General features: G+C 30.5%; 7 protein-coding genes across 10 annotated transcripts; 5 read left to right on the top strand and 2 right to left on the bottom strand.

The window, feature by feature from the left end:
- Positions 1-22,067: 22,067 nt before the first annotated feature.
- On the top strand, positions 22,068-28,388 carry LOC107018816 (proline transporter 2-like). The gene is made up of 7 exons (XM_015219397.2): positions 22,068-22,310; positions 25,049-25,273; positions 25,969-26,063; positions 26,719-26,908; positions 27,027-27,151; positions 27,418-27,633; positions 27,747-28,388. The coding sequence occupies exons 1-7, from the start codon at positions 22,184-22,186 to the stop codon at positions 28,122-28,124; spliced, it is 1,356 nt and encodes a 451-aa protein (XP_015074883.1). The 5' UTR covers positions 22,068-22,183; the 3' UTR covers positions 28,125-28,388.
- Positions 28,389-30,446: 2,058 nt separating this feature from the next.
- LOC107020421 (proline transporter 1-like) lies at positions 30,447-34,793 on the top strand. 3 transcript variants are annotated; one of them, XM_015220774.2, is made up of 7 exons: positions 30,447-30,715; positions 31,860-32,084; positions 32,196-32,290; positions 32,410-32,599; positions 33,071-33,195; positions 33,497-33,712; positions 34,311-34,793. In XM_015220774.2, exons 2-7 carry the CDS (start codon positions 31,937-31,939, stop codon positions 34,686-34,688), a joined length of 1,152 nt encoding a protein of 383 aa, XP_015076260.1. In that variant the 5' UTR covers positions 30,447-30,715; positions 31,860-31,936; the 3' UTR covers positions 34,689-34,793. The 3 variants fall into 3 exon arrangements, with proteins under 3 accessions (XP_015076260.1, XP_015076259.1, XP_027772939.1); XM_015220773.2 differs by having other exon boundaries at positions 30,447-30,725; XM_027917138.1 differs by lacking the exon at positions 30,447-30,715 and having other exon boundaries at positions 31,956-32,084; positions 32,201-32,290.
- A 671-nt stretch (positions 34,794-35,464) lies between these two features.
- Positions 35,465-40,848, top strand: LOC107020420 (60S ribosomal protein L35a-3). 2 transcript variants are annotated; one of them, XM_027917137.1, is made up of 5 exons: positions 35,465-35,599; positions 35,693-35,728; positions 35,822-36,050; positions 36,139-36,180; positions 40,634-40,848. In XM_027917137.1, the coding sequence occupies exons 1-4, from the start codon at positions 35,568-35,570 to the stop codon at positions 36,178-36,180; spliced, it is 339 nt and encodes a 112-aa protein (XP_027772938.1). In that variant the 5' UTR covers positions 35,465-35,567; the 3' UTR covers positions 40,634-40,848. The 2 variants fall into 2 exon arrangements, with proteins under 2 accessions (XP_027772938.1, XP_015076258.1); XM_015220772.2 differs by lacking the exon at positions 40,634-40,848 and adding an exon at positions 37,722-37,985 and having other exon boundaries at positions 36,139-36,181.
- LOC107020419 (60S ribosomal protein L35a-3) lies at positions 38,723-40,848 on the top strand. The gene is made up of 5 exons (XM_015220771.2): positions 38,723-38,844; positions 38,941-38,976; positions 39,077-39,305; positions 39,431-39,474; positions 40,636-40,848. Exons 1-4 carry the CDS (start codon positions 38,813-38,815, stop codon positions 39,470-39,472), a joined length of 339 nt encoding a protein of 112 aa, XP_015076257.1. The 5' UTR covers positions 38,723-38,812; the 3' UTR covers positions 39,473-39,474; positions 40,636-40,848.
- Positions 40,849-44,089: 3,241 nt separating this feature from the next.
- LOC107020937 (probable sugar phosphate/phosphate translocator At3g11320) lies at positions 44,090-48,189 on the top strand. The gene is made up of 4 exons (XM_015221473.2): positions 44,090-45,037; positions 46,224-46,327; positions 46,456-46,684; positions 47,668-48,189. The coding sequence occupies exons 1-4, from the start codon at positions 44,588-44,590 to the stop codon at positions 47,812-47,814; spliced, it is 930 nt and encodes a 309-aa protein (XP_015076959.1). The 5' UTR covers positions 44,090-44,587; the 3' UTR covers positions 47,815-48,189.
- Positions 48,190-55,055: 6,866 nt separating this feature from the next.
- On the bottom strand, positions 55,056-59,020 carry LOC107020867 (LIM domain-containing protein WLIM2b-like). Its single transcript, XM_015221390.1, has 6 exons — positions 58,833-59,020; positions 58,454-58,628; positions 57,062-57,161; positions 56,939-56,973; positions 56,724-56,813; positions 55,056-55,518 (listed from the first exon to the last, which is right to left on the bottom strand). Exons 2-6 carry the CDS (start codon positions 58,586-58,588, stop codon positions 55,309-55,311), a joined length of 570 nt encoding a protein of 189 aa, XP_015076876.1. The 5' UTR covers positions 58,589-58,628; positions 58,833-59,020; the 3' UTR covers positions 55,056-55,308.
- A 3,696-nt stretch (positions 59,021-62,716) lies between these two features.
- Positions 62,717-67,733, bottom strand: LOC107020453 (phosphoinositide phospholipase C 2-like). The gene is made up of 9 exons (XM_015220821.1): positions 67,288-67,733; positions 66,338-66,534; positions 66,013-66,148; positions 65,708-65,932; positions 65,384-65,607; positions 64,549-64,666; positions 63,540-63,692; positions 63,356-63,442; positions 62,717-63,243 (listed from the first exon to the last, which is right to left on the bottom strand). The coding sequence occupies exons 1-9, from the start codon at positions 67,603-67,605 to the stop codon at positions 62,950-62,952; spliced, it is 1,752 nt and encodes a 583-aa protein (XP_015076307.1). The 5' UTR covers positions 67,606-67,733; the 3' UTR covers positions 62,717-62,949.
- Positions 67,734-72,089: the final 4,356 nt, after the last annotated feature.

Genomic DNA, 72,089 nt, shown 5'->3' with positions numbered 1-72,089 from the left:
AATTTATAAAATTGAAATTTTGATTTGACATTTGATAGACGAAAAAAATTTAAAACTTTAGAATTCAGATATATGCTAATTCAATTGAATAAGTAGTTTTGCTTAGTAAATCTACAGAATTTTTATAAATTATTAAATTTATAATTTAGTTATAATTATTTGAAGTTGTTAGTTTAAAATTTAAATTCTTATTTGACGTTTGAAAATAACTCAAAGAACAATTTTATATCTGGATTATTAAGTTTGGGGCTCACATGGTTATCAAGTCAGATCAATTTTTTTAAATATTAATTTATCAAGAATTAAAAAGAAAAAAAAACAATCTGATATTTCTAGTTACTAGTCTTTGCAATATCTAATTTTAAAATTTTAAGTTTTCCACATAATTTGTCTTAAAAGTTTTCTATCCCACCCTTCGTATCTTAATCAAAAGATTTGAGTTTTGAATTTTTAATCGATACAAAAAAATAAAATATAATTAAATAAACATTGAATGTAACTTAACTTCAAAACTAGTTTAAGGAAAAGGATTTCTCAAAATCATATACGGAAGTTCACAATCGAAATCTCTTCCATTACCAATACAAAATTCTTTTCTATTCATTAACTTTTACGCGTTTAAATTTATCCGATTCTCAAGATATGCATGCCTAGCTAGACATCGTCCTATCACTACAGGGTGTGGACAACCAATCTAAAGATCCACATCGGAAGGTCTAACTCTAGTATATACCATATTAAATAAAACGTAAATTAAACTCAATCACCGAAGCTAACTCACGAAAGGAAAGGAAGGAGGAAGAAGAGGGATTTGCCAAAATCATATAAGAAAATGTTGTAGGACCAGATTCTTTTTATTTTTAAAAAAGCCTTCTTAGAAGGAGCCTTTTCACATATAGCGAGTCTATCTGATATGATTTTGAATTAATTTTGTTATAAACTTCAAATATTAAATGATTAATGAAAAAATAGAAAAAAATATTTAAAAATATAATCCGCACTTTACTAATGTATGCACACCAATGATAGACGTATTATATATCAAATATACACCATCGATGATTAAAAATTATTACATAAATTCGTGAAATATTTTTTATAGAACTGACTAAAAAAATTAAAATCCAAAAAAAAAAATGTCAAATTACACTTTTTCTGGTCAGTAACAAACCAAATAACAACATAGATGGCATAAAAGTAGTCATAAAAGGGAACAATTACAAAATCTAGTCAAATAAAATTCCAATTAATATTGATATAAATGTCCCTCATATATGGCCCAATATTATGTACACTTTTTACATCTTTTGTTTGCAACACATAATTTATTTTATTTTTAAAAAAAAATTATTTTCTATCTGCTCACTAGAAGGGGGACCAAAAAAAAAGTACTACAAAAATTAAATAAAATTAAATAGTAGAAAGGGTTTTTAGTATTTTCTAATTTTCTAACTTTTGCTTTTATATCAATAAATCTTTTTTTATGATCTGTCATTGAAAGAGATGCATTACAGCTGTGGCATAGTTGTAGGTATCAACGGGTACGTTATACATGACATTTATGTTATCGTTAAAAATATATCATCGAAATATTATGATGAAGTGGTAAGTAATAAAACGTGAAGTGTATATATGAATAGTTTCAAAAATATAACTAGAATCATCCTTTTTTCGAATCCACCTCACATTAATAGCTTGAATACCTAATCTCTTCTAATCAATAGATTATACAAAAGCAAAGTCAATAGGTGATAATGACATTGATTTTCTTGTTTGATTATGCTTAATGAGGTTGAGTGTTGATCTGTCAAAATTATGATATCGTAAAGATGTGAGTGGTAAAGATGAAGATATATTGAGGTGGCGATATCAGATTATGATTAAGATATTCAGAACAAGTTGAGAATGGCCTCCTAAGAGGATAATATGCGGAAAATGAGACTAAGATAATTCAGACATGCGGAGAGGACATGCCCAGACGCCCCCGGTCCATAATTAGGAAGTGTGAAGGTTGACCATGATTAGGCAAGATATCTCCAACTTTACCTCAATGAGGACACGTGACCCTTGTTAGGAAAATGTGAAGGTCGAAAATTAAAATAGAAGGTTGGTATGGTAGGTAGTCAGACGTATTTCGTTTCCTTTTTTGAAATATTAGTATTATTTTTATTTTTAAATTACAAGGTTAGCTGGTAGTCCAATGTATTTTAATTTCCTTTTTCAGAAATATTAGTATCATTCCTATTTTTAATTTTTTATCACTACTTGTTATTTCGTTAGCCTAGATATCTTATTATTTTGTTGTTGTTAATGCTTGTTTGTTACTATATCTTTCTCACCATTCATTTAATCGAAATTAAAATTCTCAGAAATATTCTTTCTATTTTCGATAAACTTAACGTATTTTATTTTATTTTAAAAAAGATTTACTACTTATAAAATTATGCTAAATTTATTATTGTAATATTGTATCCAAAAAGGAATTCATGACAAAGGCAAAATACTTAAATATTAATAATTACAGAAAAATCATAAGGTCCCCCTTTTGATTATTACCTTTTTCAATTCCTAAATATTTAAATCTACAAGATCCATCCACATAATTGCTACTATACCGTAATATTAATATACTTTTATAATAGTTTTTCCATAAAAAAAATATATATTTTCCTATTTCCAAAAATATATATTACTTTTCCTCTGGTCACAATTAAAAAAAAAAAAAATTAGCCTTTCAAATTTGGTCTAAAAAAAGTGAGTTTAAAAAAAATAAAAAGGTATAAAAAAATTTCCCTAAATTTATTCTTAAATCTTATCTAACAAATTACCTCAACATATTTCTAAGAAGTCTATCAAATAATCCACATAATTAATATTATTAAGGAATTTTTTTAATGAGTTTGTCGAATTTTTGAGAATCGATTATTATATTATGTATATATCCAAGAAAATATCACATACTTGTATATAGTATATACTGTAAACGAAATTGATTCTTAATTACCAACATCCAATCGAGCGATCACATAATTGAAATTCTTCTATTCTTAATTAAATCTTGAGTTTGAGCCTCTGAAATTAAAAAAAAAATCATATTGAAAACATCGCCTTCAAAAATAAATATTGAAATATACAAACTTCAACTTAGCTTAATTCTAACACAAAGTAAAAGACACCAAATGAATTTTCTTAAAAACAAATTTGACAGTTTATAATTTATTTATTTAGAAAATGGACATGTCTGTATGAGCATTATGGAGTTTCATAATTAGTCTTCCATATAGTTTATAAAGGAAATAATAAAAGTGTTTTGACATACAATTGAAAGTGTTTTTTTTTTTTTGAACTTATAATTAGTGTTGTCTACAAGGCGTGGGATAAAAAAAAGCAAAGATTACTAGTATTAATTACCTTAATTAATCAAAACATTTTAGCTACTAAAGCTGCTTTATATATTTTTTGATCGTTACATTTTAACTATCATTTCAATTATCTTTTTTTTTATGTATATATAATTTATTAAGTTGTCTATATTTTAAAACTAAAATTAAAACTTGATTTCAAAATTGAGGAAAGAGTGTAACAAGTTACTATTTTATTAAAAAAAAATTTAGCACTTATATTAATTAAAACAATGAAAATGAAATGTCATACACAATATTCATAATTTATTGATATAACTTCTCACTTTAATGTATAATAATAATTGATCCATAATAAATTAATATTATTTTAAATTGTTGAGCGGAAAATTAGTCATTACCTTTTTGTGTTATTTTTTTTATATATTATATTATATATAAGAATAGTAGGAATAATCCTTAAATATACTTTTGATTCCATTATTAATAAAAAATATATTTTCAACCTTTTTTCCTCATAAATTGTTCCTTATTCTTCCTTTCCATATCACTACTCCACTACTGTTATATGTATATATTTTAATTAGCCTTTTGTTTTCGTTCTTCGATATTCAGTATTCGTAATAAAATTTGATTATATTTTAATTTTTACATTATATTACTCTGCTTTGTGTATGTGTGGTGGGGGGAGGGGAGGGGGGGTTCATTGTTAAATAATTTTTTAAGCTCCTCAAAATCATATCTTTATTTCAATTATGTTTTTTTGGGGGGCAACTTTCACATATAGCAAACAAAAAATTCATACTTGTATGCTATAGCAAAGTTTGCATAATTGCACTACATAGCAAACATAAAACTGTATAATTCGCTATACATATACAACTATATAATTCGCTGGCCTAAATTGTATAATTCGCTGGCCTATTTCACTGCAATTGTATAATTCGCTATCCTATTTCACTGCAATTGTATAATGCACAATTGTATAATTCGCTGCCTATTTCGCTGCAATATTTTTATAAAATTTGCTTTGCATACAATTGAATCGAATTAAAATGTATGTATATTGCATAATTATAAGTGTATAGCAAGAAGATATATGTTTTTCTCTCGCTTTATACAAAAACAGAAACACAATATATACACTTATGTTGTATAAAGCTAGAGAAAATTGTATTTCACTACAATTGTATAATTCGCAATTGTATAATTTGTTGGCCTTTTTCTCTACAATATTTGTATAAAATTTGCATTTGTCTACAATTGAATTGGAGTAAAATGTTTGTAAATTGTATACTTAAGTGTATAACACGAAGATATATATTTTTGCATGTGTATATACAATTTTCTCTCGCTTTATACAAAACAGAAACAGAATTTATACACGTCTGTGTATAAAGCGAGAGAGGCGACCAGAAGGAGGGTGGCGAGCGAGATTTTTGGGAGAGAGGCGCCTGGCAAACTTTGGCTAACGTTTGCTATGGAGCACAATTAATCAAACCCTAGCTACTCCATTTATTTTAGGTTATTAATTTGCTACTATATATAATTTTTCCTTTTTTTTTTGGTAAGATTTTTTTTTTATTTGGTTAATTGTGTTTAACTACAAACATGCATGAGCTAGGGAAATAATTGATTTGTAACTTAACTACTTAAAGCCACTTTCTCATCATTGATGTCCTTAAAATATTTTACTTTTATCGTGTGACAAATTTAATAACTTTTTACACTATAAAATCATCATTACAAATAAGTATATTCATAATAAATGGAGGCATTTTCGAATCGAGTCAAATCACTAATTTGAAAAAATAATAAAAGTCTAGAGTATTCACTTTGTTTTTTTCTCTCTACAATAGGTCAAACTCAAAGAGGAAAATGTACGAGTTTTAACAATTTTCTCGCCTCGTCTATTATATACGGAGAGGAGGGAGCCACTTCTTCTAACATATATAGTAAAATATAAAAATAATGATACGTATACAGCGCAATTTTACTATTATCTTATAAGAATTAAGAAATTATTTTTCATAAACACTCAACGATCGAGTAATATTATGTTATGAAATCTTTGACCCTAACATAAAAATTTGGATATTATTTAGCACCTTAATTAATTATTTAGCTATGCATATGGACAGATCTAACAGTATCCATCATTACATGTGTTTCTGACTCAATTATATGATAACATCATTACAATGTCTCTTTTAATTATTTTAAATAAATTAACCCAATTCTTTATAATTGTAATCATGTGATTAGTTACGTAAAGAAAGAGAAAGAGGGTTCATATTTCTTAAGAAATAAGCATAGTAGATGGAAGTTTCAAGGATTCAAAGAAATTTTAAAAAAATATATATTTTTCATTCGATGTTCGATCAAATTTTAATCTAATTGATTCTTAGTCGCACAAAGACGCATTTTGAGATTATAGTGTTTTCGATCCAAATTAAAACAACTCTAGTCTGACTAGAGCTCAAATTTAATACATTTAAGTAAGAACGAATAGTATTAATCACTTCACACTCCTACCATATTTATTAGTTAGTACAAAATAAATATATTTTTATTTTTTCGACTTTTAACTCGACTGATCTGAATTCACCCTGAAAAATACTTTCTAACATAAAAATGACTTTATTTATAAAAATTCAATCTGTAATATCTATATATAATGAAAAAATACGTATTAACTAATCCCGTGATCACAAACAAAATAAATAATTGACTAGGAAGGGATGGTGACCCACTATTGTAAAACCTAGCTCCCATGTGGCTGTTTAGTTTGTTAAGGAATGGGGTCTACTAATTTAATTTTATTTATTTTTACCTTTATGGGTAGACAAGAAAATTCTTCTCATGATTTGCCAAAAAAAATAATAATTTGAAAGACTATAAACTAAGTGAAAGTTAGAGTAATTTTTAGCATATAATTCAATGTAGCTAAAGCACTTTTTTTTTCTTTTATATATTAACTCACCCTTTGTACACTTTCATATATCTCCAATCCCAAAATTTCAACTCTCCATTTCTCTTTTAAAAGCTTTGAACTTTGAAGAAGAAGAAAAATATGAAGATAATTTTTTCTTGATTTTGACAGCAACTTAAGGAGGCATCCAAAGGGATCGCATTGATCCGGTTTCTATCTATGTTGTTCAGATTCTTCAGAAATATTAACAGGTACGTGTAGAATTCTTCAAACGTGTTGTATTTTTGGAAGGATTCGATATGGTACAACAATGTCTTTTTTAGGGTTCGAGCAACATAACTTTCTGTTTGTTATGTTGTTTGGTCTTTTCAAAATGTTGTCATATCGATCAGATCTTCCAAAAAATGCATTACTTTTTGAAGGATTTAACATGTAATTAACAGAATTTTGAAGTATTCGAACAACATAATCTGTTACTTCAAAGAGTAAAATGAATTTGGATCATGCTATCCCTTTGGACTCCTCCTTTTGGAGCTACTAATAACTTGGAGATGTGAAGAATAGCAAAGAAACATCAATGTTGGTAGAAGAAACCATTTCAATGTGAAGTAATATCACAAGAGAAAATGTAAGTACAATTTAAACCACACATTAGTCAAATGTTTTTAATATCAGTTTGTGCGCATTTCGATTAATTCATTGTGATATTTCCAATAAATCACATATTGTGACGAAGCAATATAATATAAACTGAAGGGTGATTAGCTGAATATTCTTCCTTACAATCCTTTATTCAAATGTTATATTATTGGGTATATAAAAAATTATATTACCTACATGTAAAATTTTAAAATTTTCTAATTTTTTTTTTTTTGCTATTAGCTAAACACAAATATCAGATAACTCTACGCATCCATTTAACATTAAAACCATTTTTTTAAAAATCTTCATATGATGAATTATCAACCCTCCTTTTACTTTCCTTTTATTAACTCTTAATTTATCTTTGTTTATACAATCAATAATTATCCCAAAGGGACCAAAATAAATTGCTACAAAAGTTTTGAATTTTATTTATCTTCTTAAAAGTCAATAGTGGGTGGAGGGGGGAGGCCATTGTTGATTATGAGTGGGATGTAGATGTTATTATGGCCATGATATTCATAACTTTAGAAAAGTGACAATTAATTTCATTAGTTTTGGTATCTGAGATTTAAATATTTTATTGTAAACGTTGTTTTTACAAATGAAAATTTTTTAAAATATGTGAATCAAATTAATCGAGATTTAAAACAGATAACTCAACTACTTCGATTTAGGTCTAGATTGAAAATAGAACTCCAATGGTTTTACTACCAAGTCATGACAATAAATTCCTATAATTAATTTGGACCATTTGGTACAAAGGAATATATATATATATATATATATATATATATATATATATAGATAACTATTGATTATTCAATTAATAATATTGATAGTTGAGCAAGATGGAAAATGAGAATGATTTTTACATGTGAAAGTATATAATTTTAGGGTAAATTATTGGTATATATATCCCAAAATATTATTATTCTTTTTTTACTTTTCATAACAAAGTAGTTTATATTTGCAAAATATTATTATTGAAGGGCATGTTGCTTATAAGATGGTTTAGTTTGATTTTGAATATTATCGATTCATTTTATCAGATTTTGATTTGATTTTTTAAGCATATATTCTTTGTCAAAATTTTAAGAATAGTAACAAGCAAATTGAGTAAATGAAATTTTATATTTTAGAATCAAGTACTTCTAAAATCAGGTAATGTTATTTTAACTTTCTATCATATTTTTTTTATAAATTTTTTATTTTCTTCAAAACACTTCTATCACATATTCTCTTTTTGAACATGTTCCCAACAAATAAGCATTTGAAAGAACAATAATATGTCAAAATTATTGTTTACTTGTTTTTTCTTTTTTTTTTTTTCGGAAATTACTCTGAAAAGTACTGTGAGATTATTTTATATCACGTTTGGTTGAATATATACGAAATTAATAGTGATATACATTATTTTTATACCTCTTTTATTGTGTGATGGTATGCATGTCTATCATTCAAAATTACATTTATTCCCAAAAAAAATATATGAATCAATTAAAAAACACTTGAAAGATATGTTATTGCCTTTTTTTTTTCCATATTATATTTTTGAACTTTTAAAGAGGGATGAGACCAAACATCCTTTTTTTCTTTTTAATAATTAATTTTCCTTTTGTGGTGGGGAAACTTTAATAAACCAATTAATTGAAACAAGAGTACAAGAAGGATGGTGGAGTAAGGGGTCCATTGTGAACAAGATGCAAGAATTTTGGACAATGAATTGTCTTCAAATGAGAAATATGTAGGCCCAATTGTCTCCTTCTTGGGCTACAACAACATGGGCCATGTCTCTAGAATAAGTCCAAGGACATATAAATTGCCAAAGAAGGACCTAGTAATGATTTCTTTTTTTTCGAAAATTTCATAAATAGCGGTATCAACACTCATTTTACGAAAAAATATAGCGAGGTATTGTTATATTTTAAAATCGTAGCAACATTTCAATTTCAAAATATAACATAATACATATATCTAAACGCATAAAATATTTCATCTTGAATGAAAATCATATCAAAGTGTATATCATGTATATGTGTAGTAAGTGATGATTAAGATTTTTTAGATATACAAATATATGTATATGATGTATGCTATAAAATTGCATGATATCACTATGTTAGGTAACTTTTTTAAAGTACCACTACAAAAAATAATGTGGACCAACATTGCAAAATCGAATAATTTTTCCTTTATTTTCAAGTCCACACAACTTCTTTACATGTTGTAACGGTAAGGTTTACGTATATACTGTACATTGTTCTTTTTATACCGCGCTTACGAAATTACAGTATATATGTGGCCCTTACCATGGATTGCAACTGCCCAAAAAAAACCCTACATTGTCCTTTTGAGTGAACCTTTTTACAATCAAATCAAATTTTTTGGCCAAGAATTTGATAGTAATAATGGTGGAGTCATCATTATATAAAGAGTGTTAATTGATATTTCTTTCATTGTAGACTAGTTCAAAGTTTTTTTTTTTTTGTATATATAATATTTTAAAAGTTTTTTTTAATATGTTTAGTTCTTTGTATTTTGATGTTTCTTTGTGAATGTCAAGCTTTGCTAGCTAGTAAGAGTAAACACTTTGAAATATTTATACTAAATCAATATTAGTAATATATTGTTTCATTATTTAGTACATTTTTTCAGTGTATGTTTAACTAATGTTTGTATTATTAACACATTGTTTTGTGTATGAATATAATTTTCATGTTATGATTTTACTCTGTTTAAATTGTAAAAATCAAATTAATTGGTGGAAAAATGGCTATTGAAATGGCCGTTTAAAAGAAATGAAGAATTTTTGGCAATAATTTGATGGCAATAATATAATTGTCGTTATATTATATTTAGCGATAATAATATAATATGAATATTTATTACAAACACTCCATATAAATGTTGTTAAAGACTTTAGTAACTATGCAGACGTATTTTTGCAAGAACAAAAGAAAAATTGGTTACCACATAATATCTTTTTTGTATGGGTAGAAAATAAAGTTGAGTAGGACTGTCAAGTGAGCAGGTTGAAATTGGAGATTTAAAATTGGGTTGAATAGAAATTAGGTTGGGTCATGACCCGCCCAAGTTTACTTTAGGCTGAAATAGGTTAGGCTTAAATAGGTTGGACTCAAATGGGCTAAAATTGGTTGGGTCATGACCCACCCAATTTAACGTGCTTAATCTGAATAATTTTAACATATTGTTATCTAACTTCTATAACCACAATTTGCATTTCAACTCAAGAAAATAAAATAAAAGGTTATAAATCGATAGATAAAACCTAGAAGATGTAAAATAGATAGTAATTCATACCTTCAATATAAGAACATACATTACATCAATATAAATAAAGAATTTTAAAACAAGTTAAAATTAGAGATTAAATTAGGCTCAATTTTAGATTCTCTTAAAATGAATTACAACTTCATGTGAATGACCCCTTTGAATTCGAAACATCTGATTTAATGTGTATAAATAAATTTCAACCATCTTATCGTAACGTTGATAGTCGATTCATATATAAAAGTCTTACAATCATTTTCTTTTTTCTTATTTTTAGTTGTCCATGTCATTTTGATTTCAAATACTATCTAATTTTGTATATATGTATAATATATGCCTCTCTTTTTTAGAAATTAAATATTGTCACGCCATTACATTTTCATGTTCACAATCCTAACATAATTTAAATTGATAATTGTTAGGTTTTAAATGTGCCAAACACCATTTTTTGGTGGCTTCTTTTGACTTGTTAATTAACTCAATTTAAAACAAAAGTTAATTGTTAGGTTTTAAAAAGTGTGGAGGAAAATGAGTTGTAATTGTTTAATAAATAAGGCAAAATAAACACATTCCTATTATTCTTTGTTATTTATAAATAGAAGGATTTTCAATAATAATTTTTCTAAGTTTACTACTCTTTTTCATAAAATTTTAAATGTGATTTATAGTCATTTCTACAAAATTTGAGGTAACAATATTTTGTTTTAAGCAAATTGCTCTATTATGAAATGATATATTTTTATTACCGCGGATGCTTGAGGGGCATATAATTTTCCAAATATTTTTTTTCAAAGATTAACACTAAACATTACGAATAATTAATAAAGTAGTTTGGTATAATAATTGATAATCATGTTAATGGGTGTGACAATAGAAATGCGATAAATAAAAGTGAACAAAGAAAATACTTTTTTAAGAAAAATAAGTTTTTGTGACTTTCTCGTAGAAATTAAAAAAAATAAAAATAAAGTCTCCTACCTATCAAGATAGAGCTAGGATTTCAATTATTAGTTTGATTGAATTTAATAGTGATGATCAAAACTATATAATTATATAACAAAAAAATCATCAAAATATTCATAAATTATTATTATTTTATTTTGTACTCGATGTTTGGTATCTATATAAGTTTGACTATATTTGGATTTGTCTCAAAAAAATCTGTATTATGAAGAGAAAGTTCTACCTAATAAAGACAAATTCGTAGCTAAAAAACTCAAATCCAAAATCTCTAATTAAGAATAAATGAAGAAATACTTAGCTTTAATTTTATATTTGTGGTTCATATTATCAAACTTTTATATCTTCATATGACTTTTATTTTCTTTATATATTTTTTTCTAACACTTTTCACCAATGATTATATATGAAAGCAATATTATCTAGTTGTTATGTATATCGTCTTGATCAAGATCCAGCAGCAACATCTCCAGTTTGGTAGGAAGTATTCAATACAAAATAATCGATATTTCGTATTAGGTCTTGAAAAATAATTTGATATTTCGTATTAGGTCTTGAAAAATGATTTGAGGAATAAGTTATTGATGCAACTTACAGTATTTTTTGTACAGTTTTTGAATATCTAAATTATAATTTTAAAATATTAACTTAACTTAATCTAATTTAACTCTAAAATTAGTCAAAATAACTTTTGACAAATGAAATATGACAACTATTTACAATGGAGGGAGCATCACTTTAACAATTAAAAAAAAATTGTCTCAAATAAGTATAGGTTAATAACACCCTTTGCCTAAAAATAAGTATCACTACAACTCGTACTTTAAATTTTTCATACTTAAACGTGAAATGAACAGAGTAACACTTATCAAGACAAAGAAAGTAATTGACATAATACTCCTTCGATTTCAAATTATTTTTCATAATTTTTAAAAATAATTATCTCAAATTATTCTTTCATTGTATAGAGCATCCGTTTATACCAAAAATTAAATTGATTGTTTAATATTCATACTCCGAATCACATCACACAATGGAAAAATATCTTATAAAATAAACATTTAAGAATGTCAAAAGTAGAAAAATATCTTTTAAAATAAACATTTAAGAATTCCTAAAGTAGAAAAATATCTTATTTCTAAAAAATAGTCCCAAGTCTAAGCCTATCTATTGTGTGGATAGTCCCAACTCTAATCTTATTTATATTAGAGTTGACTGTTGTAAATTTGTAATAAATAATTTGTTTTATTTGAGAAATTTGATGATGATTATTATTATTGATGAAAACACTCTACTATAGGTGATTCTATAATCAAAGGGGACTCTATACCTTTAGTGATACTTTTTTTGTTTTTCGCTTGGTGTCTGGAGTTTGCACAGGAGGCTCGACTTAATTCGAATTGCGCACTGCAGGGTCATTTTGGGGATGACGTTTTACAATAGGATTTTTCATACTCAAGGCTCGAACTCAAGACATCTGGTTAAGGGTGAAGCAGTCCCGCCACTGCACTATAATCCATGTTGGTCGTATGATACTCTTAACTCTTAGGGATCGTTTAGTTGGAAACAAGTTATTCCATAATTAATTATCATGGGATTAGTTATCCTGAGATACTTATCCTACCATGTATACTTATCTCAAACTTGACAACCAAACAAAAGAACAAAATTTTATTCTAGGACTATTTATTTTTTATCCCTTATACATGTAATGGTCCAATCCGCTAGTTATATTGTCCGCTCTGGGCCAAGGCCCGCACAAATTTAAAACGCGTCACTAGTTGGTACGGCCCACTTACTTATGTACCCAACATTTCTCATGTGCTTTGCCTATGTGTAACTTCTTATCTTAAGCTAAGGCGTCACATGCACTCACTCTATGGACATAACATCTTCGTTGAGGTTTGCCCACCAAATGGGATTTGCCTAGACTCATTACTTAGGTTTGCCCTGCCTTACATGCATTTCTTAAACTCAATTGAACCCTGGACTACATTGACAAGGCCGATAGGAGTGGCTCTGATACCATTTGTAATGGCTCAATTTCCTAGTGATATTGTCTGTTCTGGGCATAGGCCCACATGCTTTAATACGTTTCACTAGTTAATAACGTCTGCTTATTTATATACTCAATATCTCGATGTGAAATATTTTATCCTAAGCTAGACCGTCACAATACGAAACGAACCTTTATGGATTTTTTAAACTTTAAATTCCTAGAGTAGAAAAAATCTTATTTCTAAAGAATAATCCCAAGTCAGAATTTGTAATAAATAATTTATTTTTACTTCGAGAAGTTTAATGGTGATTGTTATTATTGATATAAAACTTGTGAGCAATATTTTCATGTGATTTCTTCTTCCTAGAGTAGTAATGATACATTTTTTATTATTTCTTATTAAAGGTCTCCTATCCACATTGAAGCCCAACTAAATTTAAATTTGCGTTAAAAATTTTACATTGAGAGATAAAATACTCTCCAATAAAGATGACGTTGTATCCAAAGAAACTCCGTACCCGTAATGATACTCTTAACTCTTAAAAGAGTGTACTTAAACCTTAAAGTCTTAGTGTAGAAAAAAAACTTTTTTCTAGATAGTAGTCATAAGCCTATTCTTTGTATGAATAGACCTAACTACCAAGTCTTTCATATTAGGATTGACTATTGTAACCACTCTTATAAAAGGCGAAGTGCATAAAGAGATATTTTACATAGCATAAACTGAGGTGTATATTTCGTAAGGCCATAAATTTATGGGACATATATTTTCTGTATCTTTAATTTTATCATTCTTTCGTTAAGAAAATTAGCAAAAATAAATTTTTAATAATTCTGCAAATAAATCACCTATAATATAGAAAGAAATATTATAATTATTATTTGAGAGAACAATACACTCACAAATCAAAATAAAATAATTCTAACTTATCACTGCCAAGAGGAAAGGTCTCTTTGTTATTTTTCATCTGAACAGAACTCACATGTTGGTACTTGGTAGTGACTTCACTTTCAATGAACCATTATATTCATCCATTAACAAATCTCGAAGTTCTATTCAAAATAAATAACTTAGACGCTAGTGTACAATAAGTTTCGTTCAATCTGAAAGATACTTTCTCTTATGAGAATAAAATTCAGTTTATGCGAGATAATATCAATAAAAAAAATCACACATCAATATATCACAAGAAATGAAATATTCATCAAACTCAATGATAGGAGAGTTACAAATAAATATATCAAATATTCATCTCTTATCTAGTTAGAAACTAAAAATAATTCCTTCTAACATAAGGTATATGTACAATGCATTCTTTGAATTAATATCTTATCTATATTAAAAGAAAAACTTAAGTAGTACTAAGTGGGTGCGTGAAGGTTATTGAGAATATGAGATATAATACATTAAATAGATCATAATATTTTGATTAATCCCAAATAATAAAATTCAGGCCTCATTTATACATATATATATATATATCCATGCATTTCGAATAGACAAATGATGGGATTGGAGAACTACCCATGCATTATACATGTACAATGACCGATTTTCACTCCATAAACTTATACAGACCTAATTCAGTTGGAGAGTCTACTGTTAGTTTAAGTCAAATGAAAATTCTCTAATTACATTGATCCAATTTTATATTACTCAGTTTAGGAGAGTTAATAGAGATTATCAAAACTAGATGATTAAATACATAGTGACTTGTATCAATTTCATCCAATGGAGAAGAAAGTCTAAGCCAACACATAAAACTAGCATTTCACTACTATTTAATCAAATATGACTAAAAACTCATATAACGATCCGAAAAAAATAATTTCTTACTAGGTTGTTCTTATGAATCTACCAAATTTCAAATCAGTCAGAGTTCTTTTTTTTTTAAATTCCAAAAAGTATGATCAATTTGGTTGAAAACAGTTATATGGTCAAAATAGAGTTCAAAGTTTTTCCGTTCAAAAATTCTTATAACATGACACATATCATCATTTGTGAAATAGATATACAAATCAAGAACTAAGCAAAAATTCAACAAAACTCTTTACTTTATCTGAATACTATTTTTAAAAAATCGACATGTTTATGGATGCATTGAATATAAAAATGCAAAACACACCTCATAGATATACATGCATCTTGGACGATAAATTTTGATGAAAAAATGACTACTCATGCAACATAAATATGTGGTGTCAGATATTTACTTCAACAAAATTTAGAACAAAAGCTACCTCGGATGGAGAGTATATGTCAATTTAAGTCAAGTGAATATCATTATCCCTAGATCCAATCAAATATTACTCAATTTAGGAGAGTAATACAGATAATCAAAACTAGAAATTAAACTATAATGACTTGTATTAGTTTCATCCGATAGGAGGAAGGTCTAAGCCAACACATGAACTTAATACTCCATTTAAATTTAGTCATGAAGACTATAGAGAAGAACTCTATCACCACTATATCATAATCGAGTAATTTTTTGGTCAAATTGATTTTCAAGATACAAAATTATCTAAAAACACCATTTGAACGACCTCAAATTACCAAAACACCGCATAACAATGAGTATGTCAAAATTTGATCGTTTCTAATGAACCTACCGAATTTCAAATCAATCAGAGTTCAAAATTAATATTTATCTCCAAAGCTATGATCAAATTCAGATTCAAAAGATTTGAGGAAAAATGAACAGATCTTCATCCTTGTCTAATATGAATTTATGTTAACTCATCACGTGCAGTTATGTACCACATATAGCATAAATAAAATCAATATAAAGGATGTTATTCATACGAAATCACATTTTAATTTCAAAGAATAACTTTTAAATCATTTAAACGACCTCAAAAAAATATAACCACATTGCGATGAATATTTCTTACTAGGACGTTATCAATGAACTTACTAAATTTCAAGTCAATTGGAGTCTATAAAAATATTTATTTCCAACTCTATGACCATATTCAAATTTAAGTGATTTAAACATCTTAAGAAATTAAAACAATATGAACTACATTCTTATCACATATCAACACATATTAAATCGCCACGTGTAATCATGTTCCAAATTTAACATAAACATAATTGATATAAAGAATGATCTTATCATACTTGAATCAAATTTTAATCCGACAAACTATTTAAAACCATCTAAACGATTTTCGTTGGAACCATCAAATGTCAAGTAAATCAGATGTCATAAAATTCATGACCACCTTAACTATGACCAAATTTGAAAAAATAATTGTTTCAAGCATAGTTAAAAATTAAAACAACTTGATTCACATTTTTATTCTCTTTTTAATAATTATCTCATGAGTACAAAACATACTTTGTATCCTGTCTTTCTGCTAAGACACATAACTAATTACAACATATTGTTCTCTCAATTAATACACTCGAGAATTCAAGATATTATATTTATCCCTTTAAATCGATGAAAATCTTTAATATCTCTTCTCATTAATTAATTTAAGTGTTCCTAGTATCTAATGGTAAATCTAACAAACATTTGCTAGTATACATTTATGAAGAACAAACCATACATGATATATTAAGGATATTTTTAACGACTCAAATAAATAGATAACTTTCGTAGATCCTATTTATTTATCATTATTATCAATTCACATATTGTAATCTCAAATATATATAATATTAAGAACTTCTAATAACCAAATAAACAAACCACTTAATGATAACCATTTATTAATTATAATATTCTTAATATATTTACGTGTTATTATATACATGTGAGAAAGAGAAATTTTATGCCCATACAAATAAGAAAAAACTTTCTAATTATTGAAGAAACAAGGCACACATGTGCACACATGTGAATTTTAAATTGTAATTAGGTAACTAAGAGAAGCATATTAAATTGAATAAAATTGAAGCAATCTGGACAACAATTGGTAGAAACCATTTAATTTTAATATGTTAAATCAGCCTTCACATTGCCTAGTTTACATTATCAACAATTTCCTTTGTAATTAAGAAATAAAAAACAAATTTTAAAATCACACAAGACCAAACATGTGTTTGCACCGCTAAGTATGATTCTTAATGTCAATTGTTCAAAAAATTAATATGCACGCATATCATGAACTTTACTACTTGCATGAATAATAGATAATAAATATCGTTTATGTTAGAACACATAAATTTTCCTATATTTAATTCGATAAATACCTCTTAAAGCATGAGTAGATACCTTCAAGCAAATCTTCAAATTAAACAGACTTTCAAGCGAATCTACAAGATAGACAATAGCTATGACACAGAGATTCCATCTGAACTCTCTCAATACGGACAAGCATAAATAGAAAACTTCCATTTTCTAGGGTTAGAAGAATTCCTGATTATAGAGATTTCTTTCCAGTCTAAAGAGGAGAATTAAAACACGTTATTTTTCTTCGACTGAAAAATACACATTAGTTTTCTTTGTAACGCCTCTCCCGTTTTACCTTTAGAATTAGAATTTTGAGTTCTAGTTTAATATGGGCACTATAGGGACTACAAAATTAATTACTGAGAGTTCCTATAATGCAAATAATTTCAAATTATTAATTTGAACTATTCTTACCATAATAAATTACTAATCATTCCACTAAAAATTCGTAATTGCACTCCTCTACTTATATTTCGTAATTTCCCATTAAAAACTTATGTAATTTCCCATGTTAAGATTTCAGATTCTAATAAAAAAATTAAATTACTGACGAATTTAATTTAATTATTAATTTCCTTTAGAGCACTACTTAACTTATTTCATGTGTTAGATTTATAAATCCACTTGCAAGATTTGACACAATGAAAACTTATAAGTTTCTCAAAAAGGCATATCAATCAATCTCTATAACGAGACATGAATTTGATCAACTAACTTATTATTTCACCAATATATATTATTATCATCCAACTTACCAGGCATATTGAACCATCTCAGAATCTCACTTTTTAATAAATCAAAATGATAATTAATATACACAGATCATAATAGTTATATCAGGATCGGATTAAGAAAATATAAGTACATTTAATAGTTGGGAGGATATGATTTTGTCAGTCGGTCTAAAACAACTATCTCTACTCGGTTTCGTTCAATACATACAAAATGCACTAGCACAAGAAGTTGGAACTATATATATCGTTCCATAATGAAGATAAATTACATATAATCTTGTGATACAATCATACCAATGACACGTTCAATTTCCATCCTAGATTGTAAACAAAAAACTTTATACTTATATATTGATTTAATCCTCTGTATATAAGCTAAAATTCTACACACCAAATCATCTACTATATAAGTAAATAAACAGCATAAACGAATATATGATCTATTAAAATTGAGCAAATATTTATTCTATAACAAAATATTATTTCTTAACATATGGGGTTAATAATATATATCCCAACATAAATATCATCATCAATAATAATAAACAATAGGAAAATATTTTTCGAACAACCAAAAAATAAATTTATATGTTTTTTTTATTCAGAGGTTTTGCTTTTACGCTCAAGGCTTACCCCTCAAATTCTAAGACGTATTATGCCTTTTATTTACACCCCAAAAAAATTATACTTTACTATTATTTGTAAAAAAAAAAATTAAATCATTTTAAGTTGACAACAAATAACTACATAATACCGACACACAAAAACTTAAAACTATTTATAAATTATAGTTATCATGTTACTTTTTATGATTATTTAAAAAAAAAAACTATTTATAATCATATGAAAATCATAATGTAAACAGTCAACGGCAGTAAACATATTATTGTATTTATTTTTTGCTACAACTACTTTGCCTGCAACATTTAATAATTATGGTCTACCATAATACAATTTAAATTCCTTCACGCGTATTGCGCAGATCTAAAATTTGAATTATATGTTCACATATATAAATAAAAATTCAGAGTATAGTATATGAATTTACGATAATTTAATAATTTTTGCATAGACTAATTATACAACGAAAATTTAACAAGACGCTGTGAGTTATTATATATTATATAATAACCTAAAATCATTATAAAAATATATAAAATTTTAAATTTTTTATTTAGATAAATTTAGTGACTTTTATACAAATTTAATCAAATATTTATAATTTTTTACTGTTATATCTCTAATTATAATTATTAATTTGAAATTATTATATAAATTCATAAATTTTAAATTTTAAATTCATCTTTGTGATCGCAGACATTAAATATGTTTGAATGATATGTTTTTATATACTTTTACGTATTGTTTTTGAAAGTTCTTACTGTTGAATTATACTTCCTCTGTTTATTATTAGTTGTCATATTTTTCATTTTTAGAGTCAAACTATAAAAGTTTTGACTTATATTTTACGATATATTTTTTCATCATATTAATATGTAAAAAAATGCAATGTATATCACTTTTTGTATAATTTTTGAATATCTAATTTTTTTTGTTTAAGATATCAATTAATTTAATCTAAATTAACTTTAAAAATTAGCCAAATTGACTTTCAAAAAAATAACATGACAAATAAAAGGGGACGAATTAGTATAATTTTTCTATTAGAAAAAAGATAATGCAATTATTGGAGAGAGAACTCCCAAAACGATCTTTGATATTTTTCTATGCAATACTCTCTAATTGAAAAACGTGGAATTCTCAGCACCATATTTAATTTGAATTAAATGGCGTATTTTGAGGGGGCGTCGTGGGTTAACGTGAATTTATATTTTTTTACTAGATTATATAATAGTTAATTAATTTTTATTTTATTTTTTTTCAATAATCATTCAAAAATATTAAGTGTGTTACATTGAAAATTTCTAAATTTTTTAGCATTGTAAAATCTTTATATAATTAAATCAGATGTATATGTTAAAACAGTGGTGGAAGCAGTATGACGCAGTGACAATAATTGTAGTTAGAAAATAAAAACAATAATTATTAGGCCGAACAAGGCTTGCACCTATCAATTCTAAGAAACTTTTGCAACATTTTAATCACTAAATTAAACCTTTCGTTTGTGTCAGATGTTGTTAATGCTAATATATATATTTTTAAAATTAAAATTTGACCTCTATATATAATATAATTTTAGCGAAGGGGTGTCGCTTGATACACCCGGCCAAGAGTGGGTCCGCCCCTGATGTTAAAATTTAAAACTAGTAATATTATATATTTTAAATCTATAATTTTTAAAATTTATTAATTTATATTAAGAACTTAAAAATCAAATCAATAAAATTTATATTTAAGATACATTTTTTTTAACCATGCACCTATCTTTTCCAAATTTTATATATCTCTGTCAAATATTATATATATATATATATATATAAACTTTTTTTTCTAATTAACTTGTAATGTCAAACTTTGTAATGTTCACTTTCTTCGCACTACCAAAAATCTAAGAGCCACATGGCCCTCACAAAATTAATTTACACGTGATCAATCACCTTCTAACTCGTCTTAAAAATTAGGAAAAATGCACAAGTACATTAGATTATGATTAAAATCTTAGAAATATCTATTAACTAAATTAAGGTTCTATTATTCTTCTGAATTTATCTTCTTTTTTAATTTTGTGCACCTTTTTAGCTCACGTGATATTCAAATATCTTTCATGCGCCTCAATTGCGTAAAATAACGGTGTGCTACATAAGACAAAAGGCGTACAAAATTACAATAAATAAATAAATTTAGAAGGAATAGAACCTTAGAACTAAAGTGTATCTCTGAGATTTCGAAATCATAGTCTAAAAAATAATTGCGCATTCTCCCTAAAAATTAATTATGTGCTGCTCAATTTGAATATTTATGGCACAAAGCTACCCCTTCAATGTCTTCATACTTGTCCCACTAAATTATTGGCTCTAAAATATTTAAAAATATTATAACTTGATATGATGCCATTTTTTTGGGATCAAAATCATATAATATTTTTTTCTAAAATATATTATGTCGTTAAAATTATTATTTCATTTATTTTTACATGAAAAATATTATCAAATATGAAATCTAAGTGCGAAAGAACTAGTTGATCGAATGAAATATTTCTAAACCTTCCATTTATATTTTCATATAGTAATTAGTTGTCTTTAGGACGGCTTTAGAATGGATATAGGTATTTAATTTAGGAAATATACCAATTTTGGCCTAATTTCTTTGACTATACTAACTTTAATTTTTATCATCAAAAAATCATTACGAAAACAATCCAAATATAAACATCAAAAAGAAAAAAATGTGAATTTCTTTCACTTGTATATCAATATCCTTTTGTCAAAATATTATATTTGAGTGAACTCATAGTTGCTAATTAATTATATCCTTCATTAGTTAAATATATACTCGTACAATAAAGGTAATATTTGTCTTTTTTAAAAACCGTGCAAAATCTTAAATGACACACACATATTGCTCATATTGGTCCAACAAATCTTATGAATTGAGTACCGCAACGTGACGACTATGTGAAAAGCCTCTTTCACTACAATAAAAGAGATATTAGTGATAGTATATAGATTACTTGCTATAAATATCTGTATTATATAATTTCACGCTAAATATAATTTAGTAACACTTTTTACTATTACTATTAAACAACTATCACAAAATTCTTTATTTAGTGTTGACTTTACGCCTTCAAACAATACTCTTGTTTATACTCCTCCTCGTTAGCTTGTCCTCTGTCATGTGCGTCACAATCGACTTAAAAATTAGTATAGAGCTGGATGCAAAAAGAAAAAGAAAAAGAAATAAGAAACAATCATTTTGTACTTTTTAATTAAAAAACAAGAAATAATCTATCTACTCAATATATATAGTCAAAATGCCCTACTTCCAACTACCACTAATTGTGAATAAATACATCATTCAGCCATTCATATATCTAAAATACAACTTTCTTTTGGAATTTTCCATTGAAAATTTATCTAAGAAAATAAAAATATTTTTTTTTTCGAAAAAAAAAAATGAATAGAATTGAACATAGGGAGGAAATGCCAGTAATTTCAAGTCCTTCAAATCCACAGGAAATGGATCATCATATTGTGGCTTTAGAAGTTGAAGTTCCTCAAACTCTTCATCAAATTGGAACAGGTAACTTTAATCCGATATGATGTATAAGTTCGTAGTTTTCAATCAACTTCATTAAAAAATTTAATAGATTCGTATATATATCATGATTGACAGAAAATATAAGTCATGTCTTAATAAGTTTCTCGTTAAAAAAAGTTATTGATAATGACTTAATTAATTCTTTCATTAGAATTCATCCAGTTGAAATACTCTCAAGTACTTCAGATTGATAATAACTAAAATTATTCAACGGTTAAAACTAATTCGATATATCTTTTTTACTTTTTAGCAACAAAAATAAGGTTTTATTATTTTTTTGAACTTTTTTTTTGTAATTTTGTCTTACGTGACACACTCCATGACTCCACGTAATTGAAGCACGTGAGAGATATTTGGATGTCACGTAAGCCAAAAAGATACACAAAATTACAAAAAAAGGAGGGGGGAGGGTTGGGGCAATAGGATCTTAGTTTAGTTCAGGTGTATTTCTGAAATTTCAGTCATAATTTAGGGGATACTTGTGCATTTTCCCTAATAAAAAAAACAATTTACTTATTATAATTATTTTTTTTTACTGAATATAGGTTTAATTCATAATGTTTCACTAATTTACTTCTTAAATATATTTTTATCGAATTTTATAAATTTATTAAAATAAATTATAATTTTTAACGACTAGTTCTCTTTTGATTTAATAAATTAACAAGTAATCTATTTAAAATAATTAGTGCGAATAACGTAAACATTTTATAAATTAACAAGTAAGTTATTTAAAATAATTATTTTAAATAACTTAAACAATTAACATGGAACATCAAAATTATTCATTATTTTGAATCAAATTGCCTGGGATTTGGGATCTTAGAAGTCAACAATTTGATTATATATTCTTTTAATGATCTTTTCATTGAAGTCTTACGTCAACTTTTTATGTAATAGTTATATTTTATGATTTATATTTTTAATATATTTTTGAATCTTTTTATCGTATTACTTAAATCATGTGATCTTAAAATTGAAGACAGAAATTGCTTATAAATGAATTATTATTATCATTATTATTAATATCAAATGAGGATGCTTAGGAATTTATTAACTTTTGTTTGATTGATCGTAAAAATCAACGATTTAATTCTGTTTAAATCTATAAAGATCTATTTCAATATTATTATTCGATTATTTCATTTTTATAATATATTACTTTTTATATAGAAATCTGCCAACTAATTTAGTCCAAATAGTAAATGTCAACAATTTGATGATACAAATCTATAAAAATCATTTCCATTGGAGTCTCCTTTTTATGGACTTATTATATATTCACTCTTATATTTTATTTTACGCAATTTCAATAGAAAAAATTGACATTTTATTTTACTTTTAATGAGCAAATTAAAGAATGTCTTTTTTCTTCATATTATTTTTAGTATCAAATAATTATATTATATAGCAATAATTAACATATTATTAATAGAATTAATTTAATAAAATATATTTCAATTAACATATTAATAAGTCATGTGATAATTTAACAAAAGTCAAATAATATGAAACAGATAACGTACTATAGTTATCGTTTTCGAAATGTGGACAAATGTGAATAGTTATAGAAAGACGGTCATGTTGAGCTGCTGACCAAAATTGAACTCTTCATAAAAATTAAAACATACATCATAGTCAAAATCGTTATATTTTATCGTAAATATTATTAGTTGTTTTACTAAATTAAATTCTTCGTATAAAACAATTAACTTTTTAAAAAAAAAACTAAGACGTCAATTATTATACGTAGGGGTGATGGTGATTTGATCTTGATTGATTTTTTTATTTGCATTAAATTAATTTAAATGATTTTCAACTTTTAAACAAAATCAAATCAAACATTAATTTACATCCATGAGTTTGGTTCTATAAGAAACATAATAGTGTTTCTCCTTGATATTTTTTTCCTAAAATAAAAATAGATTTTTTTTTCTAACTTATAATTTGTTATTAATCTTTTATTGTTCTGGCTTTTAATTTTAATCAAGTGAATAGAATCGATAAAAATATATAAATAAAAAATTAAGATAAATCTCATAATTATTTTTTAAAATAAATAAGTTTGGATTTATGACTTTCGTTTAAGATATGTTTGGTTAAATTATTATTTCAAAAACTCAATTTCTTTAAATTTCAACTTCAAAATCTATGGTTAAATGAGAACTTAAAATCAAATTGCGACAATATGTTAACATTAGGGGTGAACATGATATGATATATACCGAATTATCATATCAAATTGAAATTTTCATTATCGCAGTTTTGGTATTATAGTATTTGATATGGTATATGATGTATATTTTTTATTTGATATTCGATATAATATTTGGTATTTAGAAATAATACACCGAAATATATAGTTACACATATATAATGTGAAAGTTTCACTATTCTATTTTGATAAATATGTACTTGAATTTTAACTGATCATGATTAATAAAAAGAGTTGTTTGTACTGAATATATATTTCTACATGTGTAATATATTAGTATAATACATCTTTGACATTTTCTTAATTATCGAAGTTATACTACTCTATTATACGAGTATAGATATACTGGTCAAAGTTGAACAAACTATGATTACTGATTTACCCTACCTTAGAATATTGAAATTGAACTTCAATGTATCGAATCATACCGAATTAAATTGATACGATAATATTATAATGTTTTCAAAACCAAATAATGATGTGTGTGTTTTGAAAAAAAATGTAGATTCATGGTTTCAAGTGGGAGTTGTTTTGAGCACTGGTATCAACAGTGCCTATGCACTAGGATATGCTGGCACAATCATGGTTCCTCTTGGCTGGACTGGTGGTGTTATTGGTCTTGTTTTATCAACACTCATTTCATTATATGCAAGTACTCTTATGGCCAAGATTCATGAATATGGTGGAAAAAGGCATATTAGATTCAGAGATCTTGCAGGATTTTTGTATGGTATGTACGATCGCGTGACGGTATTTGATTGAATACGAAATTTTATTGTAGAACACATGACAGACATAAAGCATTACTCTATCGATCAGTTTAAAAAAGAGTGACATTCTTTTCTTTTTTGACAATCACATTTTTACGTGACATATTTAAAGTCACAAGATTAAAGGACATTTTGGTACGTGTGAAAAATAACTTTAATTTATGACCATAAGATTAATCAAAAGTCTTCTTTATTTTTCTTGAATTCCGTGTCAAGTCAAACTGGATCATATTTTTTTTTATGAACATAGGGAGTATGTTTTTGCGAGTTTCGTGTATCTGAACTATCAGTATTCGCATTTTCTACCTAAACTATCATCAACTATTATCATGGCACACATCAACTATCTTTTGTTTCCTTTTCCTACTTGAACCATGGTGATAGTCGAGTAGTAAAAGGGAACAACTCATAATGCAGATGTGTTTTGATAAATAGTTGGTACTAAATAGTTTTGGTAGGAAAAGTGTTTCACGTGATAGCTCATGTAGAAAACTCGTGAAAATGTGATATTTCACGTGTGTTTTTAGATCATCAACTCTTAATAAATATCTAAAATAAGTTATAAATATTTGTGTGACGAAAAACTGAATCAAAACCAAACATACATTTTGATGTTTATAAGATTTTAATTCCTTTGACTTTGCTAATATTGCAGGTCGTACAGCTTATGCAATTGTGTGGGCATCGCAGTATGCTAATCTTTTCTTGATAAATATTGGATTTATCATTTTAGGTGGACAGGCCTTAAAGGTATATGATACAGTCCCCTACCTTCCGTCTGTGTTACTCGCACTCTTCAAAAATGTTACTACGTCGAGACAATACTTTAAAAATGCACTATTTTTGACGAATCTGACAGATGCAACCAATACAACAAAAACAACTTTTAGCGGCAGTAAATATTGAGATTAATAAAGAGTGCTAAAGTCTTTACCAGCATTAGTTAAGTGTCATTAGAACCAATATCGCTAAAAGCTTTAGTGACATATACAAAGAATATTAATTACCGCTAAAAAATACATATTTAGCGGCAATTAAGAATTAATTGCCGCTAATGATCGTTTTTGATATAGTGAACACATCACACTTTGAAGAGTGTGAGCAACATAGCCTAGCATCCAAGATCATATCGTACGTTTTGTGTAGACCTCACGGATTTGTCCCTCGAGTTATGCCACATTGAGCCCAGAAGCGGGCGTACCATGTGAACTTATATTCGTCTTATTTGTCAACCTATACGTCTGTCAGTCGAAAGTGTCATATGCACCTCTTCTTATGAAACTTATACGTCTATAAGTTTGTCAGTCCTTCTCTTTGATCCACCCGTCCTTCGTAATGTTCCTCACACATACAAAAAATGTTAATTCTGAAACAAACTTTTTTTTTGTGTGTGTATAATTGGCAGGCTTTCTATCTTCTCTTTAAGGACGATCATCGGATGAAGCTAGCATATTTCATCGCGATTGCTGGATTAGCATGCGTGTTTTTCGCCATTGCTGTTCCTACATTGTCATCGTTACGTGTTTGGCTGGCGATTTCATCTGCATTCAGTCTAATTTATCTCACTATAGTCTTTGTGTTGGCTCTTAGAGATGGTATGCATACAAAATGTGACAGTTAAATATATTATCTTCGCGTACGCATAGATGTTGTTGCATTATATGTAAATAACCAGAGTTTTTTGTTGTTGTTGTTGTTGTTGGTACATTGCAGGTATTAATTCTCCTCCTAGAGACTATAGTATTCCGGGATCGAAAATAAGCAGAGTTTTTACAACTGCTGGTGCAGCTGGAAGTCTTATTTTTGTATTCAACACAGGAATGATTCCAGAGATCCAGGTATTAATGTCTTCGTAAATGTTGTGTTTTTGCTTTCCTTGAGTCGAGTGTCTATCAGAAACAGTTTAGGTAGGAGTAAGGAGTAAGGTCTATGTACGATCTACCCTCTCGAGGCCCCACTTGCATGGACGACTATACTGAGTATGTTGTTGTTGATGAACTCAGCTCTATTTAGACTATGACCTCTGCTTGAAGTACTTTACACGACGAATCATTTTCATGTGATGTTATAATTTGATTCTGACGAATTTCGTTAAATCTTTCAGGCTACTGTGAGAGCACCTGCTGTGGACAACATGTTGAAAGCCCTGTATTTTCAGTTTAGTATAGGATCTGTACCTGTTCATGTTGTTACTTATGTTGGATACTGGGCGTATGGATCCAGTTCAACGCCCTATTTGCTCAACAATGTCAGCGGTCCAGTTTGGGCTAAGGCACTCGCCAACATTACTGCATTCTTGCAAGCCATCATAGCTTTACATGTATTAGTCTTTTCGCGTTGCTGATCTTATAGTATTGAGTTCAACTTTTATACACTAACAGTATATGATCGCGCTGTCCTCATGTTGCATTGCCTTGTTTTTGTTCATTATAGATATTTGCAAGTCCAGCGTATGAGTACTTGGATACCAAATACGACATCAAAGGAAGTGCACTTGCTATTCGGAACCTGGCATTCAGAACTCTAGTCAGAGGAGGTTATCTCGCGCTCACTACTTTCCTATCTGCTCTATTACCTTTCTTGGGAGATTTCATGAGCCTTTCTGGTGCTATCAGCGCGATTCCACTCACGTTTATTCTTCCAAACCACATGTATATGATTTCCATGAAAAAGAATCTATCTTCACTACAGAAGAGTTGGCATTTGCTCAACGTTATCTTTTTCAGCGCCTTAGCTGCTGCTGCATTAGTAGCTGCTTTCAGGCTTATAGCAGTGGACTCGAAAACCTACCATACGTTTGCTGATTTGTAACTTCCTGTGTCATAACATCGAGGGGAATGTCCCTCGTCTTATTCATTTAACGTTCAAGTTAATATCAACTTCCTCAAGTCTCCCCGGCCTCAGAGAGGTATATGTATGTTTGTATATTGGATGAATGATATATATCATCAAACCGATTCATATTGATCACTTGGATGAAATGTGGGAAGGAGATCATGTTCATCATTTCGTGTTGTAAACTTGAGGACCTTAACGCGTGTTTGATCAATGAACACATTTTCAATTTTCTTAAAACGACTCTCAAATTCACATGCTCTTCATTGATAACTTAGCCAAGTCAGACATTTTGTAAAGGACGTTCAAGGATATGAAAAGTGACATTTGACCTACACATGTTGCATCATTTTCCGATGAAGAGTGTTCAAACTAACCACCCCTGGGTATACATAGCTACGCCCTTGTACTCGGTCATAACCTATATCTTCATAATATATTGCTTGTGCCATTTTCCCACTACAATATGTTGTCAATATAACGGTGTTAAGTAAATTGACTTCATCGAAAACAATATCTCTATCTCTCAAGATAGGGATAAGTTTACGTATACTCTACACTTCTCAGACAGACTCAATTCGCAGGATTACACAGACCCCATGTGTTGCACCTAGAATCCTTTATACAAACTCAAAATAAGTTATCTCCTACATCTTCTTTTGCTTCTTGTAATTCTGAAAAAAGATGTAATTCTAATGTAACCTAACAATACAGATTAGTGGATATGAATGCATAAACCATCGTGTACTTCATTCGTTTCAATTTATGTGTTACTTTTTTGACTCGATAAAGAATTTAAGAATAACAGAGAAATAAGGACAAATTGGTGTGACTAGAAGTGAGCATTTGATATTTGGTTTGATATTGTCAAATTCAGTTTGATCGATAGCTGAAAGTAGATATCAAATATTAGTAAATCAAATTTCGATACTTACGTATGAAAGGAAAAACTATTTTGACAAGACATATTCATAATTTGTCCAATATTTGAATGCTAGCTTTTGGAGAAACAATGTATATAGGTTAGATATCAATTCTCGAGTTCTAACATTATGAATTTGTTGGCATACGTCAATCAAGACATCAAATCACTCGTTAATGTTACCTATATATATGGTAAACAATTTATAGGTAGGGGATGTTCAATTTTTTATTTGATATTTTTAAAGTTCAATAATTACGTATTAAAAGAAAATACAATTCAAACAGTTACGATACATTACTATAACAAAAGTAACTTTTAGCAATAATAAATAGACACATCAATAAAGAGCGCTAAAGTCTTTATCGACATCAGTTAAGTGTCATTAAGTCCAATGTCGTTAAATGCTTTTGAGACATATATATAAAAAGTATTAATTATCGCTAAAAATACACATTTAACGATAATTGAACTATTACCGTTAATTAATTGACACTAAAAATCAATTCTTAAAGTAGTGCATCCTAATTTGGTGATTCATTTTTTGATTATTTATGGCCTCTCTTAGGTGTGACATCAACTTATGTTTAAAATGATTCTTTTCGTTATATATATATGGCCACTCTTAGGTGTGACATCAACTTATGTTTAAAATAATTCTTTTTATCACATATATAATATATATAATTTAATAATATATAAAATAATTTCAATATCTCGTATAAGACTTTTTTTTAAAAATAAAATAAAAAGTTTATATTCTAGACTCAAATAAAATATTTAAATTGTCACATCAAAGATATTAGGTAACCAAAAAAAATTGTTGATGATTCATTAAATAACAAAGAATGTTGTACATGATATTTTATGTTGCCAACCGCAATCAATTAAAAATAGAAGCAACCTTATAGGCTTTAGTTTTTAATAATAATAAAATTATTATAAATATTTATAAAAAAATAAAAAATTATACCAACTGCTTATATAAATCAAAACCTACTTTACTTTTTTATTAAATTTTAACAGATACAATAATTCAAATAAATACTATAAATCAAAACCTTTTATATTTATTTTTAATTTTAAATCACGAAAATGCTTCAGATATTGAATCAACCGTATAAAAACCTTGCAAACGTACGCAATAACTGAAAAAGTAATAGATAACAATATACACGAAGTCAAATAAAATCGAGGAATTCATTCGAAAAAATATGTATATAATTAAAACAATTTATTTTATATATATAGAGAGGGGGGTTGGATCCCGAATTTGTTCCTTTAGTTTACTTATTTTAATCTGAAATTTTTTGGTGAAAATTCTAACTCGGTCACGAGTAAGGATTAATATAAAACTAACACTCCAAGCTATCAAAATCACCCATCACTGTGCAGTGATATCATGGAGGAAGCAAGTGGGACAACAATGGCAAATAATATCTGCAATTACAAATAGGAAAAACCCATACCCATTTCACTATAATTGAATTAACAGAGGAAGCCATAGCTGAAAGAGAATTGAGCTTTTGCTGTTTAGACCTTTTTTTGATTTTCGATGGCAACGACGTCGTTTCATCATCCCCTTCTACCAAATGTGCACAACGATGATAAATTGGCTATTCATATTCCTAATTCTGCACATCAAGTTAGTAATGGTCTCTTTCTTTTATAAAATACTCTTTTGGGTTTTTAGATTTATGCTTAGATTATATTCATAAATGTATGATATGTTATTATTATTGGTCAAACACGTGGAAATTCTTTGAGTGACGATGAGATTCGACCTGCTCTGATATCATATTGAAGTGTGTGACTATCTAATCTAAAAGCTTAAGCCGTTAAACAGAGCATACCTATTAGTCAATGATATTTTTGAACAAGATGGAACGTAAAAAAGGGGTTCAATTAACTTGTTCGATCTAGGATAATAAGCTAATGAGTTTGATCTTACTTCATCGTTGAGAAAGGAAAGAAGATTTCTATCTCCAAGTTTAACTCAGAAGTAGCTCCCTTTAATTCCAAGTTGGATTGGATAAGGTGATTTATGATAGTAAATTTATTATAGGCTTAATTATGAGATATTTTACCTTAACGAGGTTGATGTTTTAATTAGACCCCTAATGATGTAAATGAGCAAGCAAGATTAATGTCTTCTTTTCTGCATAACACTCTCATGTTTCTGTGAGGTTAATTTCAAATGCACCTTTTTGTATGACAAGTCTTGTGATTAGAGGTGGAGCGAGGATTTTCAATATATAGTCTCTGAATCAGAATATTTTTTGCTTCCTTGGTTCTGGATAGATTAGTTATACATATTGAAATACAGGCCTTGAGACAAAACTAATGAGTTCAATCCCAGTAGATTAAATGGTGTGTGGTGAATCCCGAACTTGAGTCATAAAGTTCGAATCTTGATTCCACCTTTGCATCTCTGGATAACATTTCCATTCACTTTTATCCAATTAATAAACTGCAAACCAAGTGATACACTTGTATAATTCATAGACATGGTGCAGTACCTACTAGTTACATAGATTGTAATGTTTTCATTCCCCGTGTGATTAATGTACTAGAACTGAGTTACCAAATATGTGGTAAAATAAGATTTTTGAGTTTGTCAGCAAAATATCGTACTTTTGTTATCTTCAATCCTATTAAGATGTATATGAGCAGAAGAAAAAGGTGCCGAGAACATTACAATATGATATTTGCAAATTATGATTCTTGCGATAAATTGTCTGCTGATCTATAGTAGATTGTGATCATTTTACCTGTTGTGCAAGCTGCAGATTCATGGTTTCAGGTAGGAGTTGTTTTGAGCACTGGTATCAACAGTGCCTTTGCTCTCGGATATGCTGGCCTAATTATGGTTCCTCTAGGTTGGGTTGGTGGTGTGGTTGGTTTGATTTTATCATCAGCTATATCACTCTATGCTAGTACTCTTATTGCTAAGCTCCATGAATATGGGGGAAGGAGGCATATCAGATATAGAGACCTTGCGGGATTCATGTATGGTATGTGTTGCTGAAAACTTATCAAATACATAGAAGCTTCTTACGCTTCTTTTATGATTTATATGGTTTTGATTCCGTTGGTTTAGCTGAATGGGATTTTGTTTGCTACAGGACAGACAGCCTATTCACTTGTCTGGGCATCGCAGTATGCAAATCTTTTCTTGATAAATACTGGATATGTCATTTTGGGTGGACAAGCATTAAAGGTAATAGTAATATGCATTAGTACTTAGATTGATGTCCAAGCAGAATTATACATATGAATACGATTCCATTCAGATTCTTTTTGTTTTCTGATGGCATGATTCCGACAACTTGATCGCAGGCTTTCTATGTTCTCTTTAGGGATGACCATCAAATGAAATTGCCACACTTCATTGCAGTGGCTGGGTTGGCGTGTGTCCTTTTTGCCATTGCTATACCCCATTTGTCAGCTTTAAGGATTTGGCTGGGGTTCTCAACATTCTTCAGTCTAGTTTATATTTGCATAGTGATTGCTTTGTCTCTTAAAGACGGTGAGTCAAACGCAAATTTAAATTTTCAATATATGCATACTGTTTATCTAACTGATGGTACTTTCTGGTAATTATTCCTTCCTGCTATACATTATTGTTGAAAAGTGAAGTTGATTGTATCTTAGTGTATGAGTGTGGGGTTTGCCTGCTAGATTCTCCCAGTCCTCCAGTTAGGAGATTGATGAAAAACTGATTCTTGCTCCTAATTTTGGGTATCGAGGGGTAGGATTATCTTGGTACCCATTTGTCACACAATATTACATTATCTCTGATTATGCCTTTTTTAGCATTTTTTCCGAAATATTAGTCCTCTTACACATAGCATCAGGGCTTGTTTTATAAATTAAGCAACCTGTCTACATGAAATCATATTTGCCTGGAACTGAAAGCATAGCCTTGCGCCCGCAGATTTTGCTTCCTCAAAGAGGAATGCCATCTTGGTTCATCCTTTCTGAATATCCTGAATTGCAGGTCTTGAGGCACCTCCTAGAGACTATAGCATTCCAGGAACCAAAAACAGTAAGACTTGGGCAACAATTGGTGCTGCTGCTAACCTTGTTTTTGCGTATAACACAGGAATGCTTCCCGAGATACAGGTAACTGACCTAGAAATCGATAGACTTTATTTATGCATGTTATCTTTTGCTCAGCAAGCCTGACTTATAGTGAAATCAAAGTATCGAATTAAGGCACATGACTTGATAATTGAAATTTGGTATGTATGTTTTGACTTTCTATAATCAGCTGCAGGTATCACCTCTCTACCTCCCAAGGTAGGGGTAAGGTCTGCGTGTACTCTACCCTCCCCCGACCTCCCTTGTGGGACTACACTAGCGATCTTCTTCTTCTTGTTGATCATTGTTTTTTAACTCTCGTAATCTCGTGTCTTTCATGTAGGCCACTGTGAAAGAACCAGTTGTCAATAACATGATAAAAGCCCTTAACTTTCAGTTCACTTTAGGAGTTATTCCAATGCATGCTGTTACGTACATTGGATATTGGGCTTATGGATCAAGTGCATCTTCCTATTTGCTGAACAATGTTAGTGGCCCAATTTGGTTGAAGGGAATGGCTAACATTGCTGCTTTCTTGCAAGCTATCATCGCGTTGCATGTAATTACTCCCTGCTCTGATCTTTTAGTCTTTATACAGCTATTTTCATGTTACATTATTCAAACAAGAAAAAAGGCTAGCCATACCTGGTATTTACACCAACACAATAGATTCACTAACATGTGTCTTTATATATAGAAATGTTATCAGTTAACTAATACCGATTCTCATCTCATCTTCTATTACTACTAACCATGGTAAAAAAAGAAATGTAGTTTGGTGTAAACACCAGCTCCTGATAAGAAGGCAAGCCTTGGAGCAACGGTGTCTCCGTTTGACCTATAGGTCACCAGTTCAAGCCTTGGAGTTTGGTGTAAACACCAGGTGTCGTTAAGTTTTTTCCTTGAAACAGTTCCAGATAAGAAGGCAAGCCTTGGAGAGCAACCGTAAAGTTGTCTCTGTCTGACCTATAGGTCAGCGGTTCAAGCCATGGGATCAACCACTTATGCTTGTGTCAAGATAGTCTACCTACATCATACCCTTTTGTGGCACGACCCTTCCCCAAACCCTGCATGAACTTGGGATGCTTCGTGCACTGGATTGCACTTGTTTAGTTCCTCTATAATGTCTCTAATTTGCTTCTATTTCATGATCCTAGATATTTGCGAGTCCGACATACGAGTTCTTGGATACCAAGTATGGAGTTACAGGAAGTGCACTGGCTTGTAAAAACTTGGCCTTCAGAATCATTGTTAGAGGTGGTTATATAGCCATTACAGCTTTCTTGTCTGCTCTTTTGCCTTTTTTGGGAGACTTCATGAACCTTGCTGGGGCTATCAGTACATTTCCACTCACATTTATACTTCCAAATCACATGTACATTGTTGCTAAGAGAAAAAAGTTGTCATTTTTAAAGAAGAGTTGGCATTGGCTCAATATTATTTTCTTTAGTTGCATAGCAGTTGCTGCATTTGTAGCTGCACTGAGATTCATCACAGTTGACTCCAAAACATACCATGTATTTGCTGACTTATAATTTTATTTTTTTCACTATTTACCCATCTTTTGGGGGGTCATTTATATGTAAATGTTAAATTATTCAGTTTTAATAAAGTGTCTTCTTGATTATTTATTTTTTAAACTCTGAGAAAGGTGTACAAATATGTAATACATTGATATGTGAAATAGCATTTGACTACTATTAAGTATTGTGATTTCTCCTTGTATTGTGTTTTAAGCCTCATGACTTAATTCCATTGAGTAATTGCAGTGAAATTGACGGTGCACAAAGCATTTTGCATTTATACATACAAATAAAAACTTACTTTGTAACATGTTTAAATATTCAATTCGAAAAGACAAGTAAAATTTATAAAGGAATGGTTGATATATTTTGGATCTTTACACAAATAATCTAATCTATTCACTATTCATCTTTTCTAGTTGTTGCATAGATTATGCTTATTATACATGATAATATATGTTTTATACACATTCTCTTTTCAAAAATTATTAATATAAGTGGTTCGATGGACAGATTCAGAAGTATTTAATTGCACGAATTGTCCTTTAAATAGGTTGATTTTTAATTTTGTCTTTATAATACGAACTTATACCTATCACACATAAACTCTTTAAAGGCGGAACTCATAACTTGTGAGATATTATGATATGAAATATATCATATCCCGTAAAAAAGATATTTCTCCGGAGCGATAAAAGTGCAAATGAGTTAGATTCCTCCTCCTTCTCAATCCGGCCCAAATAAGTCAAGCCCAATGAATTAAAACAACTTGGGCCTCAAGCCCATCTCTTATTCGCTAAATATAAATTTCTCTCTTCTCCCTCGGCAATTAGGGTTTTAGGCTTCTCCATTAAAAGGGATTTTCTTCAGTTTGCAGCTTCAAAGTCGAAAATGGTGAAGGGACGCCAAGGAGAACGTGTGAGGTACTGAATCATCTTCATTTACAATTCCATTTTCGTAAAATTCGCTTATAAAATCACATTTTCACTACTTTTTTTGCCTTTTTCTTCATCCAGACTCTATACCAGAGGAACAGTTCTCGGATACAAGAGGTAATATAACTAATTTAATGTTTCAATATAATTGTAAACTGAAGTATTGAGTTTGCAGCTGATTGATTGATGGAATGTTGATTTGTGAATTAGGTCGAAGTCGAATCAGTATCCGAATACTTCATTGGTTCAGATCGAGGGAGTTAACACTAAGGAGGAAGTAGATTGGTACTTGGGGAAACGTATGGCTTATGTATACAAGGCAAAAACAAAGAAGAATAACTCACATTATCGCTGTATTTGGGGAAAAGTTTGTAGGCCTCATGGAAACAGTGGTGTTGTTAGAGCTAAGTTCAAGTCAAACTTGCCACCAAAGTCCATGGTACATTTCGACTACAATTGTTTGTAATTGAATTTATTTGCTTATCAGGTGGTGATTTTGTATTTATGATTGTGTTTCACTTTTGCAGGGAGCTAAGGTTAGAGTTTTCATGTACCCAAGCAACATATAAGGTACTATATTTTATTTAAATTTTTGATATGACCAAAAAAGTTTGTTTTTTTGGATATGTTATGTTCTATACTCCATAGTGATTAATGTGTTATCTATAGTGATTAATGTGTTATGTAGGGTAGAAGGTTCGTATGTAGTCGAGTGCTTAGGCTTACGTTTCTCAGAGTATTAGTTTTAGTTTGGTGTTGTTGTTAATAATATTTTTCTACATTTGCTTAAATTTTCCTGTTATTGGACATAGATTAATGAATAAAGGATCGAGTTTGTGGTAATGGAAGAACTGTTTTATAATTGGTTTGATTATTTGTGAGGGTGCATACTTTTAGGATTGCCTCTTACCATAAGATCCTCGGAAAAATATACTGTATTAATACAATATGTTCATTTACACACCTAGCTGGTGTCGTATAACCTGATGCCTCAAATTCTAACCCCAATAACCATATTTTTGGCAGTGCTTACCATATTTACTCACTGTGTGTGTGTGTGTGGGGGGGGGGGGTTACTAAACTAAAGATTATGTTCATGCTATGCCAAACATTTACTGTACTTCCCTTTTTCCTCCTTACAAGTTACACCCGTAAAGTGCATGAACTGAAGATCACTTGATCCTTCTTGTGTTACTTTGGAATAATCTCCTATTCTTTCATTCCACATTAACCAAAAATTACTTGGCAGCTAAGCACTGTAGAGTCCTTTTGTAGCCTCTTAAGCAAACATCGATTACCTCTGTTTACTAAACTAAAGATTATGTTCATGCTATGCCAAACATTTACTGTACTTCCCTTTTTCCTCCTTACAAGTTACACCCGTAAAGTGCATGAACTGAAGATCACTTGATCCTTCTTGTGTTACTTTGGAATAATCTCCTATTCTTTCATTCCACATTAACCAAAAATTACTTGGCAGCTAAGCACTGTAGAGTCCTTTTGTAGCCTCTTAAGCAAACATCGATTACCTCTGTTTACCTGTGTCCATTCAGAAATTATGAGAAATCAGGAGGCAAAACATAGAAAGATGGTTATCTTTGCTGTTTCGGATCAACTATAGGGTCTTTAATGTCATATGTTTCAACAAAATATTGTACAGACTTCCATCCCCTCACGAAGCATGCAAAGAAAAATTTGCACAGAAGCTTTAAGCAGATGCTTACTTGTGAATCCTCTGTCTAGATAGTGTGGAAAAGGGATGGAAGGTGTTCTAGAGCTGTATTTGAATTTTGCTATCATCGTACATTTAATGATAGAGAAGTCGCTTTCACCATTATCTTGCAACCGCATTTAGTATTTAACCTGTGCACTGGAATATTGTTTTTGAAGATGGATTTTCCTCTTACCCTTTGTAGTGATATGAAGCTATGATTATCCGATATCCTAAATGTTTCAAAATGCCCTGTGATTGCCACGTGATGTTTCCGTTAAATCAGACTGTTAACATGATGTTACACTGTTGCGATTGTTATTTACAATTCTCTTCCTGTATTCTTACCCGTTTACGCTTTTTTTGAAGTAATCTGATTGTGTATATTTACTCTTGCAGCAAGGTACCAATGCTTGGATCCCCTACATTTGTCTATCATTAGTTATGAAGGATTTGAATCTTTTAAAATAGTTGGACATAACTTGTTTTGGGCTATGTGGAATCACATTTCTGTTCTATTTGTTTACCATGTACTTGGAAACACCAATGAGTTGAAACATCTGATTAGATGTCTAATTTTGTTCTTGGAGTTTCTACATACAATCATTTAGTTCTCTTTGCTCTTTAAATCTTTGATATATCCAGTTTTTAATTTGCCTTTTTGCAGAATGGTTTCCTCGGTTTAATGCCTTTCTCTAATATATTTCTTTTTCATTGTTGTTTTATTATGATTTACACACAATCCTCCACGTGTCCCATTTGTATGGAATTAAATTGTCTACTTTTTTGAAGTTCGAAAAAATTTCTTTCTTAGGAAGGTGTCTCCTTTATCGAGTGTGGGATGATTAGATCAACTAACAAATAAAAAGATAGAAAGCTTAAAGAGCTAACGAAAAAGGAATAACAAATGTTCTACGAGTAACTAGGGCAAGATATAATCTCTAGTGCTTCAAATAAGAGTAACTTCATTATGCACAATTAGATGTGCATAACTCAATTTAAAAAAGTAAAATGATTTGGACACGTGTCACTTATTCGTTGGTAAAATAATCCGCGGTGATCATGTGAGCACAATGGTGCTTCAAATAGATTGAGTGTGTACAAAAAATATCCTTCATCAACGCATGTATCAACTCACATTCCACGTGTAAATTACGTATTTTGCATGCAAACTAGGATCATTATACGACTAATCGATTAAATCCAATGTTTACTTTTTCCTTAACGATATATAGTATTTCTTTTGTTTTAATTAATCGATTGAATTTAATGCTTATTTTTTCTTAACGATATAGTGCTTCTTTTGTTTTAATTTGTTTGTTAGGGTTTTAAACTAACAAAAGACCTGACCTCCTTCTTCTCAATTCGGCCCAAATTAGTCGAAGCCCAAAAGATTATATTACTGGGCCATAAGCCCATTCCTCATTCGGTAAATACCAGCAGTCTAGGGTTTCAGTCTTCTTCTTCAGTTTACAGCTCCAGAGTCGAAAATGGTGAAGGGACGCCAAGGAGAGCGTGTAAGGTACTGAATCATCTTCATTTACGATCTCATTTTCATAAAATTTGCTAATAAAATCACATTTTCACTACTTTTTTTTTTGCTTGTTTCTTCATCCAGACTCTACACTAGAGGAACAGTCCTTGGATACAAGAGGTACCGTAACTAATTTATATTCATTATCTAATTTTAACTGAAATAGTTCTGAATAGAGCTGAACGAATATAAGGAAATCGAATTTGAATTTGTGAATTAGGTCGAAGTCGAATCAGTATCCAAACACTTCATTGGTTCAGATCGAGGGAGTCAACACTAAGGAAGAAGTAGATTGGTACTTAGGGAAGCGTATGGCTTATGTATACAAGGCGAAAACTAAGAAGAACAACTCGCATTATCGTTGCATTTGGGGTAAAGTTTGTAGGCCTCATGGTAACAGTGGAGTTGTTAGAGCTAAATTCAAATCCAATCTGCCACCAAAATCCATGGTACATTTCGACTGCAAAAATACATACTTGACTAATTTAATTGTGTGCTTGGTAAAGATGGATAGTATATAGTGTATTTTTATAGAGAAGTTTGTGAATTTATTTATTATCTTCCATTTTTGCAGGGAGCTAAGGTTAGAGTTTTCATGTACCCAAGCAATATATAAAGGTACTGTATTTTAGTTTAATTTTTTTTGTATGCTATGGTCTATAGTTATTAATTGGTTACATGGATTGCATTGCTTATATATATATTAGATTAATGAATGAAGGATTATTAGTTTGTGGTGATGGTGAAATAATGGATTTATAATTGGTCGAAGTATTTGTATGAGTTGCATATTTTTTGATTGACTCTTAACTTAAGATGGTTAATCAATGAGGTCGTTTGTTATGAGGAAACAAGGATAATATTCTCGCATTTTATCGTGCGTATGGTTAGGTTAGGGGTATTAGTTAGTCATGTGAGTATTTATCCCACTAGTTATACTACAATGATTGGATAAACTAGGAACACTATGTCTTTTCTTGCCTGATAAATAGAAGTTCATTTATTGACATACCTAGTGGTGTGACTGATTTGCTCAAAGTCCGAGCGTACTCAACTACCTTTAACATTTATGATATGCCAATTATCTAGTATGTTGCCTGTTTTTTTTATCCTTACTCCTGATAAGTGCATGAAAGAAAGGATTGTTTTATACGTCTTTCGCTCCTATGGAATAATTGCTAACCTTTCATTCTATATTAGTAAACCAATAAATAGGAAGGGGCTTATCACCATAGTGTCTTTTTGTAGGCTTTTGAATAAACATTGTTCAGCTCTGTTTTCTAGTGTCTGTTTGGAAGTTATGAAAAAACTAGGACCCACAACACCTGAAAAAGATCGTAATTAGCTACAGGGTCTTTATTGACGTTAGTTCCAACAAAAAATAGTGCCTACTTCCATCCCTTCAAGTAAGCACTTTTCTTGAAAACCTACACGGAACATTGACCAGATAGCTGACTGTGATCCTCTGCTTGGACAGTGTGGAAAGGGAAAGTGCTCTAAACAAAGCCATTTTTGACATGTTATCATAATAGATATAATGTGATGTTGAAATTGCTTTTTCCATCATCTTGATACCACATGTAATGTTTTAACCTGAGAAACTGCAAAATTAGTACCTTCAGATGGATTTATCAGATGATCTTTCTGGTTCAAAAATGTCCTGCTATTTGCCATATCACTACTCTGTAGAATCAGCCCGTTGTTACTTTGATGTTGTGGTTTTGTATCTGCTGACACTATTTGAAGGTAGTAACTGATAGTGCATATCTGTTGTTGCAGCAAGGTATTTAGTTGATGCTTACTTGGAGGCCCTACGTTTGTCTATCGAGGTCATTAGTGGTGAAGGTTTTGAATCTTAAAAATATAGTTGACATAACTTGTTTTGAGCTGCTTGGAGTTACATTTTGTGGTATTTTTGTTTATCATGTACTCTGAAATACCATGGTTTGAACATTTGATTAGATGTCTAATTTTATTCTTGGATTTTCATTTTGTTCTTTTTGCTCTTAAATCTTATATGACTTTGACATGAACCATCTAACTCGAAAATCATTTGCCTGGTGATATTTCTGTTGTATCTCGTGAACATATGCCTGGTTTTTATAATTATTCCAACACATTTCAAGTCTCTTAGAGGTGTTCACTGGAAACGTATTCCACCGTGGTACACAACTATTTTTACCAAATGCATTTGATAAGCCAAAAGTTGCATCTTTTCTAAGGTCCAATCTGGATTGCAGCTGGACTGGTGGTGCCTAAGAACAACACTTAGATATGCATTTTGTGCTCATGATGATGTTATGTTGTCTATACTTTTTTGCCCGGACTTCTTTACCACCATGTAAATTCTTTTTGCATTTTAGCCGAGGATGTATTGGAAATAGCCTCTCTACCTCCCTTAATGTATGAGTAAGTCTTGCATACATTCTATCCGAGTAAGTTCCAATCTACATTGCAGCTAGATGATGTTGTGTTGTCTATACTTAGATATGCATTTTGTGCTCATGGTGATGTTGTGTTGTCGGTAATTTGTTTACCTTGACTTCTTCACCATGTTAATTCTTCTTTTCCATTGAACCTACGTCTATTGGAAACCGTCTCTCTACCTCCCAGTAGGAGTAAGGTTTGCATACACTCTATCTTCGTAAACACTTGCGAGAGAATAAAACTGTCGGTGTTGTGCATACATAGATGAAATTAAGTCTGTCTATGGCTGTGACAGCTGGTGTATGTGTATGTACATTTATAGGCAATGATAGTTTTTCTAGTAAGAAATGGGCAACATTAGCATATGTTTTATTATCTAATACTAAAAAATAAGGAGGCAACAATAGAAGTAGCATTTGTCTATTTACTACTAAAAATAAGAATGTGCACGAGCTAGTAGCTAGAAGAATTGTTGAGGAAATAGTTTTCGATAGTTTTTTTAATTTTCTTGTTAAAGAGTGCGTTATGACTCGTGATAGTCAGGTGAAACTTGACTCTACGAATCTAACGAAATAATGCATAGGACTGCACAAGCGTTAAGATCGAAGCTTCTTTTAGTGTTAGTAGGTATGTGAATTATTTTCAATTAATTTTCTCGAAAGAAATCTTATTTTCAAGTTTGGTTTATTTTCATTATAATTAGATCTATTTTTTTTTAAAAAAAAAGAGTTGAATTTTAATCGTTGATCAAGTTGTCTAATAAATCACTACTATTTCCACACTATGTACCAACTTTTTCTCTTTTTTATTCACAAGACATTTTCTTTGTTGACTAAGAAAATGCATGAAAATGACCTAATTTTTTTGGTCATATTATATTTTTCCTTTCACATGACTACTCTATTTATCACCTCATTATAGAAGTATTTCTTTCCTTGACGACTAAAAAACATAAATTAATAATTTCACTTTAAAATTCAGACCTTAATATATATCTTTATTGATCATAATATTTTTACAGATTTTGCGCTTTTTTAAAACTCTATAGGAAACAGATTAAAAGCCTAGTAGAGTTTAAATAACTCAAAATTTTCATTTCATCGATCATATTTCGAGTTTAATATTTTAAGGGATATAAATCTAGCTAATTGTTAATTATCTTGTACTATTTCTATGTAGTTTGCAAACGAGGAACGAGGGTCGAGAATATGAGGTCTCATGCTTACATACCAATAAAAGTAATACTAGGTAATTTCCTTTCTAAAAGGAAAAATTATATAAATTGATACATTTTAATAAATAATTACTGATTTTAGCAATATTTTTTATTTATTATCATTTATAGCAATACTATGTTAAATCTGTCATATTTATTATAAGTGAATTACGTATGTAATATATATGAAATATAATTGTTTTTAAAAATATTTGTTTGGTAAAAATTTGATACATTATATTATAAGTGAATTAAAATGTGTGTAAATGAATTATTTATATTTAAAATTTGTATTATATGTGAATAAAAAATTATTCTTTGTAATATGGACTAAACTTGTATTATGAATGAATTAAAACTAATCAAATAAAAAAGAAATATTATTACTATAAATAGTAAATATTTTATTATTATAGTATATTTATATAAGTTTCTTTTTCTAAAATCAGTTGAATACGTATATACGCTAGTTCAAAAATAACTATTATAAAAAGAGATATAATAATAATAAAAAGGAAAAATGCGAAAATGCCAACTAAAAATGAACCACTACCACAAAAGCCAGCAAGGATGTTAATTATTTATTAGTTATACTTTAAAAAACCAAGATATTTATAAATAATAAAATAATAATTTGTCCACTTTACTTTTTGTGTTAACTACGCATAATATTATTAAAATTATTTTTTAACAGTAAAATTCTCCCAGACACATGTAAGTTGGCCGGCTTACACGAAAAATGTTCAAAAAAACAAAAACATTGAATTTAATATTACAATTACAATATTAAAGATACCTAATAAAAAGTCAAACAAAGTGCCCCATTTTACATTCATATACAAGTCTACTAAAATTCCAATTTTAAGCAAATAAAATTGACCTTTTATCAATCTCCTCTAATTGATCATTTCTTACTTTATATTAATTTCGTGAAAAAAGTATCATAAAAGATTTATATATTGAACATATAAAGTATCATTCGTAGATTCAGGCGTAGTCTATAAATAATAATATAAATATTTATGTACTATTCCTTGTTACGAATGAAAGAGGCTAGGTTAACCTAAATGTAGTTGTTAATCCTAACGAATGTAGGAGGCTAGGTTAATCAAAAGATAGTTATTGATAGAATTTAATAACTTACGAATAAATATCAAATACATATATTAAAAACATTATTAATTATAACTCTAATATTATTAATATAACAACAACAACAAACCTCAATATAAAACTATTTCTGAAGAATTTTCAACTCAGCTCGAGTAACAAACATTAAAATATGTAACAATAAAAAATAAAAAAGATATAATAAAACCATAACATACCAAAAATGAGCAACGACTATAACAAACTAACATTATAAACTAAAACACAATTATAAAAATCCACAAATTTAATTAGTCCCTATTTTTTAACTTCTCTTTCTTACCCCTATTATTCCACAAAAAAGAAAAATTCAAAGAAACAAATAAAAGAATCCAACTAAAAATTGAACTCTTTTTTTTTTTATGTAAAATTAAAACAAATTAATTTTAATTCACTTTCTTTTTTTTTTTTAAAAAAAAGACTAATAGCACTACTCAAACACTTCCTTTCTCCCACGCGTTTACCCCACCCCCCACCCCCACCCTTTCTCTCTGCAAATTCGTCGGTCGTCTTTCTCAAAACTCCATTTTTCATTCCTCAAAAACCTCTCTCTTTTATCTTTCTATATTTGCTCCAAAAAAATTTCCAATTTTTTTTAGTTTTGTTAGTTCAGTATAAGTAAAAGTTGCTGCAAATTTACTCTTTTTTTTTGAAATTTTTTTTTTGGTGTTGAATTGAATTGATTGTTGCTGAAGAAATTGAATCAGATCCAATTAATGGTGTCAAAATTACTTCTTGTTTTCTCATTTTCTACTCATAGAAGATCCATTCTCCTTTCTCCTTTATAATTTTCTAGTTTTTTTTTTTTTACTTTAGTACTCGAAATTCTTGATTTTTGATATTTGGTTTTGGGTTTATTTGGTTCTATAGAGTATTTCCTTTGTGGGTTTTGTTGTTTGTGAGATTTAGGGTTGTGGGTATTGAATAGATCAGTTTATAATGTCGGCAATGAAGAGTTCAGGTCAATTCTTTACAATTGGGCTAGTAACAGCTTGGTATTCATCAAACATTGGGGTTTTGTTACTGAACAAGTATTTGTTGAGCAATTATGGGTTTAAATACCCAATTTTTCTTACTATGTGTCATATGACTGCTTGTTCTTTACTGAGTTATATAGCTATTGCTTGGATGAAAATGGTACCAATGCAGACTATAAGATCTAGGGTTCAGTTTATGAAGATCTCTGCTTTGAGTCTTATTTTTTGTACATCTGTTGTTAGTGGCAATATCTCACTTAGGTATTTGCCAGTATCTTTTAATCAGGCTATAGGTGCTACTACACCTTTCTTTACTGCTGTATTTGCTTACTTGATGACATTCAAGAGGGAGGCATGGTTGACTTATGTCACTCTAATTCCTGTTGTCACCGGGGTTATCATCGCCAGTGGGGTATGCCCTTTTTATATTTTGTTAATTTGTATGTAGTTGAATTGTGGTTATTGTCTAATGATAATGATACTTCATTGAAATTGTAGTTGTTTTGCGGTACTATGTTTAATGCTTTTGATCTGTTTTTGGTTAAGTTCAATCAACTAGGCTTTGAATTCGTGATCGTTTAATATAATTGTCTGAAACTTTGGGAATCATAGTGGTGATTCGGCCTAGTGGTCAATGTTGCTGGTTCAAATTCTAGTAGAGACAAAAGAGCACTAGGTGATTTCTTTTCCATCTTTCCTAGTGGACAGAGTTACCCCTTAGATGTTGCTTGTGTGGGAAATATCTCTTGTAATTAGTCACAGTGCGTGAAAGCTGATCTAGGCACCACAGTCATAAAAATAAACAAATCATAGTGGTGATTCGGCTGCATGCACCAGCTTCTTAGCTCAATAGAGTGGTTATAAAAAAAAATCATAGTGGCGATTCGGCTGCATACCACCAGGTTCTTAGCTCAATAAAGTCTGGCTATTTATTCAGTGGGGCTTCAGTGTATTTGAAATGTGGCAAAAGGAAAATCTTCTGATTTAGGCTTATAACAAGGACTGCATCAATATTCTACATGAACAAGTTTATGAGCATTTTTGTTTAGTAATCTAATATGTGGAAGAAAATCTGTCATGTCTACTTTAGAAACTGATAATTTCTATTGCAATTTGTTTTCCTTCTTGTTGTTTGTTTCCTTCTTTCTTTTAGGGAGTCGAGTGTTGAGATTGGTAGAATATACAAGAGTGGGGGATCTTTGTGTTAGCTGTGAAGAAATACAATGAATCCTCCAGTTATTTCATGATCAAGGGTGTAATACTTGTTTGTAGAACTGGTCCTTCTATATATTGTTAACATAATATGGTTAGATAATTATCATTATGATGAATGAATCTGCTAAAAGAGAAGTGATTAGTATTTATTTCCTTGTTATATGATTGAGAGCAAGTTCTTTCTTCAGATAATAGATTTAATAGTCGCACAATGTTTATGGCGTGAAAGAAGTATCTTCTGAGCTAGGATTGCATCAATATTCTATATGACTAAATTGTAGCAGTTTGCTTCTTCAAAAACTGTATTAGCACATTCATTTTATTTGCACAATGCTGATGGAGAAATTTATTTGTGTCTGATTCATTTCCATATATCCTCTCAGGGTGAACCAAGTTTTCATCTATTTGGATTCATAATTTGTATCGGTGCAACAGCTGCAAGAGCACTCAAGTCAGTGCTTCAGGGGATTTTGCTGTCTTCGGAAGGGTAATTACTGCACATATAAATATGTACTTTACATACTAGTGAATCCGTAGCCTAGTTTTGTGCTTTTTTGATGTGAATATATTGGGCCTAGGATATATGAATGCTGAAATGTTTCTTTTTGAATAAAGGGAGAAGTTGAATTCCATGAACCTTCTTCTCTATATGGCTCCCATAGCAGTTGTATTTCTATTACCGGCAACACTTGTGATGGAAGAAAATGTAGTTGGCATCACATTGGCACTTGCAAGAGATGATAGTAGAATCATCTGGCTTTTGCTATTCAATTCTGCGCTGGCATATTTTGTCAATCTGACCAACTTTCTGGTGACAAAACACACCAGTGCCCTGACTCTTCAGGTATTCCTCCTCATTTACTAGTCAGATTTCTTTTTATATGAATTAGTCTTTAGTTTTTTCACTTGTCAGAAAAGATTGAGTGTTGCTCTTTGAATTCATAGATCATAGCTGCAATCTGATTAAGAAATTATGTTGATTGTTGTGATCTTTGATCTATGAATTTCATGATAACTCCACAAATTATGCGTGGACTGGAGCTACTTATTCAGAAATCTTGTCTCTTCTTTGCTTCATTAAATATAGCTCGGCTTAGTTTGATCATATTATTTACTAAGAGGCACTTTCATAGTTTCATTGTCTTTCTTGCTCTTGAGATTCTAACTTCTGATAAACATCAAAATTTCGTATTCCGTATTCTTGGAGAGATTCTGTACCCCTTGTGAACAGTCTGCATGGATGTTCGATGTTTTCATCTATGATTTCTATTTGATGTTTACTTATTCTTTCTGACATTTAGTTACCAAGAGTTTGTTATTTCAAATATTTGGATTCCATTTCTCTGCTGTTTTATATTATTTGTTGCAGAATTTTATGTGCAAATGCTGTTTTTAATTGAATCATACTTTGGAAAATTTATACAAAACCACAAGTGAAGGATAAAGATTATAGGGGTTCCTAGACCACTTAAACCCGTTAAATGGACTAGATATGATAAGGACTAAAATTATAATTGGGATAGAGAGATGATAATACGAGATAATTGGTTTCCTAGACCACGTACAATTCTTCTATTCATTTTATGAGAGGGCAAGAGATCAGGAAAAATCATTTTCTTCTATTCATTTTATGATAGGAGAAGAGATATTGATTTCTCGGTAATACCTGGATGATTCATTTTATGATAGGAGAAGAGATATTGATTTCTCGGTAATACCTGGATGGTCTATATCAGTTATTGTGTTCTGTGATTCTCTGCTTTTACCTTTTTCTTTATCTCTTCCATAGATTGTTTGTCCTTGTAACAAAAATTGCTTGCATTACAGGTCCTGGGAAACGCAAAAGGAGCTGTTGCTGTAGTCATCTCAATCTTAATATTTAGAAACCCGGTGTCAGTTACGGGGATGCTTGGCTATGCACTTACAGTTTTTGGAGTCATACTCTATAGTGAAGCGAAGAAACGCAGTAAATGAGCATTGAGAGTTTTCCACTTGCGACTTCTGAAATTAATTGTTTGTTGAAGAGATGATTCACTTTCACGAGGCAAGTCGCGGATCATGGTCTTGCATTTGGTGACACAAATTTTCTCCTCAAATTTGTATCTTTTGCCCTGAAAAACCTGTGAAACAGCAGGCTTTCATCTGTGAAACAGGAATAGGCTGCTGATGGAATAGCAAGTCTTAAGAAGTGACTTGATTTGTCTATCTTTTTGTCTTTTTATTCTTTCAGAAAAGATTGTAAAATTGAGACTACACACAATATGTCACTATAGTTGTCAAATTGATTTATTAATGAAAAAGGATATCAATATTAGAAATTTATAAATGGCTTCTTTTGTTTGAGGAAAATATTTTATCATTCTATAAAGGATCCAAAGATGAAATGTTTGGAGGACCATTGATCATAAGTCCCACTTGAGTCCTAAAGTACTACAATTCAACATGGAGATTGTCATTAGTGGTATCAACCAATATTCCTCTGTGATATTCTTAGACTAAAAAATTTGAGATTATTTTATTTTTCATAGCGAGTTGGGGTAGTACATGAAGTCTCACCATTTTTGTACGTATTTTTGGATATTTAAGAGCCATTTTTATATTTTCTCTGTTCTTGTTTTTCTGTGATGTTAGTCTATAAATATTTTGGTGATATGACTTTCGGATAATTTTTTTTTACAATACCTTCTGTAAGGAGTTGGGGAATAGTATGTGAAGTTTCACCAATTTTTGCACGTATTTTGGGTAAAACGAATTTTTGATTTTTCATTTGTATTAGCCCATGGATCTAGCCCCTCAGAGCATTCAAAAAAAAATCTTTAAAAACTTTTGAGGATCTTTGTAATGAGTTGGGAAGCGTTACATACGGTCTCACTATTTTATCAGGCATAACTTTTGCGTTCACGTGATTTTTTCGTTTTCCGTGCGTATTAGTCTATGAATCAGGCGCCTCGAAGCACCCAAATTTTTTTCAGAATTTTTTTCTATGAGGAACTCCTTAATGAGTTTGGGAAGCATTACGTCTACTCACACCGTTTTAAGGCACATTTTCCCATTCATGAGCCATTTTTTAGGAATCACGCAAATTTTTTCATTCTTCATGTATATTAGGCCATTGATTTCACGCCTCGAAACACCCAAATTTTTTTCTTAAAAATAAACTTTGTAAGGACCTCCATAATGAGTTAGGGAAGAGTTAGGTATAGTTCCACCATTTTCAGGCATATTTTCGCATTGACGAGACATTTTTTTAGAATCACGCGAGTTTCTTCGTTTTTCGTGTGTATTAGACCATGAATCTGGCGCCTCTGAACACGCAAACTTTTTTCTGAAAAAATTTTATAATGACCTTCGTAATGAGTTGAGGAAGCATTACATATGATCCCCACTATATTTTTTCAGGCATATTTTTTATTTCACGGGCCCTTTTTTCGAAATCATGTGAATTGCTTTGAGAATCTCCTAATAAGTTGGAGAAGTGTTGTGTACAATCTTATCATTTTTAAGCATATTTTCTCATTCACGAGCCATTTTCAAGAATCACACAAACTTCTTCGTTTTCGTGTGTAACAGCCCATGGACCTGGCGTCTTACAACACCCAAAAAAATTTGTAAAAGTTTTTATGAGGACCTCCGTAATAAGTTGGAGAAACATTACGTACGACCCCACCATTTTTTTAGAAATCATGCGAATTCCTTTATTTTTCGTGTGTACTAGTCCATGGATTTGGCGCCTCAAAGCACAAAATTTTTTTCTTAAAAGATTTTGTGAGGACCTTCGTAATAAGTTAGGGAAGCATTACTTACAGTCTCACCATTTTTTTCAAGCTAATTTTCGCATTAACGAACCATTTTGTCATATAGTAGGCAAATTTCTTTATTTTTCGTGTGTATTAGTTCATGGATGTGAATCATTGGAGCACCTAAAACATTTCTTAAAAAACTTTATGAGGACCTCTGTAATGAGTTAGGGTAGCGTTACGTACAGTCCCACCATTTTTTCAGTCATATTTTCACATTAACGAGCCATTATTCAGAAATCACGCAAATTTGTGCATTAGCCCAATGATCTGGCGCCTCGAAGCATCTAAATTTTTTTCTTAAAAAATTTATGAGGACCTCCGTAATAAATTGGGAAAACCTTACATACATTTCTTTTCAAATATATTTCGCATTCACATGCTACTTTTAGAAATCAGCAAATTTCTTCGTTTATTGTGTATATTAGCCCATGAATCTAGGCCTCGGAGAATCTTATCTTTTCTTTTAAAAAAAGCTTTATGAGTAACTCCGTATTCATTTGGGGTAGCATTACGTATTTATGTACCATTTATTAAGGGATATTTTCGCATTCACAAAACTCTTTTGAGGAATCACGCAAATTTATTCATTTTTGTGTTTATTAGCCTATGATCTGGTGTCTCTGAGCAGTCAAAATTATTTTCTTAAAAAAAACTTTATGAAGACCTCCCAAATAAGTTGGAAAAGTGTTACATACAGTTGCACAATTTTTTTTAGGCATATTTTCGCATTCAAGAGTTATTTTTAGGAATCGCACAAATTTTTTTATTTTTCGTGTGTATTAATCCATGGATTTGACGCCTCGAAGCATCTAAAATTTTTTCTTAAAAAATTTATGACGACCTCCATAATAAGTTGGGAAAACCTTACGTATAGTTTTACCATTTTTTTCAAACATATTTCGCATTCACATGCAACTTTTAGAAATCAACAAATTTCTTCGTTTATTGTGTATATTAGCCCATGGATCTAGAGAATTCAATTTTTTTTAAAAAAAGCTTTTGAGGACCTCCGTAATGATTTGTGAAAGCATTACGTATTCTCATACTATTTATTAAGGCATATTTTAGCATTCACAAGTCTCTTTTAAGGAATCACACATATTTATTCATTTTTTGTGTTTATTAGCCTATGATCTTGTGTCTCGGAGCACTTAAAATTATTTTCTTAAAAAAACTTTATGAAGACTTCCTAAATAAGTTGGAAAAGTGCTACATACAGTTCCACCATTTTTTTTAGGCATATTTTCGCATTCAAGAGTTATTTTTTAGGAAACACACAAATTTTTTCATTTTTCGTGTGTATTAGTCCATGGATCTGACGCCTCGAAGCAACTAAATTTTTTTCTTAAAAAACTTTCTGACGACCTCCATAATAAGTTGGGAAAACCATACATATAGTTTTACCATTTTTTTCAAACATATTTCGCATTCACATGCCACTTTTAGAATCAACAAATTTCTTTGTTTATTGTGTATATTAGCCCATGGATCTAGGCATCAGAGAATTCAATTTTTTTTTAAAAAAAAAAAGTTTTATGAGGAACTCCGTAATGATTTGTGAAAGCATTACACATTCTCATACTATTTATTAAGGCATATTTTCGCATTCACAAGTCTCTTTTAAGGAATCACACATATTTATTCATTTTTTGTGTTGTATTAGTCCATGAATTTTTTGTGTTTATTAGCCTATGATCTGGTGTCTCGGAGCCCCCAAAAGTATATTCTTAAAAATCTTTATGAGGACCTTCAAAATAAGTAGGAAAAGTGTTGCGTACAGTCCCACCATTTTTTAGGCATATTTTCGCATTCATGAGTTATTTTTGAGGAATCGCACAGATTTCTTCATTTTTCGTGTGTATTAGTCCATGAATTTGACGCCTCGAATCACCTAAATTTTTTTTAAAAAAAAACTTTATGACGACCTCCGTAATGAGTTAGGAAACATTACGTATAGTTCCATTATTCTTTCCCGGCATTTTCGCATTCACGAACTTTTTTATGAACCACATGAATTTCTTTATTTTTCGTGTATGTTAACCCATGGACCTGGCGTCTCGGAGCATCCAAAAAAAATTTTTAAAAAAAATTATAACGACCTCTGTAATGAGTTAGTAAAATATTTCTTTTACTCAAACCATTTTTAAGACATATTTTCACGTTCACGAGTCATAATCTTTGGAATCGCGTGTCTTCATTTTTCTTGTGTATTAGCCCGTGAATTTGGCGTCCCAGAAACTCCCGAGGTATTATAAAATGAAATTGTGATCTGTTTCGAGTGGGGTATTTGAAGAAATAGATTAATTAGTAGATTGTGTCTCGCACATATATCTTTAATAATTCATATCATATTCAAAAATAAATAAGTAAAAAGGCCATAAAAATTAAAAAAAAAACTTTGCCTAGAATCCCAAGTTGCTTCCCCTCTCCTCTGAGGCCGATTACATCCACTTTTGGAGCCCCTCACCTTTGAGTACGACAACAACCCAGACATAGACCTAATTAGGGGTCTAAACTATTTTTTTATTAAAAAATTTATGATGACCTCCATAATTAGTTGGGAAAGCATTACATACAGTTTTTTCATTTTTAGACATATTTTTACATTCACAAGCAATATTTTAGAAATCACGCGAATTTTTTCGTTTTTATATGTCTTGGCAAATCGGTATGACATCTCGGAGCACCCATAATTTTTTTCTTAAGATATTTTATGAGGACCTCGGTACTGAGTTGGGAAGTGCTAAGTATAGTACCACTATTTTTTCCCAGGATATTTTCACATTCACGAGTAAGTTTTTAGGAATCATGCGAATTTCTTCGTTTTCATTTGTATTAGCCCATGGATCTTGCTCCTAGGAGCACCCAAATTATTTTTCTTAAAATACTTTATGAGGACCTCCGTAATGAATTAGGAAAGCATTACACATACTCACACCATTTTTTTCAAGCACATTTTCACATTCATGAACCATATTTTAGAAATCACGCGATTTTTTCATGTGTATTAACCCATGAATTTGACGTCTCAAAGTAAAAAAAAATTCTAAAAAATATTATGAGAACCTCTATAATGAGTTGGAAAAACGTTATGTACCACAATTTTTCTCGGGCATATTTTCGAATTCACGAGCTACTTTTCAGGATTTACGCGAAATTCTTCATTTTTTGTGAGTATTACCCAATGAATCTGGTGACTCATAGGTACCCAATTTTTTTCAGGAAAACATCATGAGTATCTCCATAATAAGTTAGGAAAACATCGTATACTCACATAATGTTTAAGGCATATTTTCACATTCACGGGCCATTTTTTAGAAATCACGTGAATTTCTCCGCTTTTTGTGCGTATCAACATATGGATCAAAGAACTCGGAGCACCTAAAAAAATTTCTGAAAAAACTTTATGAGGACCTCCGTAATGAGTTTGGGATGCATTACGTATAATCCCACCATTTTCAAGGCATATTTTCACATTCACGAGCCATGATTTAGGAATCACACGATTTTATTCATTTTATGTGTTCATTAGCCCATGAATCTTACGCCTCGAAGCACCCAAAAAGAATTCTTAAATAACTTTTTGATGACCTCCGTAATGATTTCTGGAAGCATTAAATACAATTTAACTATTTTTTCAGGATTTTTTGCATTCACGAGCCATTTTCTAAAAATCACGCAATTTTTTTTCGTGTGTACCCATGACTCTAGCGCCTCAGAGAACCCAAAAAAATTCTAAAAAAACTTCATGAGGACCTCTGTAACGAGTTAATGAAGCATTACGTACAGTTTCACTGTGTTTTTAGGCATATTTTCACAATTACAAGCCAATTTTTAGGAATTATAGAATTTTCTTGGGTTTTCGTGTGTATTATCCAATGGATATAACGCCTCAGAGCACCCTAAATTTTTTTCTGAAAACCACTACGAGGACATCCATAATTAGTTGGGGAAGCTTGCGTACAGTCCTACCATTTTTTAGGTTTCGTATTTACGAGCAACTTTTTAAGAGTTCGTGACTATCTTGATTTTTCATGTGTATTAGCCCATGAATTGGCGCCTCGAAGAACCCAAAAATGATTTCTGGAAAAAATTGATGAGGATCTATATAATAGGTTAGGGAAGCATTACAAACAATGCCGCATTTTTTTCTGACATGTTTTCCTATTTATGAGTCAACATTTAAAAATTATGCGACTTTTTTTGTTTTATGGGGACTTGAGAGAGACTACATGAAGTCTCACCATATTTTTCCCAAGTTTTTTGGCATCAAGGAACTATATTATAGAAATTAGAAGATTTTCTTAGTTTTTTCGTGTATGTTAGCCCATAAATATTTTGGTGATATGACTTTTGAATTTTTTTTTTTTTTTGAGAAACCTTTAGGAACCCTTCGTAGGGAGTTGGGGAGCAGTATCTGAAGTCTCACTTGCACATATTTTGTGCATTTAGGAACCATTGTACGGGAATTACACAAAATATGCAATTTTGACTTTTGGATAAAAAAATTTGCAAAATCTTCACGAAACCCTCCATAGGGAGTTAAGAGAGCAGTACATGAAGCTTCTCTATTATTTGCCCAAATATTGGGCATTAGGATCTATTTTAGTGATATAGCTTCTACACTTTTTTTTTTACAGATCTTCACGAAACCTTCCATAGAGATTTAAGGGAGCAGTACGTTAAGCTTCACCATTTTTTACACAAATTTTAGGCATTTAGGAGCCATTTTACAAAAATTATGCAATATTCTCAATTTTTTTGTGTTAGCCTATAAGTATTTTGATAATATAGCTTCGAATATGGCCATCCAATCTTTGTAAGTTGTAATCAAACAACTCTTCAAAGTACAATGGAAACACAAAATCTTGTGCATTCAAGTCCCCTTCAAGGCATACTATTGAATTTGCCCACAGTATAATAAGCAAACTCAAATCGAATTGGTATATCAATACTAATTCAATCCTAGCTCTTGAAATTGGAATATATTCATTAGAGGATCGCGAAATCCTGTTGATCTTCTCAATGGGGAGTCCACTTTAAAATCTTTCGCGATGCAAGTGCTCTATAGGTATATGCTTCAACAAGAATCACATAAGAGGCAAACTATAGACCTGTAGTAAAATGTACACCCATAATCCACCAAGGTTGAAAAATATCAAGATTGAACTCTAATAGTACACCATCAAGGGATGGTAGAATAGGTGTAATCCTTCTAATCTTAACTAGAAGTCTTTGATTCGAGCCTTCTTGGTAGTTGGTTTACCAAGTCAAATCCGGATTTAGTTGAGCTAGTTGGTTTTGGTTACAGATACAGGATACCAAAACCAACTATTTATTACTAATGCAGCCTATTAGAATCTAATAATTGAAAAATGCATGTCAACACAGATAAAGAACAGCATGAGAGGACGATCATGTAACAACACTCGTAAGGACTGCACAACTTTCCTGCCAAAGGTCATGATAAAACAGCAGGAACATTTAACATCCGAAAGTTAAAGGAACAACAACAACAACAACGAAAGGATAAGTTTTCACAGTTGTGGAAATCAGATCACACAGTAAACAAAAATGGCACACCAATTGGAGATATACGGAAAAGAAGGGAGGAAACAAATATTAAAAGACCAAGCTCCCTGGATAAAATAGTTGATGGAGATATAGTTTAAGAATCTGGAACAGTTGCTGCTGGACGCTTCATTGAAGCAGACTTGATTAAATGATTGTAGCTGCCTTTCTCCTTGAAAAGCTGTGAAAAATGAGGTTTGCAGTACAAAATCCCATCTAGAGCAGCATAATTCGAAGGATTTAAAGAGCACCCACCATGAGAACACTTGAAACACGACTTGTGATAACTTTGGTTCTCCACTGTCACCTGAAAAAATGGTCAATCAACTTAGATGTCAAGAAATTGAAGTGTTGTAGAAGTAAGACCTGCAGTTGAAAACTACTCCAGTTTCGGAGTTCTGAAAAATGAATGGTCCAGAAGGTACCCTTCAAAGTTTATACTTACATCTCAAAAAGATAAAGACATTAACAATTTGTAGTCAACGGAACAGGGACAAATGTCGTCAACAATTTAAATGATGAAATGAACTCAAAGCTCAAAAACTCTGGAATATAAACAAGTCAATGTATATGTAGTTCAATTTTGAAAAGTTTCAAATTTCGGAGATGGCTACACATTTAGATATATAGGTTAACAATAATCAGATCGACTAACTTTCTAAAATAAGCATATAGAAGGTTCAAATGACTCTTCCTTTTTTTTATTTTGGAATTCTTACCTAGCACACAGTTGACTTTACCTAATAAAATTCAAGTTCTTTACTACCTTACAACTCAAAAGTGGAAAAGTTCACTGGTGTGAGGCTGCTGAGAAGATGGGGTAACACACACAACTTACCTAATAATTTCGAGTTAGTATTCAGTGGGATGTCTAATGAGGAAGTAGAATAGAGTGGTGCACTGGATGACATCCTTCCTTCAAAGAACTACTAATGATTATGCTGCGAGCAAATAAGCTTGAACCATGAACTGATGATACTGGCATTTCTAACATTGTTCTATTCTATATTTATTTAAAAAGAATACAGACACATCACAACAATAGTCAACCATGCAAACTTCAACCACTCTATTATTAGCTACCATCCATTCCCATTTGGGTCATTATATTATTATCCATCATCCTGCAGCAACATAGCATGTTTCCAATCGAAAGAGAGATTCTCCGACTTTGAAACCTGGCTTATATATTTACATTTGATGAAAGATGAACCTGCATTCTTGTGCCAGTAGAAAGTGATTGAAATTACAGAAGTGCATAATATTTACAACAGAAATCAACTTTGAAGCTATATCTTGTGGATGAAAGAGATGAAACTTTTTGACACGCAAGACTAACTCCAGAAACAAAAAATCTATTATTGAAATGAGCACTCCCACCCCTCAACACCAAACACTTTTCCCCGGATAAGGTTCACAATTTGGACCAGAGCCAATTAAATGATGAGTACAATTTATCCCTCAATAAAGACATCATAATAGGGTGAAATTTTGAGAATTTTATATATATACCTTCTCGAGTGGATAAGCCGTTTTACCACAGGTGGCACATTTTTCCTGTGTCCCAGAAAACATGCCGGCAGCTTTGCTAGGAGATTTTGTCTGTGTGGCGAAAGCAAGAGAAGAAAGAATAAGAGGCACAACATTGCATCAGATCTAAGAAAAATACACTGCTCTTCTCTTTCAGTATGTTAATCTTAGGTATCAAAAGTTGCAAAGATTGTTACCAGCATTGGAGTTAACTTCTCAGCTGACTTCACAGCTAACACAAGTAAAATGCATTTTCATATTAGATAAAGTATTTTGGTCTTTAATGTTGAATATAGGATTAACAAGAAATAAACACTTACGGGATTGAAAGTTCTTGTTGAAGTTGCCAGACTCCTTATAGAGCTGCTCAAAATGAGGCTTGCAATACAGAACACCTTCCATTGAGGAGTAACTGCTCAACTAAGAAAAGATCAAATAAACATATAACATAGTCAGTAATGAAAACACCATAATCTTTTCATATTGGAACTCTACATATACTACACACACCAACGGTAGCCACATGTAGTCAAGGGGTGTCAATTGACATCCCTTTATCGGAAAATTACATTGTGTAGCTAGGTAAAGTCTATTTTTTTTATTTATATATAATGTACATCAACTCGGCTTTGCTTCTTTGTGGGTTTAATCCTTCATACTTTAACACCCCTTAATAAAAATTCTCTCTCCGCCACTAACATATACTAAGACAATTATTCTAATGATTGAGCCAGTAGCAACTCAAATTACAACTGCTATTGCATCATGCTCCAACATCAGGATAATGGAAGTTTACCCTTTTATCATTTTTCCAACTCAAATCAAGAAAAAATCTAGGATGAAAAATTGTAATCTATTATCAGTTAAAGTTTGATGCACACTAAAAGTCAAGATTTTGAATCTTTGCATCTGCCAGGGGTGGAGCTAGATATAGCTTATGGTTCCGTGAATCCAATAGCTTTGGACTTTGGTCAAAACCTGTATTTGTCTTAAAAATCCATTGAATATGCACAAATTATTAATTTTGAACCTGGCAACTTAAAGGAACTACTGTAAGAGAATCTTGACCCCATAAGCTTCAAATCTTGGCTCAACCTCTAGTTTCTACCTCTAACACATTAAGAAAAACCCAATAATCTATGGCACTCTCTCGGCAAAATCAAGTTTCAATCAATCAACTACGACTAAATCCCAAACAAGTTAAGCTCGATTGTATCAATCATCTACATCCATTCTACTTTATTCATGCAAGAAAGAAACACTATGCAATAAAAACATAGCAAGAAGATTATAATGTGCAAAACTTTAAGTAGGATGAAAAATTGCAATCTATCAGTTAGGGGTTTCCTCCACATTTTAAGTCAAAAGTTTGAATCTTTGCTTCAGTGGAGCTAGAGCATAGCTTATGGTTCCATGAATCCAGTCAAAACCTGTATTTTATCTTAAAAATCCATTGAAGATGTACAAATTATTAATTTAGAACCCAAAACATAAAAGACCTAGAATCCCAACCCCATGAACTTCAAATCCTCGCTCCACCTCTAGCTCACCCAGTAATCTATGGTCCTCTCAACAAAATATCAAGTTTTAATCAATCAACTACGACTCAATCCGAAACAAGTTAAACTCAAATTCTATCAATCATCTACATCCATTCTACAATAAAAACATAGCAATACGATCATAACGTGCAAAACTTATAAGTAAATTACCTTGAGAGTTCCTTTACAATGAGTACACTTGAAACAAGATTTGTGATAACTAATCCCATCAGCTGACAAAAGCTCAACTGGGTAAACAGTTTTTTCACAAGCCTTACATTTCTGTTGAGTCCCTGTAAACGACATCACTTCAACTCCTAGATCTGATCCTCCAACCTCTTTGACTCTACAAAAAAACCAATCACTCAATCAATCAATCATACTATTTTACACATACAATAAACAACTAATTACAAAATTTAACCAAAAAGCTACTAAACTTCACTTAAAACTATAGATCTGCATCTGCGTAATTTTTACGCAGACGCAGATCTATACTATGAAAAATTAAACAACTAAAAACATTTTAAATAGGTCAAAAGTTACATACATGGGAAGATCAAAAAAAATGGTGATGTTGATGGAGTGAAGCTTGTGATGCGGCGAGCGTTAATGGCGGATGAAGAGAATGTTCTTTTCTGGGAGAATGAGCCAAAGAGAGAATGATGAATGGGAGAAAAAAAGCAGAGAAATATCTTAGTTTATTTAGAAGATGTAATTGGATGACTATATAATCATGAAATGTAATGGACAACATGTAGACTTGTATTAGACTTGAGACATAATATAAATTTTTTGTTTTGTTAACTAATCTCCGAGTTGTCGTAGATTTTGGGAGTAGATTTTAAAATTTTATATCTTGAATATATATATATATATCGACATGAAATTCGATTAACTTTTGATTTTTGAGTTTCGCACTCATAAATTTTTTAAAAATAAAATGCGTGTTTAAACAGCACAATTTTAGATATTAAAAATCGCAACGGCTAAAAATTCAAATTTGAGAGAATTTTTATGGTTTAATTGGTTGATTATCTGCATTTTTATCTCTCATTGATGAGAGTTCGATTCTTTATTTTGTAATTTCGTAAAAAAAATCATTAGATTTTCTTATACTTAAACTAGTTTGATAGCAAGTAGATCATACTTTATCCACCTATGCTTATTAGTATCACATTAGTTTAGCTAATAGCTAGGGTTAGCCCCTTTTTTTTTATGCTACATTAGTAAAATTTACAAATTATTCTCTTTTGAATGGAGAAGGCTTTTAATGGCAAAGTTGTATATTCTATATTTGTTAGCGCAAAAATTATAAATACACAATAATTAACTTAGTTGGGAATTTCGTTTTGAAAAAAGGAAGCATTTAATTACTCGAAAAATTAACAATAAGGGCATTAACTTATGATATTCATAGCACGAGTTGGGAATAGAGTTATGGCTTATTCAGCATGTTTATTCTCGCGCATAGCTGTTTAGGAAAGATGGCACTGGATATATGTCAACGACGAGGGTCTTATATCCGAGCATGAGACATCTTACTATGTTATGATGCGCCTATTCCTATTGTCATTTCTCTCATACTTTTGCCTCTATGGAGTCTTTTTGCAGGATACTTGATCAAAATGTGACCTGTTAGCCCATAAATAAGCATTGTGATGAAGCGATTGTTGTTTACCCAACACGGTCGTACGAGCGGTCACAATTCACCGAACACGATCATTCAGGGTGAACAAGAATTGTGGATCGAATATGGGCGAAATTTCTGCCATTGGATGAGATGTGCAGTCGACTCTCTACCCCTATATGGGGTTCGGACCCCTATGAGTGAGCAGAAAAGGGAAAAGGAAAAGTGACTCTGGTGAACTATCATAATTAGTGAACAAATATAAGTTTTACTCTGACAGTATAAAATGCTGACCACAACAAGGAACATGCCCTGAAGCAAAAACCAGCATAACCAATGACCTAATTACTTTACTCAATTATTTAGATTAGAAAAATGACTTTATAAAACTTATACTATGCCTAATACGGTATTAAAAGTTAAAGAGATTAAAAGGATATCACTTTATCAAAGATTATGGACTAATAGTGCTCTATTAAAAAGAAATAAGATATACTTTAAACTTAAATCCAAAGATAATGCACTATTTTGACCTTATTTATTTTTATGATATACGAATCAAACTTTTTCATTTCAAATTGATAATAAATATCTTAAATAATTAAATAAAGTGAATGATTAGATGGCAATTAGGACAGGCACCGCATGCAATATGCCTAGCACGTTATCAATGTTTTTGTTGACACAATGAAGACTGAATATAAAGTTTTACATACCATCAAAAGTCGTAATAGAACGGTAAGTATTTTCTATTTGTAACTGAATTTTATTGGATATAAATTTTCATTCACTCGGAAGTGCATTTTATCCATTATATGAGATTTTCTGGATCAAATTCTAATTTAGTTGGACCTTAAATAAATATGAGATATCGAATAAGAAACTTTAAAAATATAACATAAAGCTTTAAATGAATTTTATTTTGTTCGAATTAAAATGGCAAGTCATTATTCAAAGCATCTAAAAATAAAGGGCATTTAATTATTTTTACAATTCTATTATCATGATTTTGATACATAATTCTAGCATTATAATACTCAATTTAGCAATCACTACACCTCAATGTGTCTACCTATAGGAATTATATATAAAAAGTTATAGGCCATGGTTAGCACTAATTTTATAATCTATTTTTTGATGTTGTTTTTTTATCTTATATCTGATATTTTCGTTTGATTTATCTGAATTTGTGTTTCATTTTGAGATAAAACGCTCTCTATTAAAGATAATTTTATGTTGACTAAGTATAACCACCTGGTGCGGCTAAATTTTTTCCCAATTTTATTTTCTAGGCTCAAACTTCAGATTTCTGATTAAGAAGTAATAAGTTTTTACCACTCTTTCAAAACCTAATTTTATAATCCTTTTATCTTTCATATTTACTAAGCAAACCAAAACACTCTATCTCTATAACTCTTTTGTTTGCAAAGTACAAAATATAAGGCAAAAATTTTGTCTTCTAATACTTTACTTTTACACTAGTAAGTTCCTTTGTTTATGCTTCATTTTTTAATTTTTTAAGAAATGAATAAATACTAGCTCTTGTTCAAGTATCTTAGGTCATAATCCAACGATACGGAAGATCAATGATGATGTCACACGTTATATTGAAGCAAATAGATGAAATAGAGGTTTAATATGGGGACTATGCGATAAAAATGTGTCGCAATGCTTAAGTTCTATAAGATGGTAGTTAAACCGAATATTTTATACGGGGACAGAAAGTTGACTATTCAAGAATGCACACGTTTAAAAGAAAAATATAGAAGAGATGAGTATGCTCAAATAGATGTTTGGGCATACTGATATGATTAGGAATGAAGTTATACTTGGGAAGCTGAGAGTGACCTCCGTAGAAGATAACATGAGGGAAGCAAGATTGAAATGTATTGTACATGTGAAGAGGAGGTGTGTGGATGTGCCAACACATATGTGTCACATAAGTTATGAGAGGTATAGATAGGTTGATGAAAAAATAAGGGAGGTAATTAGATAAGATATGACGCAGCTTCAACTTATTGAGGATATGACTCTAGATAGAACTATGCGGAGGTCGAATATTAGAATAGAAAATTAGTAGATACACGAGTGGAGAGGGATGTGATGAGCACTAGAATAGTATTATTTAGTAAACACATAAATTAAAATGAAAAGAATAACACTTTCACATAAAATGAGACGGAAGAAATTCGACCAAAACGATATTTTCACATTTACAACAAGTATTTGAAATACTCAAACAATATTTGAACACATGAAAACTCTCCAAAATTTTCAAGCCAATTTCTCTAGCAAAATGCTTGTTTCAACCACAGCATCCAAACACCAGTTCTGCAATTTCCTCAAGCATCCAACAAGGCAACCAGTTCGACGTTTCCCTCTCTTGCAATGTACTAAAACCAGGTGATTTCTCTCATCATTTATCACTCTCAAACCTAACATCGATACTGAACTTGTAAAGCTTTATGTTGTTAATTCGTAGATATTCGATGTTTTCTTATGGGTAAGGTTCTGAGTGACTGGAGAAAAGTGAAATTGGAGGGGAATGAGGGGATCCAGATCTGTAAATGTAGTTACTTTCTACTGCAGGAAAATTTGTTGGTGGTAGCTGTATAATCATACTCATATTTCTCAATTTTTTTAGTTTCGAGAACAATTTCTCTGCCTCCCGAGATAGGGTAAGGATGTTAGTACACTGAATATGTAGGATTAGCAATCTTGATTTATATCAAAACATATGTTGTTTTAATAAAAACCAAGGCTTAAACAAAAGAGAATACAAACCATAATGGAAATGGGAAAAGTTTTCCAAACACACATATATTTACATCTTAGCATATAGTACATAATATTTGAATGATTTTACAAAAAAAAATTGCACACATTTTACCACAAACTTATTTACATATCTGGGCACATAATATTAACAAAGATATAGAACGTACCACAAAATACACAGAAGCAAGCTTGCAAATCATGGCAAAATCCTTATTTCCACAAACAGAATAAAACAAAACAAGATAAGACAAACTCACACTTAGATAAATTCGAAACGCATAAGTAGCTTGACAGAGTTGTATTTATCTCCCTTGCGGCTGTGGAGTGGTACTGCTCGGATACCTTGTCTTAGTTCTGAAACAGGCAAACAAGTCTGTCCAGCAAAATCGTCTTTTTCAGACATATCATACTCATGAACTTCGACGCGGAGTAGAGCCAATTCAGGAACTGTTAATGGGAATTCAAACTGTTCATCCCAAGTTGGTATCCAATTGTCCTCAAGAGTCTTTGTTTTCTTCATTACAACATCAGCATCTACTCCAGCAATTCCTATCTGTATACATCCAAACCCGAAGTGTATTGATGGATTATTATCGCAAATACAGAATTAAAACAAGTCAATCAAATAATAATGATAATAATGAAGGTTAAGTATATCCATCTACCCTTGCGTAGAAGTCTGGAGGAGAGTATGCATCAAAGTGTGTGTGTTCGAAGTCATAATACCACCCTTCACCCATAAATACGGTGACCTGCTTAATTCAGGAAGCATTGGATTATTTGCATCAACATGATCAAACCGTACATAATCCAATAAGGTGAGCTATAAAACTAAATCCACTCAAGTACCTTCAATGTAGTTTTGACTGGCAAAGTTGCTTCAGGATCGAAGACCTTGTTACTGGGACCTGCTTTCAAAAGTATATCTGGTTTCTTAACGTATCCACAACCACCATTGGCTCTGAACATACCATGCATTAACCAAAGTGATCTTCCATAGCCCTGCCACGAAACACTTGTTTATGCATTTTCCTTAAGAAGACTATGACAAGCAAATTGATAAAGAAAACAATTTTGGGAACAATTAAAGTTATATAGTGAATCAAATGTAGAGTAGAACTTAGTACAAATAACCCACCGTCCAAGGAAGTGACCTTTTTAACTATTTTGCTTTGCTTAAAGGGGTGTTTGGCGCAGGCACGCCCCGGGGTTGATATTACATAGTCACACCAACTTTGAGCTCTCCCTTAATTGTTACGTAATGTTACTCCTCACCCAAGTTCATTTCCAGACAAATCATATAAAATATAATAGATCTGAGGCTTCAACTCAAACAACAACATACTCGGTGTAATCTCACAAGTGAGGTCAAGGGAGAGTAGGATGTACACAGATTTTACCCCTACCTTTGCGGCATAGAGAGGTTGTTTCAGATATTGGAATCAGAGCACATATTCAAGGGTGAAGAAAGCTTCAAATAAATTCTAATGTGATATGTGTCAGATGTCAAAAATGATCACAAGTGTAAAGTAGTCCCAGGATTTATATGCATGCTTGGGGGGTTAGGTAACTGCCTAACTGGGTTCTGATAGGTACTTATGATTGCTATGTCCTTCACCTTGAGAAACCAGAACAAAGATTAACAGTCCACTCATTTCCTCTAAATCAATGTTACATCATGAAGGGAAAGCCACATGTAAATCTTGTAATCATGAATGTAATATCAGCAACGATTTAATCAAGAAAAGGGTCACTGAGATCAAACAAACGCATAGAAGAAAAGATCAACTTTGCATTATGATTCTCTCTTATGAATGCTACCTCTTTTGATATCCAGGGATGAAAAGAGAAAATTAACCTGCATATTGAATGCCACCATTTGAGCTCCATGTGTCCATGCATTGAAAGGATTGTAATTGGATGAGTCAAAACGTATGCCCTTTGGGTATATTCTCAGAATGTTCCTCTGAGTGAACCTGTAAGCATACCATAATCACGCACAAACATTCTATTACATGTACATGGCATGAATAAATTGGTAAAATCTTAGAAAGCATGCACACGACTGCTGTAGATCAATTACATGAAACGTTATGAAAAGTAAATCTGCTACAATGTTCCAGAATTTTGAAGTATCAAATGAGTTGGATTGTTTCATTTGAAAATTCTTCGATCACGCATGACAAACAAGAACACCAACAACAATGACGGTGACATCTCAACAGCTAGTTGTGGTTGAAAAATCCAATGTCCATTTTGCTCCATTTGCACTTTTTTCTTTCCAATAATCAGTAATATGGGGTTCTTTGACACTAGAGGTTCTCACATTTACTACAGGCATACAAATCTCTAATATGAATAAAAAAAATCCTTGCAAATAACGAAGGTAATGTAAGTGTTTACCGGTATGACTAAACCTTAATCTCAACTATTATGTATGTATATAGATCTTTTGTTTCAATTGTGTATTATTATTTTTTTGGTCCACTTGGATTCAGAAAGATTTTAGGTCATTTAATACGCTTCCTTCACATGCTATATTTTTGTCTAGCTTGTCATTGAACCTAAACATCTACACTGATTGCTACATTTTAGGCCTCCCTCGTTTGATCACATAAAACAAAGCTAAGTCGTCTTTTCAAGTTCTTGCTCATTCAAGCTAAACTGTTTAATGGAGCAAAATAATACTATACCTGATAATTTCTTTTCCATGAGTAACTACAGCCTTTCCAAGTTCTTGCTCACTCAAGCTAAGTCGTCTTACTTTATCAGGATCAACCCTCAGCCAATCAGACAGTCCACCTTTCCCCTTTCCAGCATGAATGGCAATTAAACGCTTGTATTCTGGTGCTGTATTTTGCTGCGAGGTGGGATCTTCTTCATCATCATCGTCAGCTTCACCTTCATCAGAGTCATCCTGCTTGGTACAGTGACAGAATGTGGCAAAAATAGAGTTTAATTGAAGAAACTCACATACTCAAATGGGCCAAACTAATTAGTAATGCATTTTATTACACCTTATCATTGTATCTGGCTTTAATGTCTGAAACTTCCCTTCCCCAAGCTTCTGTATCATCCGTTCCTTTCGTTGCACCTGTTTCTTTAACTTCCTTCGCCTGAAGGTACTCTTTGGGTGGCTTAGTTGATATCAAAACACGTCTTTTCAGTGATTCTGGGGATGGAAACTCTTTCAAACATGAATCGGAAGTAAACAGCATATCTCCAAATGTTTGAGTGATCATCTATTATTTTTCCACAAAAGCATAATTAGGATCAATAAAGGTCATAATTCGTATCATGTCCAGAATGTGAACATACACACCTCCGCTGTTTTTGCCTGAAGAGCTGTAGTTAGATGATCTTCAAGTGTTATTACTACAGGATACTCAGAAACAGCAAAAGCATGTTCCTTGATAGACTTCAAACATTTGATGAGCGCAACTGGTGTGGTCAACGTTCTGTATGAAAAGAAGTACACTTACAAACTACAAGAAGAATGAGAAGTACAAGAATAATTAAGAGAACTCAATAATAGAGACATGTGTTTTGCTAACTCAAAAATTCACCCGAAGTTTATGAAATTCAAATTCCAATGCTAGTCCAGTAGAAACATAACACAGCAAAGCTTGAGAGAAACAATGACATACCCTCCATGAAGAACTTCCACATCATCTTTAGCGGAATTTGGCCATATATCCAATTCAATTACTCTTACACCTCTGTGCAGGGCCTGTATAATGGGAACATCACTGCAATCACTACTCAACTGATTCCCAGTTAAATAAGAATTGTGGCCTGTGTATATGAAGTAATGAGACAAAGGCGCATTCATATCTTGGTGAATCTGAAAAACAAAAGAAAAGGGGAGTTATTACTGAAAAGAAAACATCAAACATACTAGTAAATTACCTGTCTATTGCATCCTTTTAACTAAGAACATGTCTATAACATATGCTCACTTACTACAAACCTCCACAAGTAAATTAAAAAGCATTCCATAAAGATCAAATCACCTGACAATCAAATCTAAAAGCTTCTTTGATTCGATCCCTGTATTTGTGTTAAAAATTCATTTTTAATATGTATAAATAAACAATCTATTCAGAATCCAGTAAACAAAACTAATTATGGTTCAGAACCCATAAACTCAAACTTTTGAGTTCTGACTCCGCCTCTGAATCTGCTAGTTACTATAATTTATACACAAGACTCCTCTTTAAGACCTTTTAGAACCTTATAATTCTAAACAGGTCATGTTGAATGCATTTTGGTGCATTTTACCTTGAAATTTGATTATAGATCAAGTTCCAATACTTGGTCGCGGAGCAACCTTCCCTTCACCGGAAAAGGAGTGTATAAATGTTAAATGTTTGCTATTATCAGTGTATATTTAGTTTTGCGCACCGTTTACCCATTTGAGAACAAAAAATTGCACAATATTCATCAAATTCCTAAATGTTGCTAGCTTCATCAAAATCAATCACACAAAAATGTTTTTTCAGAACCAACATTTTCTGATATATCAAACACACAAACAAAATCTCAATTATGCACTCAAAATTAGCAAATCGAAACAAATTGAGCAACAGTATCTTACCCCAAGCTTAGAATTAAGAGGAGGATTGATATCAGCAAAAAGATATTTGAAGAATGCATCAAGATGAAGACCTCTCCTATGAAAAATATTGAGGATCTTAAGATCATGAAGATTATTCATAATAGCATGAGCATCCTCTAAAGTAGCGTTTTCCTCCTTTTGAACCTCAATTAAAAATCGATGTAGATTCTCCGCGCTCATCACTCCATTATCGGAGTACCGATTGAACAAATTCTTCACATCCGCCGGAGCCTCGGCGGCGACTACCCGGAACCGCCGCCGGAAACAGAAACAGACTCTGTACGTCTGTTTGGACATTATTGAAAAAAAAAAAAAAAAGGAGGAAAAACGGAAAATGGATAACGGAGAGGATAATTTTTTTTTCTTTTACAAGAGAAAAATGATAATTATATATTTATTTATTTATCTGAATTATAACGGTTTTTTCATTATTGCTTGGGAAGAGGGGAAGGTATAAAAGTTTCTTTTTTTGGTGGTTAATTTAGTACGCGTATCAAATGAGTTTGCATGATGGAAGCCAAGTCGATGTTCGATACGACGAAAAATATTTTTCGTAAAAATTTTTTGTTTTATAATTTTTTTTTTTTTTTGTCTTACGTGGTATATTTTATGACTTCACATAATTGAGGTGCTTGGGAGATATTTGGTCGTTATATAAGTCTTTACAAAAAAAAAAAGTTCAGAAGGATAATACGATCTTAATTTAGTTAAAATGTATTTCTGAAATTTCGATCATAGTATAGAAATACTAATGCATTTTTCGTAATATTTTATATCAATTTGATTGAATTCGATAGATTTTATTCTAATAGTTTAAAATTCAGGATATGTTAGATGGAAGGGTGGGGGGGGGGATGAGAGCTATAGGGTGTGTTACATGTGTGAAAAGCACAATTATACTATGCTTTAGGATGATTGTTACGTATTATTTAATAATATATCGTGTAATATTATATTATTCTAATGAATATAATATTTGAATAGATTGTATCGTTTTTTAGTATTATATATCTATAATTTGAATGATAAACTTACAATATAAGTATGATATATGGTAGAAATAAAATGAAAAGATAGAATAAAAAATAAAATAGAATTATTAAATGATAAGTAAAGATAAATTGCGAAGAAAATATTAAAACAATGACGCAATAAAATGGGTCGTTACATAAAATGGATTCTTCTGATTGTTACTTAACAATGAATTTAAAATATATGATATAAGATAATTTAAGTAACAATCTAAATAAATATTATATTTAAGTTAAAAATACAATACAAAGATAATAACATCCAAACAAAGTGTTATATGAAATCTCACTTGTGAAACATATTTTTCTTGTTTTCATCTGATAAGTTATTTTTCTCAATTTTAAGAAACTTATTATCGTGAAAAAGAATATTTTTCATTTTCTTTTACTTTTACTGAGTAATAAAATAAATAACATATCGAAGTATCGAATACCCCCAAGATATTTTCGATGAGTTCCAGGCATGTTGGATCCCACAAGTCCAATTTGGCTTTATTGGATTGGGACAACATTATAAATGCTTAGAACATAGAAGTAATATTTTTTAGGATAATATTTTTTTCTAAGAGGGGAAAATATAGTACATGTGTATCCAGGACACAAATGTAAACCCTCCAAATGGATGGTGATTTAGGGTGTGTTTGGGAGAGAAACGTTTTAATATTTATTTTTGTGTGTTTGATGCGTATTGAAAAAATATTTATATATAATTGGGATAATGCTCAAGTACCCTCTCAACTTATGCCTGAAATCTCAGAAACACACTTATACTATATTAAGGTCCTATTACCTCCCTGAACTTATTTTATTAATAATTTTTTATCCCTTTTCAACCTACATGGCAATATCTTGTGGGCCCAACGATGATTGACTTTTAAAAAAAAAACTAGTGCCACGTAGGCTAAAAAGGGGTAGAAAATTACTTATAAAATAAGTTCAGGGGGGTAATAGGACCTTAGTATAGTATAAGTGTGTCTCTGAAATTTCGAACATAGGTTAAGGGGGTACTTGTGCATTTTTCCTATATAATTTAAATAGTTACGAGAGATTGGGGTGGAGACGGAGATGGAAATGGAGGTGGAGGGTGGAGCAGGGGATGAGGGCTTATGGGAGTGGCAGTGTCACGGTAAAGATGATGTTTAAATGGAGAAGGACAGAATTATTGCAAATTATCACATGCGGAAATTATTTTCAATCTTTACATAAGAAAAGATATTTTTTTGTATTTTTAATAAACTTATTCTGTTAGTTATAAAAATCATTTTTCAAATCGTTTTAACTAATCAAAAATGAGAAAATTAGAAATATCGTACATATGCTTAATACGAAAGAAAGAGGGAGAGAGGACACTATACAAAATTGTCAAATAAGTTAATATAGTTACCTGAAAAATAATGTATGTATCTAGGATATCTTATTATTATTTTATATTTAGTATTCTATATCTATATTAAAATTCGATTAAAATAATTGATATATATATATATATATATATCAGAGCTCAATTAAAATGATGTATTCTATCTTTGGTTGTTCTTTATTGATTGGCTTTGCAATGAAAAGTCTATAAGCTTTTAAAGTGTCAATGCAATTGGTAACCAACCACCAATAGCTATTTAATTAGATCTGATGATTTATTACCAATAATAACAATGATTTAACCACACCTAATATATACCCCACTATTTTTATATTTTTTGATTTAGTGCTCCTTTTTGTATGATTAAACTTAACTCGAGCGTTATTATACGTATTATATTAGATATCTGATAAGTATTATCGAGAAAATATAAAAGGATTTTAAATTTGAAACCTTCCGGTTAAGAGATTATTTACGTAACTAGTTCGACCAAGCAAGGTTCAATATAGCTCTTAAGGTGGGAAAGTCATCGATTTCACTGACTTTTATGACCAAGTCTATGTAGCCTTTATCGTTTTTAAAGAGACACTAGCTATCGAGTTATTGACCTTAATATCCCCTTTTTAATTTATTTTTAGAAGTGGCGTATGTTAAACTCGAATCTAATTAATATATATTCAATTATAAAATATTAAACGTCAATTTCTAAAAGTTTTAGACCGTGATCAAAATATTTTTATCATTTACATTTTTAGCTTGTCCAAAATAGAGTCGTAGATCATAATCTAATTTAAAAAATCATAAGTAGCAAACAAAAGATTGTCCAAAAAGGATAACTAACAAAAAATTCTGGTAATATTACACTAAATTTTGGGAATTATTCCTTGGAATTTCCTGCAAAAAACAGAGGAAAAACCAAGAAAAAAAGAGAATAATTGATTAGAAAAATGAAATATTTTAAGAAAAAAAGAATCTGTTTTTGCTTTGGAATAAGAAAAGGTATAATTGGTTTTTAATTTGTTACCACTTCCAAAAAGAGAATAAAAATGAACATTTAATTGTAGAATAATTTAACTCATAATAATAAGTATAATAAGATAATACTTATTATTTAATTTTAAATATATTGATTATTTGATTTATACGAAAACAAATGAGGCCTTAATTCTAAAAGGGCCTCAAAATTTTCAGGTCTCGCGAAATATTCATTTTAACGTTTTTTTAATTTTTTTTAATCTAAAAATAGCACTCGTAACTTGTGATTTTATATCAAACAATTTTCCTATTTGATGATAGATGATTAAATAATGAAAGTAACATTTCAGAAAAAATCTCTTATTTATTAATATTGCTCTGTTTTTATTTTCGCATGATACCTGAATATTTCGATCATAACAAAAGATTAAGATTTGTACTTAAAATTATCAAACTTTCAAATGATATTGATGAAATAGAAGAACTATTATGACATATGAGTTACCTAATTTTAAGGCCCATTTATTCAAAACAAGAAATTGCCCAACTTATAAGTTTAAAATTCTAACATAATCAAATTGATTAATCCGAAATCGAACAGTAAGAAACCGAATTGAACCGTGTTATATGAGAGATTGAACCTTAATCAGAGTTTTCGAAATCTCAATCAAACTGCCCAGACGCTACCAGCAACGAAGTGACGGCCCACTTCGTTGCATCGGTAAGTTGTAGGCCCAAATAGAAAGTAAAGCCCATATAACAGCCCAATGGAAATCTCAATTAAAACTTTGAATTGGCCCAACTTTTATTTTTTGCAAAAATGAGGTGATACTCTATTTTACGTGATGTTGTTTGACTTTATCGTTGATACAGAGGTTAAAGGTAAACAAAAAGATTTTTGATATTTGTAATCTAAAACAAGTCATGACTCATGTATCTATGTGGCTAAATCATCTAAATAAGAAACATATTATCAATTATCGTAACGAATCACACATAAATTAGGACAAAGGGTAATAAATAAGACCGACCCCTCTTCCAATCTCATCATGACAATAAAGTGTGGCTTTGTATAAGACACGTACAATATATTAAGTGGAAGAAAAATGAAAGATCATGATTAGTGCGTTAGAACTCGGGCCAGAAAAATTTTTAACATCCTCACTGAACCTAATAACTTTCGTTCGAACCTAATACTTTCACTATCCCAGTTTATATAACTTACTTTCCATTTCGTCTGCTTAAAAAAAATGACACATTTCTACACTAAGTAACCATTTGAATTTAAAATTACCAATTTTACCCTTAATGAAATAATTTATAGCCACACAAATATCTATCACTCATTTTGAACTTCGTGTCAAGTCAAACTAACTCATATAAAATGAGGCGGAGAAAGTATATATATGAAAATT

This window comes from Solanum pennellii, chromosome 5, assembly GCF_001406875.1.
Source record: "Solanum pennellii chromosome 5, SPENNV200".
Classification (NCBI taxonomy): Eukaryota; Viridiplantae; Streptophyta; class Magnoliopsida; order Solanales; family Solanaceae; genus Solanum; species Solanum pennellii.
Note: the sequence above shows the minus strand (reverse complement) of the source record. Positions and strands in the feature narration are given on the sequence as shown.

Bases quoted from the DNA above. Each gene is read 5' to 3' on its own strand.
- LOC107018816 (XM_015219397.2), top strand. From the start codon at position 22,184: ATGAATAGAATTGAACATAGGGAGGAAATGCCAGTAATTTCAAGTCCT. The intron at 26,064-26,718 runs GTATATGATACA...TATAATTGGCAG, and splicing joins TAGGTGGACAGGCCTTAAAG to GCTTTCTATCTTCTCTTTAA. The intron at 27,152-27,417 runs GTATTAATGTCT...TAAATCTTTCAG, and splicing joins GAATGATTCCAGAGATCCAG to GCTACTGTGAGAGCACCTGC.
- LOC107020421 (XM_015220773.2), top strand. From the start codon at position 30,626: ATGGCAACGACGTCGTTTCATCATCCCCTTCTACCAAATGTGCACAAC. The intron at 30,726-31,859 runs GTCTCTTTCTTT...TGCAAGCTGCAG, and splicing joins TGCACATCAAGTTAGTAATG to ATTCATGGTTTCAGGTAGGA. The intron at 32,600-33,070 runs GTGAGTCAAACG...CCTGAATTGCAG, and splicing joins TGCTTTGTCTCTTAAAGACG to GTCTTGAGGCACCTCCTAGA.
- LOC107020420 (XM_027917137.1), top strand. From the start codon at position 35,568: ATGGTGAAGGGACGCCAAGGAGAACGTGTGAG. The intron at 35,600-35,692 runs GTACTGAATCAT...TTCTTCATCCAG, and splicing joins CGCCAAGGAGAACGTGTGAG to ACTCTATACCAGAGGAACAG. The intron at 35,729-35,821 runs GTAATATAACTA...TTTGTGAATTAG, and splicing joins ACAGTTCTCGGATACAAGAG to GTCGAAGTCGAATCAGTATC.
- LOC107020419 (XM_015220771.2), top strand. From the start codon at position 38,813: ATGGTGAAGGGACGCCAAGGAGAGCGTGTAAG. The intron at 38,845-38,940 runs GTACTGAATCAT...TTCTTCATCCAG, and splicing joins CGCCAAGGAGAGCGTGTAAG to ACTCTACACTAGAGGAACAG. The intron at 38,977-39,076 runs GTACCGTAACTA...TTTGTGAATTAG, and splicing joins ACAGTCCTTGGATACAAGAG to GTCGAAGTCGAATCAGTATC.
- LOC107020937 (XM_015221473.2), top strand. From the start codon at position 44,588: ATGTCGGCAATGAAGAGTTCAGGTCAATTCTTTACAATTGGGCTAGTA. The intron at 46,328-46,455 runs GTAATTACTGCA...TTTTGAATAAAG, and splicing joins ATTTTGCTGTCTTCGGAAGG to GGAGAAGTTGAATTCCATGA. The intron at 46,685-47,667 runs GTATTCCTCCTC...CTTGCATTACAG, and splicing joins CCAGTGCCCTGACTCTTCAG to GTCCTGGGAAACGCAAAAGG.
- LOC107020867 (XM_015221390.1), bottom strand. From the start codon at position 58,588: ATGTCGTTTACAGGGACTCAACAGAAATGTAAGGCTTGTGAAAAAACT. The intron at 57,162-58,453 runs GTAATTTACTTA...ATCTTTTCTTAG, and splicing joins ATTGTAAAGGAACTCTCAAG to TTGAGCAGTTACTCCTCAAT. The intron at 56,974-57,061 runs GTAAGTGTTTAT...TACTTGTGTTAG, and splicing joins CAACAAGAACTTTCAATCCC to CTGTGAAGTCAGCTGAGAAG.
- LOC107020453 (XM_015220821.1), bottom strand. From the start codon at position 67,605: ATGTCCAAACAGACGTACAGAGTCTGTTTCTGTTTCCGGCGGCGGTTC. The intron at 66,149-66,337 runs GTATGTCATTGT...CTTTTCATACAG, and splicing joins GTGGAAGTTCTTCATGGAGG to AACGTTGACCACACCAGTTG. The intron at 65,608-65,707 runs GTGTAATAAAAT...TGTACCAAGCAG, and splicing joins AAGCCAGATACAATGATAAG to GATGACTCTGATGAAGGTGA.